Consider the following 70,584-nt stretch of genomic DNA (forward strand, 5'->3'; position numbering starts at 1 on the left):
CTCCAGCCCAGACCTCTCCTCTGAACCCCACACTCACCCATCCATCTGTACATTGTCATCTCCACCTGGATGTCTAAGGGGCATCTCAGGCTTAGCATTCCATACCTGACCTTCTGATCGCCCCACCCCCACCAACATGTCCACCCACAGGCCGCACCATCTCAGAATTTCGGTCCCGTCAACTCCATCCTTCCAATGGCTCAGACCAAAATCCTTGCAGTTACATTCAACTCCTCTCTTTCTCTCCCATCCCATATCCAATTTGGCAGCAAATCCTGTTGGCTCTAGATTGAAAACGTATCCAAATCCAACCATTTCTCTGTCACTTCCAATCTGGTTCAACCCACTATCATTTCTCGCTCGGATTTTTGCAAGAGCCTCATGACTTTTGCCCCCGCTCTTTGGATTACTACAGTTTCCCTGCTCTGCCCTCCCCCACTACAGTCTGTTCTCAACCCAGCAGCCAGAATTATCCTATTAAAATCTAATTCAGGACTTCCCTGGTGGCGCGGTGGTTGAGAGTCCGCCTGCCGATGAGGGGGACACAGGTTCGTGCCCCGGTCCGGGAAGATCCCACATGCCACGGAGCGGCTGGGCCCGTGAGCCATGGCCGCTGAGCCTGCGCGTCCGGAACCTGTGCTCCGCAACGGGAGAGGCCACAACAGTGAGAGGCCCGCGTACTGCAAAAAAAAAAAAAAAAAAAAAAAATTCTACTTCAGATTCTAGCCCTCCTCTGCTCAGACACTTCAAGGGCTCCTGCCTCACTTGGAGTAGACGCTGAAGGTCTTCACAGGGGCCCCCAGGCCCTACAGGACCCAGCTTCCCTTTCCATTTCCTCCCCATCCCCTCCACACTCCCCCTCATTCTCTCTGCTCCAGCCATGCTGGCTACTTGCAGCTCCTCCAACACCTGAGCTTGCTTCAGCTTCCAGGGCTTTGCGACTGCCTCCCTCTCTGGATAGCCTCACGCTCCCTCCCTCCTTCAGGTCTTTGCTCAAATGTCACCTTCTGAGGCCTACCCTGGCCACCGCATCTGGAACTGCCACCCCAGCCTCTGGCATTGTTTATCATTCCTTCTCACTTAATTTTTCTCCCTAGCACTTTTTTTTCTTTCTAATATACTATATACATTTCTTATTTTGTTACTGTCAGTCTCCTACCACTAGAATATAAGCTTCAGTGGCGCAGGGGTTTTTGTCTGTTTTGTTCACAGCTGTATCCTTGACTCCTGAAAGAAAACCTGGCACATAGTACATGTTCAATCAATATTTGTTGAATGAACAAGACAGGACTAATAACAGATCCCCTGCCCCGGTTGGCATCCATTGGAAACTGAAAACTGTCCTCTTCTAGACCTATGTGTGTTCATTAAGCAATACCCTTGGCATACGGCCTTCTAACACACTACATAATTCACTTAATTTTTCTGGTTTTCATTTATTGTTCATCTTTCCCTGTTGAACATAATCTCCGTGAAGGATCTTTTTTTTTTGGTCTATTTTCTTCATTGATGTATACCAGTGTCTTAGAGGAAAGCCCAGCAAATAGTAGGCCCTCCAAGAATGTCTGCTGAATGAATGGATGACCATTTATCCAGCTACTGATCCGTAAAACCACTTCAGGATCCAGCTCTATTTCCCCATCTTGACCCTCAAAGTACTTGAGAGACTTTATCAAGAACTCTGTGGAGTTCTCATACTTCCCACAATTCCCACATCTTCCAGTCTCCAATCTTCCTGAGAGTCAGAAAGTCCATTAGTCAGAAATCTTAATATGAGAAAAGTATATGAAAACTAGAGTTTTCTTCTCTCTGATTACCCAACACCAGTAAGACCTGAATGTTTGAAAACATACTGTTAGCCAAAACACGGGAAAATAGACCCTCTCGTATGTTCAAGATGGGGACAAAAATTGGCACAACTCCTATGGAATTTGACAACTTGATGATATCTATCAAAACTAAACATGCACATATTCTTTGACCCAGCAGTTCTACCTCTGAGTGTTTATTCTGTAGAAACACATACATATCACATATAGCAAACATTCAGGAAGTGACATATATGCAAGGTTATTCGTTGTAGAGATGTTGATGAGAGAGAAAGCCTGGGGACTGTGGGGGGCTGACTGAATAGATGATGGGGCATTTGGACCATGGTTACCCCCAGGGCGTTAAAAAAATGAGGTAGCTCCATATGCATGGCTATGTAAAAATCTCCAAGATATATTGTTAGAGGAAGAGAAAGATTTAAAAATGACAAGTGAAATATGCTACAATTTGTCTTTTTAAAAGGTTAAGTAGGTAGGTAGGTGGATGGATGGATACATACATGGATAGATAGGTGAATAGATAGATAGATAGATAGTTGAATAGATAGATAGGTGATAGATGGATAGATAATATGTATCACCAATGGTAACACTGGTTGCCTTTGAGGATGGGAACTGGGAGGCTAGGAGTCGGGGGTAAGAGAGACTTTTCACTGTATACCCTTTGGTACTTTTTGAATTTTATTCCATTTTATTCTGATCTATTTCTCAACACTCTTGTGTGGTTTTTTAAATTTATTTATTTATTTTTGGCTGCATTGGGTCCTTGCTGCTGCACGCGGGCTCTCTCCAGTTGTCGCGAGCGAGGGCCACTCTGTGCTGTGGTGCGCGGGCCCCTCACCACGGTGGCCCCTCTTGCTGTAGAGCTCGGGCTCCAGGCACGCGGGCCTCAGCAGTTGCGGCACGCGGGCCCAGCAGCTGTGCCTTGCGGGCTCTAGAGCACAGGCTCAGTAGTTGTGGCTCACGGGCCCAGCCACTCCACCACATGTGGGACCCTCCCGGACCAGGGCCCGAACCCGTGTCCCCTGCATCGACAGGCGGACTCCCAACCACTGCGCCACCAGGGAAGCCCAACACTCTTGTTTTTAATTGGCCTGACACACTAGTCACGGTGAGCCCATGCTGGCTCCTGGAGACCCCTTCCTTTTCTAAGTGCCCACAGACCATTTCTTTCCCAGTCTACAAGGATCCTGGCCCAGGACTGCCCTCCGCTGTGTAGCTGCATGTTCTGACCTCCTCCTCTTTTTGAAACTCAGAACCACATTTCCTCTTTACTGCATACCCATGCCTTAAACTTCTTCCGAAGGGGCCAAATGGACCCAGCAGTCTCGTTCACAAGCTTCCTTTGTGCCTGAAACGGCATTTTATGCGGGGAGACCTCCGGCACATCCCAGGAGAAGCTGGTAGGAAGAGCTTGTCCTGCCTCCAGGGCCCCCTGGGCTTCTCTTTCCTCTCCCAGTGTGTGATCCTGTCCTCTGGGTCTGAAGGCAGGTCTCCTGGTCTCTGGAAGAGGAGCAAACCCCAGGAGCGCCACCCTCTAGCCACACCCCGCCCACATTCTGCCACCAGGCCCAGCTGCAGCCTCTTTCTCCCTTGGTCTCCCCCAGGCTCTGGTCCTGGCCAAAAAAGCTTGAGTGGCCCCTAGTGTCTTTCACAAAGTTCTTCCAGTTCTTGTCTTCCAGGCACCAGCTTTACAGGCCTGCGGTCCTGTCTCATATGTGCCCTTCTCTTTTCTGCTCAAGCCTTCCCCAAACAGCAATGTGGCAAAGCCCGTGCTGCCCGCTGTCTCTTTGGCCACCTCTCCTCTGCCTTCATCAGTGGAACATAAACCAGCCTGTGTGTGATTGCACCGTCTGATGTACATTTTTGGGAGCTTCCAAGCCCTCTTGAGATATCTTTCCCTCCCAGAGATTCATGCCATGGGATCCTGCCTATCTTGTCGCTGAAATATTGTCAGGCTGACTTTGGAAAGTCTTACTACAGGCCCTCAGCAGCTCTCATCGGGATGTTTGCAAGAACATTCTTGTTTCAGTCTGAGCTCCTCCCAACGCCTCTCATCCATTCTCCGCACCAGCACTGGGTAACCTTTCTAATGCACAGCTAACCAAGCCCCTCCACTGCTGAAAGCCATTCAAGACCCTACAGGATAAAATCCAAGGTTGCCGCATGACTTACAAAGCCCAGCATGGCGTGGTTTCTGGTCACCTCTCTACCTGCATCTCCCACCTCTCTCTCTCTCTCTCTCTCTCTCTCTAACTCCATCCTTTAACTAAATATTTAATTGTGCACACTTTCCTGCACTCACTATATTATTTCACATCTTTACGCTTCTTCTCCTGCTGTTCCTGCAAAAGAGGATGACCTTCCAACTGTTCTTGATAGGGGTACTCAAGACCTCGCTCAGGGGCCACCTTTTCCAGGGAACCTTCCCTGACCCTTCCCTCTCCAGGTAGGGCTAATTCTGCTCCTCTGGTTTCTCTTTACTTCCTGGGCTTGAACTTAGCTCTTATTACACATGGAAGACACTGCTCATTCTCCCTAACAGCCATACCCCCTACCCCTTCCTCCTTGCCACCAGAGCCCATACCTTTTCAGGTGACGATTTATCCAGGCCCAGAGGATGAATCAAGCTTCATCTAAACTATCATGAGCATCTTGTTCCCAGCCACCTGACCTTCACTTTCCCCGCCTCCCTTGCAGCATCCCCTCTCACACCCAGCCAATGAGTCATGAGAGGTCATTTTCTAAGGGGGCTTCTGGGGAACACTTTTCTTCCCTGATAAGAATACAGCCTCATTACCTAGAGATTGTCATACTGAGTGAAGTAAGTCAGACAAAGACAAATATCATAAGATATCTCTTATATTTGGAATCTAAAAACAAAAAGGTACAAATGAACTTATTTACAAAACAGAAATAGAGTCACAGATGTAGAAAACAAACCTATGGTTACTGGGGGGGAAGCAGGGGGTGGGGGGGAAGAGGGATAAAGTGGGAGACTGGGATTGACATATACACACTACTATACATAAAACAGATAACTAATAAGGACCTACTGTACAGCACAGGGAACTCTTCTCAATACTCTGTAATGACCTATATGGGAATAGAATCTAAAAAGGAGTGGATATGTGTATACACATAAATGATTCACTTTGCTGTACAGCAGAAATTAGCACAACATTGTAAATCAACTATACTCCAAAAACAAATTTTTTAAAAAAGAATAAACCCTATTTTCTCCTTGGTCTTTTTTTCTGCTTTGAATGTAAATGTAGGAGGCACCATAGCCACCAACTTGCAACCATGAAGCAACAAGCATGTGGACAAAAAGTTAACATGTTGAGGATGGCAGAGCAGAAAGAAAAAGACAGAGGTTTTGTTTTTGTTTTTGTTTTATTTATTTATTTATTTTTGGCTACGTTGGGTCTTTGTTGCTGTGCGCGGGCTTTGTCTGGTTGCAGCGAGCGGGGGCTACTCTTCGTTGTGGTGTGCGGGCTTCTCATTGCAGTGGCTTCTCTTGTTGCAGGGCACGGGCTCTAGGTGCTCGGGCTTCAGTAGTTGTGGCACACAGGTTCAGTAGTTGTGGCTCGTGGTCTCTAGAGCACAGGCTCAGTCGTTGTGGCGCACGGCCTTAGTTGCTCCGTGGCATGTGGGACCTTCCCGGACCAGGGCTCGAACCCGTGTCCCCTACACTGGCAGGCGGATTCTTAACCACTGCGCCACCAGGGAAGTCCAAAGCCAGAGTTTTTTATAACATGGTTGAGTCTTTCCATCAAGCCTGAAGCCACCTGCCCCCAGACTTCCTGCTGTGTGAGACTGATAAATGTCTTTTTTGCTCAAGCCACTATCCATTGTGTATTCTATTACTTGAGATCGAATGCACTCCAAACTGCTATAACATGGTATATGAAAATGCTCTTGTTGGACTCTGTCTCCATGACTAGATGGTATGCTTTTTTTTTTTTTTTAACATCTTTATTGGAGTATAATTGCTTTACAAGATGGTATGCTTTTGAGGGCAGGAATGGTGTCTTATTCCTCTTGGTGTTCCCAGAGCCTAACACAATGACTCAAGAAATGATGGTTCAACTAAACTGAACCAACTTCCCTTCCCTGACTATTAGGAGTAAGGGACAGGCTCACCTTTATCCCACATTTCCCGTGTCGCTGTCACTATGCCAACCCACTCTGTCAACCAATCCTCCTGCCCCCATTCACCTCCCCCAACCCTCTGAGAGATGAAATGGTCCCCAACACCCATTAAGAGCTAGTCAGATGCCTGGCGAGTCCTGGCAGATGAGGTCCCCCCACCCCTGTGTCCCGCCCTGGGCCAGGTGGGCGCTGTGCATCAAGAAAGCACCATCGGGGCTTCCCTGGTGACGCAGCGGTTGGGAGTCCACCTGCCGATGCAGGGGACGCAGGTTCGTGCCCCGGTCTGGGAGGATCCCACGTGCCGCGGAGCGGCTGGGCCCGTGAGCCATGGCCACTGAGCCTGCGCGTCCAAAGCCTGTGCTCCGCAATGGGAGAGGCCCGGGTACCGCCAGAAAAAAAAAAAAAGAAAGCACCATCCCATCCCTGTCCTTCTGCTGCCCCAGAAGCCCCACGGGCAGAACACACCCTGTTAGCCCAACCAGAAGGTTCCTCCTTCCCAGTGTCTGGATCCAGATTCCTACTGCTTCGGGGTATCTCACCTTCACTCTCTTTAGGAATAGATGTTCCTCAAAGGCAGAAACTTGGCCTTCAGGATGGAGCCCAGCCTAGCCAAGTACAGTAGACACCTCAGTAAAAAAGAGGACACTGCATCAGCCACTCCCAATGGCACTACCTACTGCTGCCTTTCCCAGGGCTTGGCTCGGGAAAATGAGACGTTCCAGAGTGAAGTGCCAGCCTTGCCAGCTCATTATTAACAGAGGCACAAAACATTCTTTTTAAACCTAATCATGCCGAGCATTTAAACCACTGATGGCATTTCGTATTGATTTCCAAGGGCTCGAAATATGTGTACCCAATACTGAACACAGAATTTACCTTCTGGTTAGATGTAACAGAGTGTCACCCTGGGGACAGCTCTCCCCCTTGCCCACATTCTCACCTGGTGACCAACCTCACCTGGGGCCTCAGCCGATAACCCTGCACTGCCTCCGTGAAGCCTGCAGACTGATGATGCCCATGGCAGGGAGGGCCCGAGACAGCCCCCCCGCCCGACCCTGGGGGAGCTCTCCAACATGCCCATCCTTTCTGCTCCCACCAGCCAAGCCACGTGTGTCCCAAGAACCGTTTTGTTAGTCCCTAAATCTGTCTGCCAGTTGGGCTTGTTATTGTAATTATGTAATTTAATCAACTATGACACAAAACAATGAAATATGACTGTGAAAAGAAAGAGTTTTCTTTTTTTATTAAAAAAATACAAGTTGAATGCTTTGGAAGTTTTGGTAATAGCAAACCACTGAAAAAATTGCCATTGAGTCAAGTGGGAAAAAGACAGACTGCAAAGAGTGGGACTGGCAGGCTGGGAGGGAGTGGGGGGGAGTATGGGGGGGTCCAAACATCTGGAAGAATCCTGCCCTAGATTGGTTCTTTTTTTTTTTTTTTTTTTAAGATGCGGACCATTTTTAAAGTCTTTATTGAATTTGTTACAATACTGCTTCTGTTGTTTATGGTTTTTTAAAGTTTATTTTTGCCACAAGGCATGTGGGATCTTAATTCCCTGACCAGGGATCGAACCCACACCCCCTGCATTGGAAGGCAAAGTCTTAAGCACTGGACCGCCAGGGAAGTCCCCTTGATTGGTTCTTAAGAGGTATGAAGTTCTCTACTTTAAATAAACCAGAACTGGAGCTCAGAGAAGACAAGAGTGTCAGGGGTAGTTTATGTAAGAAAGACCATTCAGCACTCAGGAGAGCCTGGGCCCAGGGGAGGGGGCCTCAGCCACACACCTAAACGCAGGCAAATGTTAGCGCATCCATGAGTCTCCAGTTAAAATGACATATTTACCCTTCATACATCTAATTATTTTATGATCCCCATGCTAACCAGCCAACTGCAAGCCTTGATGTTATTAGATAGGAGGGCTTCATTGCTCCAAGTATAAGCCCTACAGCAGAGGGCTTATCACTCTGCACCTCCATTTCCTCATGGATTATCATTTGACCTGTCTCGGAGGGCTGTGAAGATTAATTGGGAGAGTGAAATAGTTAGCAAATCGCCCAACACATAGGAAGCACTCAACTCACCAGCTAACCAATTAAGCAAGTCAGAAACTTTGGAACCACTTCCAGCACCTCCCTCTCCCTCACCTCCCAACTCCTTCTACCCAGCCCATCGTCGTAACCCTGCCAAGTTCACTGCTGAAAAAGCTCCTGACTCTGTCCTAGGAGCTCCAGCCTCATGGCAACCACCCCAGGCCAAGTCACCACCTTGCTAGAGGACAGCACCAGGTCCCTACCTAGTCCTGCTGCTTGACCTCTCATCCCAACCCAGAGTCCAGCCTCCTCCAGCAATGAGGGATGTTTTAAAAACACAAATCCGGGGCTTCCCCGGTGGCACAGTGGTTGAGAGTCCGCCTGCCGATGCAGGGGACACAGGTTCATGCCCTGGTCCGGGAAGATCCCACGTGCCGCGGAGCGGCTGGGCCCGTGAGCCATGGCCGCTGAGCCTGCGCGTCCGGAGCCTGTGCTCCACAACGGGAGAGGACACGATAGTGAGAGGACCACGTACCGCAAAAAAAAAAAAAAAAAATCCCACACATCCGATCATGTCACTCCTTTGCTTAAAACTCTTCAACAACTTTTCAAATTCCTTCAAATGGCAGAAAAAGCCCTACACACACACACACACACACACACACACACACACACACACACACACATGCATGCACTCAGAGCATTCCAACTGTGCAAGCCACCTGTCAGCTCCTCAGAATGCACTCTGCCCCGCCTGCCTCAGGACCTTTGTACATACTGTGCCTGCCACCTAGAACAGTCCTTACCCCTTCTTGGCCTGGTAAATGGCTCCTCACCCTTCAGGCCTCTTAAATGCCATTTTCTCAGTAATGCTTTCCATTTCACTTATACAAAACTTATTTATTCGGTACCTTCTACATGCCAGGCACAGTTCTAGAAACTGGGAATACAACAGCAAGCAAGACAGACAAAATCCCTGCCCTGCTCAAGATTATATTCTAGTGGGAGAGAAAGAAAATATACAATTAAATACTATTTTCAGTTGGTGGTAATAAAAGCATCTAATCAAAATACAATTCATTTTATTATTAGAAGAAATAAATTATTAGAAGACATGATTTACATTTTTAATTGTTTAAGAAAATTGTTTCAATAAGGCATTTATTTTGATATCTATCAAATATATGATACAAAGTATGATACATACATGTATACATATATATAACAGGGACTGTTAAAATTTAGTTCTAGAATGTTTTTTGTTTGTGTAATTTGGAAAATATATGACTCCAGCATGTTCCCTCAATCAAAAGATAAAATAAAATACAATGGCTCTGCTCATGGATATACACACATGAACACACATTCCTAAAAACTGAGATACAGAGCCCATTACAGGACACAGGCTCACACATGTACATACACAAAGATACACCAGACTTGAAACAACACACACACACACAAACTGACAGTCATAAACACACAGAGACCAACCCCCAAAAGCCGGCCCTGCCTGCTGGAGGTGTGATTACCAAGGGTGACAAATCTCCCCCCTCCTAAGTCATCATCATTCAGATGCTAATTGGCAGCTGGGGTGGCAACAGGAGGCCCTAAATTCTACCCCCGTTCCCAACAGTTACCCAGAAACCTGGCCCCCAGGCAGAGGCTGAGGTTAAATTAAAATAAAGAGAGATCAAGGCACCTTGTAATTTTGTGGTCACTCTCTACACTGACCTCTGCTCAGCCCCCAAGCCCAGCATCAATACCAGTCGCGTTCCCAACACAGACCACCCCACTCAAGGCACAGGCACCCATGAGCACACACTCTACCCACACTTCACACCATCCCCGTCCTCACGTCCCTGCACACACACTTACAAACCACACACTCCTACACAAGCCCATCCCACTCACATGGAGATGCAGGTCAGCTACCAGGCTTCTCGGGAAATGGGAACATCTGGGGTGTGAACCCAGGCTCCACACCCTCACATACCCAGTGCCCATGACCTGCCTTCTCTCCTCACCATTGCCTGAAAGTTGTGACTCACTGCTCTTACACCCAGAGCCACCCAGGCAGGGCCCAAGCCAGTCTCCAAGCCTCCCCATCGTCCACTGGCACCTGACCCACCAGCCACACTGCTCGCGAGCATCAGAGGAAAGGCCAAAGTCTTCAGGGACAAGGTCCCTCCTGAGTGGGTCGGGGCAAGTCACAGGATCTGAGGTGACGTCAGGGGATTCGGGACATCAGGAGCCCAGGGAGGGTTGATCCCTGGGCAGAGGGCACAGCTGACTGCCCAGGTCCATGTGGGCCTGGCACCCTGGGGCTCAGCTGGCCGTGACAGCAGGGCCCAGTGAATAGACGGCAGTGGGGCAGCCCACAGAGGAGCCTGTCCGATTGCCACTGGGGAATCATCAGGGATGTCCCTCCACCCTCGCGCTGGGGCTTGGCTCCCAGGTGCCTCTGGAAGTAACAACATTGCCAAGGAGACGACCACAACAGTCACCTCTTAGAGTCTCTGGAAGGAGATAAGACCAACACCCTTTCAGAACGTCTTGTCTCTGATTCCCTGGTTCCAAGAGAGAACCAGGCAGCTGGGAAGCCATAAGGAGAGCAGGCACAGAATGGTTCAGGCCCTTCCATGGGAATAGAACAGCCCTGAGACTCTGATTCTAGGACTTGGGGCAGGGGATACAGAGGAGAAAGAAAATGGAGAGAAGCAGCCCTCTTCCAGCTCCCACTCTCCTGAACTGTCACCTATCCCACCCAGCCCCTGTGCCAGCCCAGCCCCAGGCTCCCCTTTAGGAAGTACTGAGAACCAGTAGTTTTCCTTCCTAGAGGTCCTTTCCAGAGTGACAGGAGACCAAGACCCAGCTGTACAGCAGGACAGTGGAGAACAGGACCAAAAGTGTCAGGAAGATGCAGCAGGAGAAACTAAGGTCGGAGTAAGGAAGGACTGCCTGGTTGACAAAAGACAATTTAATTCAGTTAATAAATACTATACGAGCAGCAGCTCTGCATCGGGCACTGTGCGAAGTGCTGGGGCCACAGTGATATAGGGAGTGTGTTCTCTGCCCTCAAAGAACTGAGACTATAATGAAGTAATAAGAACATCCAGCACCTATATAATGTGTATGATATGCTAAGCGCTATTCTCAGGGTTTTTACACATCATTGACTCTCATAACCAGTCTTCTAAACTAGATACTATTTTTACTCCCATTTCAAAGATGGCAAAGAGGGGCTTCCCTGGTGGCGCAGTGGTTGAGAGTCCCCCTGCCGATGCAGGGGACACGGGTTCGTGCCCCGGTCCGGGAAGATCCCACATGCCCTGGAGCGGCTAGGCCTGTGAGCTATGGCCACTGAGCCTGCGCGTCCGGAGCCTGTACTCCGCGACGGGGGCGGCCACAGGAGAGGCCCGCGTACCGCCAAAAAAAAAAAAAAAAAAAAAAATGCTAAGAAACTGAAGCATAGAAGGGTTAAGTAACTTGCCCAAGGCTGCACAGCCAACAAGAGAGGATTCGAACTGGGCACCCTGGCTCCAAAGTCTGTGCTCCTCGCCATCTTGCTCTCCTCCTCCTGTTGGCAGTAGCAGGCTGTCTTGTACCCATTTCTCCATAGTACTGGGGCCCCTCATCTTTCCCAAACCCCAACCCCAGCCTGAATCATCTGTCATCTTCACCCAATCACCAAACACACACTGAGCACCTGCTATGTGCCAGGCCTTGTGCTGGTGCTGGGAATGCAGCCCTCAACCAGGCTGGAGTCTGGCCCCAGGGAGCTCTCTGTCCCTGGGTGAGGTCAGCCAGGTAAACAGAGCATCAATGTGGGAAGACAGGTCTAGAGGCACCGTAGATATGGGCCAGTCTGGAATCCCATGTGAAGGAACCACAATGACAGCAGCAAGAACTACCGGCATTCGTGGAAGTTTAAAATCCTTTGTGTATCAAAAGATACTATCGGGCTTCCCTGGTGGCGCAGTGGCAGAGAGTCCGCCTGCCGATGCAGGGGACGCGGGTTCATGCCCCGGTCCGGGAAGATCCCACATGCCGCGGAGCGGCTGGGCCCGTGAGCCATGGCTGCTGAGCCTGCGCGTCCGGAGCCTGTGCTCCGCAACGGGAGAGGCCACAACAGTGAGAGGCCCGCGTACCGCAAAAAAAAAAAAAAAAAAAAAAAGATACTATCAACAGAGTAAAAAGGTGACCCACAGAATGGGAGAACATATCTGCAAGTCATATATCTGAGAAGGGATTAATACCCAGAATATATATACAGAACTCCCAAAACTCATCAACAAAAACAAACAACGCAATTAAAAAATGAGCAAAGGACTTGAACAGATGTTTCTTCAAAGAAGATATACAAATGGCCAATAAGCACATGAAAAAGTGCTCAACATCACAGATCGTTAGAGAAACACAGATCAAAACTACAATAAGATACCACCTCATACCCATTAGGATGGCTGCTATCCAAAAACCCCAGATCAAAAGTGTTGGGGAGGATGTGGAGAAACTGGAAATTTCGTGCACCGTTGGTGAGAATGTAAAATGGTGTAGCTGCTGTGGAAAGCAGTTTGGCGGTTCCTCAAAACGTTTTAAAAAAAGAATTACCATACGATCCAGCAATCACACTTCTGTGTATATACCCAAAAGAATTGAAAGCAGGGTCTTCAAGAGATGTTTGTACACCCATGTTCATAGCAACATTATTCATAAGAGCTAAATCATGGAGGCAACCCAAGTGTACACGGATGGATGAATAGATAAGCAAAATGTGGTCTATACATACAATGGAATATTATTCAGCCTTAAAACGAAAGGAAGTTCTAACATATGCTACAACAGGGATACACCTTGAGGACATTTTATTAAGTGAAATAAGCTAGTCACAAAAAGACAAACGTTGTATGATTCTACTTACCTGAGGTATTCAGCATAGTAAAAATCATAGAGATAGAAAGTAGAATGGTAGTTGCCAGGGGCTGGGGGAGGGGTAATGGAGAGTCGTTCATAGGGTCCTGAGTTTCAGTTGGAACAGATGAAAAAGTTCTATAGATAGATGGGGGTGATAGTTGCGCAGCAATATGAATGTTCTTCATACCACTGAACTGTACACTTTAAAATGGTTAAGACAGTAAATTTTATGTACGTGTATCTTACCATAATAAAAATAATTAAGTAAAAGAACTAGAGGCAAACCATGACTGCAATGCCAGCCAGTCCGAGGTAAGAAAGTTTGCCCGAGGCATGGACAGGAGAGAGGCCACGGAAAAAGCAGCAAGAGGGAAACCTGGGTGTGGGTGAGGGCAGAGCTGGCCTCTGCCACCAAACCTCATTATGTCCTGTCACTTACTCGCTCGAGGGCTGTTTCCTCATCTGTCTAATGGGATTGAAAAAAACCTGCTCTGCTGAACCCATAGGAGATCGCATGTGCAAAGGGCTTGGGAAAGGATAAACAGGCAGCTTGCTGTATTAGAGACAGGTGACAACCGTTGAAAGCCACAGCCGGGGATCTAGTGGAAGGCATTAGATTTATACACCTGGAGAAAGCATTCCTGAAGAACTCTGTGAATAAAAGTAGGACAGGAGCGCGAGCTTTAGACAGAGGCTTCCCAGAGGCAGGGGCAGGCCTTTCCACAGAGGGCTTTCCTGTGAGGGTCTTCTTGTCCATTCCTCTGCCTCCTCCAGGCCTGTCCTACTCTACAAGCCCCTCAGAGCCCCTGCCCCTGCCCCTGGGGAGCCCCCGGGGCTGCAAGGAGGCCACAGTCACTTGCAGCCATGGAGCCCAAGGCAGTGACAGGAGGATCCAGCCAGGCTGAGCGCAGGGTTCACCACCCCCCCTCCCCCCCGGGGAGGACAAGAAGGAGAGACATGAGCTGGATGGGTAAATCTCGAAAGCTTTCCGGAAGCCTGGCTGAGCCAGCCTGGCGAGGAAATAGCAGGGCCACAGCCCATCACCCACAGTGGCAAAAAGCATGGAACGTTGACACAACCCAGGCCAGGGGTCAAGCCCCACTCTGCTCCTTGCTCTCTGTGCTATCTTAAGCTTTCTAGTTTTCATTTTCTAGTCTGGTAAAAACGGGGGTGACATTTGTACCCTTCTCACGGGATTGTTGTAAGGAATGCAGGTGAATCTATATACTGTCCCCAGGGCCCCAGGAAGTTATCATTATTATTACTTGTATTCTGCTTCCCAAGGCTGGGGGGTAGGGTAGAACAGAGATGAGAACGGAAGGACTTAGGGTGTTGCTGGGTCAGGACGGGGCGATGCTGGGGCACCTTCAAGTGTCTGCGGGTGAGGGTGAGGGGACCAGGGGCCTGCCCAGCTAAGGCCTGACCTCCTAAGTCCCAGACGTGCCCCTCCCTTCGGTTTGGCTAGGAGCCCCCTCCCACCTATGGGAATCCCAAGCCCGGCATGTTTTTTCCTCTCCCAAAAAATTGCTCTCCTGTCAGTGCCGAGGGACAGCACCCTGGACTTTACCCTCCCTTTGGGGCTCACAAGTTCCCTGGGCTGTTTGCCCTTAAAGACCCAGGTCCCTCCTCATGGCCCATGGCCAGCCAGGAAAGGAAGCGGCCCCAGGAGGAGGGATTCAAAGGAGCCATCATCTTCCTCTTTGGGTCTCTTCTTAGCCCTGCCCTGGGCCACCGCTCGGTCCCCACCTCCTACTCAACCCCACACACATTGACATCTGGGTCTGTTGGTGACCCAACAGGTAATCATTAACCTCAGGGAGAAGTGCTGGCCCTTTAAGGCTGCCCTGGGAAGAGATGACAAAATCACCCCACTGGACTTTGTGCCCTGAGGCAGCTGTAGAAAACAAGGCCTGGGAGCTACGTGCAGCCTGCCCAGGCAGGCCCACAGCCGGGCAGTCCAGCCTGGAGAGAGGCTTTTCCCGCCCCTTTCCCTTTCCCTCTCTCTCCCCCTGATAAGCTTGCCCTGCCAGTGAATAATGGAGCCAGGCTGTGCACTCGGGTCTCCAGGACTCATACTCTTGAAGATGGGCATCCCTCTGCCCGAATTGTGAGGCTTGGTTCATACCCCACCTTCTTCCAATAGGTGTCTCAGCCTGGATCATCCTTTCGATGTCCACCTGTCACTGTGCGAGAAGGGGAGCCCTGGTAAGGGCCACCCATCTGTGCCCAGCACCCAGCCCAGAGCCCAAGGTGCCGACCCAGCGAAGGCACCGGCCTAGAGAAGACAAGGGCAGGTGGTGATCTATGGGGGAGGAGCCAGGACACTTGGGTTCTGGACCCAGCTCTGCCCTGAGCCATCAGGGGCCTCGTGAGTGTCTCTGCCCATCTCTGAGCCCAGTGTGTCTGCCTGCAGGCGTTGGGCCTTCTCATTGCCAGCCAGTGGCCGTGGCTCTGCAGCCCTTGGATGGCGATGATGGAGCAGGTGGTGCTGATGCGGGGGATGGCCTCCACCCTCCTCTTCCCTGTGAACCAGGACCACAGGTGGGTCACAGGCATATCTTGAGCTAAACAAGATGGGCAAAAGTTCTCTTAAATGGCTTACACCAGAAGTATGGCTGTGTAAGAATCTTTCAGACTTCTTCAGGGAAACTTTCTCTGACAGCCCCAGCACTCGGCCCCAACGCTGAGGCACTGCTCTGGTAAATATCTCACCTCCGGGAACGCTTTGTACCTCCTTGAGGCCGGGAACCGTATCACCTCTGACTCTGAGAGCCAGAGTAAGCCCAGCGCCTGGCACATCAAAGGCCCTGGGCAAATATCTTTTGAGTGAATAAATGAATAAGTGTCAATGGTTTTAAAATATAAGCACTGCATGCAGGGGGAGCCCCAGATCGGAGTGATGATGTGCAGGTTGGGCCAGGCTGGGCCCAAGCTCTTTCATCAAAAAGCTAGGTGAGCTTGAGAAATAATCTGAGCTTCCTGGCCCAACTTTGGCCCAGATTCTACAGGCCAGTTAGTTGGTGAGCATCCATTAGGGGCCACATGGGAGAATCCGAAGACATGGTCTCTGCCTTTGCAGAGCTCACTTGTGGTCGAATGCACCCCTCTGAAATAATCTGAGAGCAACAGCAAGGAGAAGGCAGGATGGGATAGATAGACCAAAGGATGGGATAGATAGACCAAAGGTAGGAATGGGAGGGTGATAGAGCAGGGTGGAAGCTTCCCAGAGGAAGTGAGTTTGGAAATACAGTACAGACCCAGGACATGAGTCTCATTCATCCATTCATCCAACCATTGAAACAGACATAGTTAATAGCCAGGCCCTGATGATATAATAGCAAATGAGCGTAGCCCTTACCTCAAGGAGCTTACAGCCTCACTGGGAAGCTGGCATCTAAACTCAGATGACCACACAGTCTGAGATGTGACCTGAGATATATAGACCATGTACCCGAAACTGGAGGAAGGGGGAGCCTCTTGGGACGGTCAACTGTGAAGAAATCCCCACCAAAATCTGCCCAGTGGATCTGAGCTTCAAAGGAAGCAGGAGACGCAGGTAACGAGAAGGGGCAGGAGGAACCTCGTAAGGCAACAGGTACCTGGCAGGTAAATGAGGTTAATGAGGACCTCCTGTTTCTCCAGGTTCTTGGTGACCCCACCTTTGACCAACAATTTCCTGGCACTGGCTCAGGCTGCCAAGGGGGACAGAGGGGGAGGAAGAGGATGGTAAACAGCAGGTGAGGTCAAAGGTGGCTCTGGAAGGCAAGGGGCACATTCCGAAAAGTCTCCCCAGCCTCAGGCCTGCAGCAGAGCCCAAAGTCCGATAGCAAACCCACACCTGCATTCCAGACATCCAAAGAGGCCATAAATACCTGAGAACCCACCAGAAAGGATGCTTTTGGCTGCCCGGGCATTCCTCCCTTTCCCCACTCCACAGCTCAGTTCCCCTAAGCCCCACTTTCTCCAGGAGGCCCTCTGGACTCACTGGAAGGAGCTGAGGACTCCCCCCCTCCCCGGGCATGACCACCGCCTCCTCTTCTCCCCTCTCTTCACTCCCCTTGGCCCAGACTGGCCGGTGGGAACCCTAGAGAGCTTACTGTATGCAACCCTCCTGGGCAGTGCAAGAAAGCCCCGACATTTCTCAGCCAGCAGCCAGATCTGGGGCCCACTCTGACCCTCACAGGCTGTGTGGCCTTGGGCAAGTTACCAAACCTCACCAAACCTTGGTTCTATCATCCGGAAAGTGGGGATGCTGACAGGAAACCCCTTCCCAGGGCTTTTGGAAAGAGTAAATGAGAGAAAGTATGTGAAATAAAATTAGGCATTATTGTTCTAAAGGCTGGATGTAACCAGAGTTCACCCAAACTTCTAATGAGACTGATGAAGAAACTGAGGTCCAGGAAAGCCCTGAAAAAATGGAAGGACTGGGCATTCTCCCCTCTCCCTCTTCTTCCTATGATTCATCTTAGCTCAGCCTGGCCTTCTAAACATGGGTTCCTAAACTTTAGGGACACAAGCAATGAAAGCAAGGACTGTCTCTCCCCAAAAGGCATTCATCGACATACCCCCAACTCTGTGCAGGTAGTTACGGGGGATTCATTGCCCCAGATTGGAGATCCTTGCTCTACTACAGAGCAGAAAAAGAGAGGCTGTCACAGTCCCCAGGCAAGCAGGAAATGACAAGGGGCAAATCCTGAACTTTGGGGAGCAAAACTCACCCAAGGGTCCCCCAAAGCTGATCCTCAAGACCCTGGGAAGAAAGTCCTGCCTGAGCCCCCCTCCAAATCGCTCATCACCATGTCCCTTACCCCAACCCATTCATTCCCTCTCAATCCACTAAAACCTCCTGAACTGGTCAATTCTGGTCCTTGAAATTCAAGCCGAATCTTAGAGACCATCTGTGCAAACCTCTTTATCTCTCCAGTGAGGACTACAGACAACAAAATGTATACCCACTTGCTTGAAGTCACCCAGATAATCGGTACAGGGGCCAGGCTGCCTTAACCAACTCAGTCCCACAAGCAGGCGCCAAGGACCTACTTTGGGGTTCTGTGCCCTGCTGGCAGGGGTGGGGCAGCCAAGAATTGATGAGTTGTAACTTGATTGGCCAAGCAAGCCTAAAATCCTTGGAATGAGAGTGCAAACAGGTTACCAGGCTCCTGATTGTGTAAGAGAGCTTGCAAAATCTCTAGAAGTTCAGCAAAGGCAGAGTTGGAGCATTCATCCATTCGACAAATATGTATTGGACCCCAAGCACTAGACATGAACATACAGTGGTAAATCACCTGGACAAGGTTCCTGCTTTCCTGGAATCCTAGAGAGGGACAAAGATGATAAACAAGTAAACACATCAAATTAATTCAACTAGAGATAAATGCTACAGTGAGAGGTGAACAGCTCAGCGATGTAATTTACATTGTGGGGGGAGAGGTATTCAAGGAAGGCATCTCGGAGGAGGTGACCTTGATCTGAGTCCCGAAAGGTGAGGAGAAGGCATCCACACAAAGGTGTGGAACCAGAATGTTCCAGAATGAAGGAACAGCAAGAACAAAGTCCCTAAGGCGGACATGAATCTGATATGTTCAGGAACAGAGAGGTCAGTGTGTGCAGGGGGTGAGGGGCCCTCTCGGGGGGGTTGTCAGGAGGCAGGTGAGGAGGATAGACTTTATGGTGCACAGGGAGAGTTTAAGCAGAGACAGCATGATGCCATGTGTGCGGTGTCAAAGCTCATCCTGGCTGCTGGGAGGAACAAGAATTGGAGGGGCTGGAGGGGGACCAAGAAAGCCATGGAGCCCAGGCCAGATGGTGGGAAAGGGGGAGCAAGGGATGGAAATATTTTTGAAGTAGAACAGGCCCCAGGGTTGCTGATGGATTTGGATGTGGGAGATAAAGCAAAAGCGCTGATCAAATATGAATGCCAGGCTTCAGGCCTGGGCAATGGTGGTGATGGAGGCACCATTTACAGGTACAGAAAGACGTTCCAAGGGAACCAAGAGTTATGAGTTGTAGACCTGGGAAAAAGCTCAATGTCCTTTGCTCACAAAACCTGTCGTGTTTGCAGACGTAGAGAACAAACGTATGGACACCAAGGAGGGAAAGTGGCAGGTGGGGTGGCGGTGGTGGGGTGAATTGGGAGATTGGGATTAACATATATACACCAATATGTATAAAATAGCTAATAAGGACCTGCTGTATAAAAAATCAATAAAATTCAAAAATTCAGAAAAAAACCTGTCCCGTTTGAATGTGCTTTATAACAGTGTGTCCACATGACAACAAAAGATAGAGCCTCTTAAAGAATTCAAAGGAGGTTGTGACAGATGGGGGAAGCAGAGGCCGGGCTCTGACAATGGCCAAAAATATCCAGAAATGTATCAATCGTGAGTAGAATTTCAAAATTCCTTTCCTTCTGGGTTTTCCACACAGTGAGGCAGACGGCCAGGCTTCTCCCCTGGGGCCAAAGGAGAGTGGTCAGGGACGGCAGGGCTGGCAGGGAGGCCTCGTGCCCAGCGTTTGTGGTCCTTTAACTCTTGCTCACTCTCTCATCCCATCTTCATATTATGGGAACAGTGACGTTGGATTGTGACTTTTTTTTTTAAATAAGAGTTCCTTTTTATTGGAAAAAAAAGTATCAGCTGGAATCATATACAAAACCACACTCTGTGTACCACGTTCTGAGGGAAACGTGGGCATGGACCCTGCAGCCAGAGCTCCCACTGGAAGCCTCCCGGACTACAGGGTTCCACTGACCACTGCCCCTGTGCCTATCACTGCAAACCCCAGAGAAAGACCCGGCAAATTCCTTCCTCCAGGGATTCTAGTTGGGAAACTCAGCCTCTTCCAACTGTGTATCCCGCAAGGCCCCACTGAACCCCAAACCCACAGTCTTACCCAGCCACAGTCTCAGGCCCAGGCTCATCCCGGCCTCTCTCCTGGGCCTCTGCTGACCTCGGCCACATCCTTCCTCTTTCTCCCCCATCCCAGTCCCTCCTCCATGTGGTCCTTCTTTCCTTCTGATGAAGCTGTCAGATGTCTTCCCTCCTGGCTGGTCTAGCACCAGGCCACCTCCTCTAGAAAGCCCCCAGGGGTTAAGCCTGCTGCCACCACCATCCACCTAGATGTAGGGTTTCCAGCCCTCCTTTCCTTTCTGCTCTGTACGCTGGTGTGTGATGACCCTGGAGAGTGTGTGTGTGAGAGACAAGCCTGGAAGAACACATCCCCTACTCAGGATGGGGGATCTTAAGGGGTCTTGAAGCGACCAGTGAACCCCCTACCACTCTCTTCCTCCAGAATCCCCCCTTTATGAGCCTGCTCCTGGCCCTGCCTCTCACTCTCCCTAGGCTCTGCCTCAGGTCCCTTCCATCTAGCTGACAAATATTTACCAAGTGCCTATTCCTTGCCAAGCACGTGCTGGGAGGGCACCAATGCGTGGGGGCATGGGGAGTAGGTAAGTAGTAGAGATGGAGAAAGACAAAATCTCTCCAACAGGGATGGGTGCTGTTCACTCACTCGACAAATTGAACACCTATGATGTTTTGGGTGCTGTTCCAGAAACTTAAGATATAGCAGCGATCAAAACAAAGATAACTGTCCTTGTGGAACTTAAACCCTAGCGGGGGAGAGAGACAGTAAACAAGGCGCATAACGAATAAATGCCATTTTATAATGTGAGAAAATTAGAAAGTGGTTGTGCTTAGAAGAAAGAGAGTAGGGTAAGAGAGATGAGGGTGTGGGAAGCATGTTGCCCTTTTAAATAAGACACTCAGGGTAGGCCTCCGTGAGAAGGTGATGTCTGAGCAAAAACTTGAAGAAGGTGAGGTAGGGAGTCCTGCAGATATCTGGAGAAAGACTATTCCAGGCAGAGGAGAAAAGCTGTGCAAAGTCCTGGGCCAGGAGCAGGCCTGATATGTTTGAAGAACAGCAAGGAGGCCAGTGGGGTTAAAGCAGTGAGGAGGAGAGGAGCTGAAGGTGGGGCCAGGGAGGAAACCAGACTGGGAAGGGATCATGTAGCACCTTGAAGGCCATGGTGAGGAATTTGGTTTTTACTCTGAGGAAAATGAAGAGCCATTGCGGGGGTTTGACTCACACTTTCCACATTAAATGGTGTGATTGACAGACAGTGATCGGGGTGGGGGTGTGTGTGCTATTTATTTATTTATTTATTTATTACCTAATGAGGTCAGGGAGGTCTCTCTGAGGAGCAGCATCTAAGCTGGGGGCTGAAGGGTAGAGCGTGGACACGCCCACCCTTCTATCCCCTCCTCTTCCTCAGTCTGTCAACCAGGGAAAAGCCTTCTGTGGTCCAACTACCCCTCCCTCATCCTCTTTCCCTCCCTCCCTCTCCTCTCCCATCCTGTTGCTGACCCTCCTTCCCCTCACCTCTTTTTGTTTTCAGCTTCACCCCAAGGAGATAAGGGCCTCTTCCTTCCCACAGTTCTTAGAAGACAGTTGTAAAAAGCAGAAGGAAAGCCTGCAGCAGGCCCTTGGCAGAAGGGAGGGCAGGAGATTACAGTGTCTGGTGCTGGCCGCTCACCCTGTAATCGTCAGGGTGTCTCGGGTGCACAGGGACCCTGGGGCATGCGCCTGCCAGGCCAGGACCTCCCAGCCTCAGCCAGCCCCTCCCCAGGCCCCCACCTCAAGCATGGGGTGGGGGGCATCTTTTGGGCCCTGGCCTCAGTCCAGCCTTCAAGCCCTGACAGGGCAGAAGCTAAGAGGAACCACCAAGCTTTCGAACACAACCCCTCATGGTACAGAGGGTGAGACGGAGGCCCTGAGAAAAAATTGTGCAGCTCTAGGTCACACAGTAATAGTCAAACCCAGGACACTGTCCACACCCCAGACTGTCTCATCCTGCAGCCCAGGCCTTGGGCTCAAGAAGCCAGTCTTTGGCACTCCCTGTCTCAGACAAAGAAGGGAGGGCTGTCATGGGCAGACATCGTGCTCTAAGGGCAGGGCAGGGAGGCGCACTGCTGGACACCAGCTCCAAGTGGCTGGGAAAACTCTTTCCCACTGAGACTGACACTAACCCCACAGTTCTGGGAGAACAGGGATGGCTCTGCCCCCACCCCACTGGAGGAACATGGCCAGCCAGTGGGTTAAAGGCTCAGGAGGAAAAGAAAGCCAATTGGCCCTCTTGTCATCCCCAGCACAGGGGCCTGGGTTCGAGGCCTGAATGAGAGCCTCCTGTCGTCTAGGAAAGGAGGCTCGCAGTGTCAGCCTCCTGGGTCATCTGTCTGTCTGAGAACAGGCCCGGCTCTTCTTGGTTGTCACGTGCCACGCGTGGCTGTGGCCTCCAGCACCTGAGTCATCTGTAACTCATTGCCCTCTGCTCTTGGTCTCAAGAGGTCTGGGCCAAGTGGACTTGGCATGGAGATGGTAAGACCTGTCTGGTATCCCTGGTCCAGGCCTGTCCCTCCCCCTCCCTCCACCCTGTTCGGAGATACAAGAAGGGCCAGACCACAGGCAGAGGACACAGTGTGAACACACCTCTGCTCACAGAGGACCCAGAGTGGCTCGTACCAGATCCCTCCCCAGTTCACACACACACACACACACACACACACACACACAAGCACACACACACGCACACACGCACTCATGTTGGGTGGCCCCACATGCCCCAGAGTCTCCATCTGGCTCAGAGCCTGGACCTGGGACTTGGGCTCCGCTGTTACTCCCTAGGTGAACTCAGGAAGGATTCCTCCCCTTTCTAGGCCTCAGTTGCCTCCTCTGATTCTGGAACTCCCCGATCTCCAAGATCTCTTCCAGTCTGTAATCTAAGAAGGGACTTTCATGAAGTGATTTCAGACCTGTGGTCAGCCAGCAAAGGGAGAGCTGGGAGGGTGATGGTGGCCACCGCTAAGTGGGGGGACTCCTTCCTGGTACCTTCCAGATCCCACCACACCTAAGGCTACAGGCAAGCAAGGGAAGGGATGGTAATGCCCTGGCAGACTCTTCCCGAACAAGCTGGCTGACGGCCTCCAGGGCCCCTCTGCAGCCGCCATCCCCAGGCCTGGGAAGGAGCCTTCCACAGGGCTCCCCCTCAGACCGGGGCTCCCTGAGGGGGGGGGCCGCGCCTCCCCTCAGACCGGAGGCTCCCCGAGGGCGGGGCCGCGCCTCCCCTCAGACCGGGGCTCCCTGAAGAAAGTAAGCCTGTGTCTCCCCCTCAGTTGAGAGCCCCACACGTCAAGAGCTTTTGGTTCCACTTTTTTTTTCCAAACCAAATCTTCCCCTTCTTGCGTGATCCTGACCCAACACCAGAGCCAGTTCCCCTTTCTGCCGGTTTTACGATACGTGACCTGGATCCCAGGGTGACAGCTCCCACAGGAACAGAGATGAGCAGTGATGTAGCAAATCTGAATAGCGATCTACCAGGTCTTTTGCATCTTCCACCTGTTTTACCTCAAATCATCCCAGGAATGTGGGTCACACCTAGATCGCATTCCCCAGAGGAAAGACAGGGCAGAGTTTCAGAAAGCCAGGGATTTTCCAGGTCACACAGCATGGGGTCCCTAGCTCCTCACCCTCTATCTGTGGTGTCCACGCACCCAGACCCTGCAACTCCTGCTGACGGCCACCTCTCCCACCCCCAGGAAGGGGTTAATGAGCACTAGGCCTCGCAGGGTGGAGGGCAGTTGGGAAAGTTAGGGAGGGAGCAGTGTTTCTCCACTTGGCCAGAGCTTCAGTTTCCCAACCCAATGTTACTGTGGGGCAGAGACAGGAGCCAGGCAGGCGGGGCACCACCAGGCTGCAGATCCCAGCACTGTCTCCTGTCTGAGTGGCAGAGGAACCAGACTAGCCCCTGAGGGCTCTTGGCCCGGAGAGGCCTGGCCTCTGGGGTTAGGGACCCAGGCCCAGCTGAGGCGTCTACTTAAGAGAGCAAAAAGGAGCCCCAGAGAGGAGGCTGCTGGCAGGGCTGGTACCCATGAGGTGGAGAAGTAGCAGACACCCTCTTCTGGGTCTCCAGTTGCCCATCCCACAGCCTCTAAGATATTGCCTTCCCGACATTTTTGTTTTACCATAACCCATGTGAAAAAAATACATCTTTCGTGGGACTCCCTGAACACCTATGCACACACACGTACCCCAAGAGTTTCAAGAAACAGTACTTAGCCTTATTACGTGCAAGCTTCTCTGAATATTTTCTACCCTGTTCTCTTTCATATTTTAGAAAAAGCATCCTGCTGGTTGCAAACCATCCCATTGGCCTCATGACCCATTGATAGATGACAATTTGCAGTTTGGAAAACACTTCTGTAAGCTCACCAAGCTAGATCCATCGCCATTGCACAGATGGGGACACGGAGGCCCAGAGGGGAACCAAAGCCTTCCCAAGGTCACCGGGCTGGTCAATGACGGAGCCCCTGCCGGAGTTCCAGTGGCTCCCAGGGAAAATTTTCCTCTGTAAGTTTCCAGAGCCTGGGGGACTTCTTGAGATAGCTGCCTGCAGAAACAAGGCCGGGGGCAGGCAGGATTCCCGCTGGCAGACCATCAGAAAAGATGAGATAGATGTTTGCTAACCAGCAGGCTCCCCTAGACCTCCCCCAGGTCACAGCGCTCAAGGCCATATTGAGCCTATGTAAAGGTCGGGCTTGCCGGGTTGAGGGGTGGGTGGTGGTGGTCAGAATTCAGTGCCTCCAGAAAGGTCCCAGCGATGAGGGAGAGGTGAAAGGGAGGCTCCCAGTCTGAGGAGGGAGACACAAAGCCCCTCCCTCCGGGAGCCCCCATCTGAGCGGGGAGACCCTATCTCTGCTGCGGGCAGAGACTGAGGACGTATCCAGAATGAGGGCCCGAATTCCATGTCTACACTGGGAACCTCTCTGGCAAAGCAGCGAGAAGGGTGAGGAGGAAGAAGGCAAGCATCGAGGCACCTGAAGGAATCACCTGAATGCAAAGGCCAGCCACTCTCTCCAGGCAGCGTTGCCAGATTAAGTATAGGATGCCCAGTTACATTTGAATTTCGGATAAACAATGAAAGTGAAAATTTAACCTGTATTTTCATTTGCTGTATCTGGCAACCCGCCTCCAGGACTGTCCCTCCTCAGACCCAATGGATCAGGTTGACCAGGGGCCATGAGGCCCACCTGGGACCAACGGCAGGAGAAACTCAGGGCTCTAGGTACCCGGTACTGATCAGGGGATCCCGTCAGCCTCCAGCAGGCAGCCCTCGAAACCCACAGACACTCCCGGCCTGAGCAGCTGCCTCCCCCAGCACCCGCTCCCGGAAGTGTGGCTGGGATGGGGAAGGCCCTGGACAGCCTCTGGGGTGGGCATGTGGTGGTGGCCAAGCGAGAGCCAGCAGCTCCCTTTGCCCCTTCTCTGCAGCCCCACCAGGCCAGTCGAGATAAGACGGTCTTCAGGGAAACTTCCTGTTAGGCAAACGCCAACTGCCGGGCCTGGCACACCACCGGCATCTGGAGGCCGTTTCTCTGAAGTCATGGGCCCTGGGGTGCGGGGAGGGTTTTACCAGCCCTGAGTCAAGTTCTCTCTCCCACCCTCACGTCTCTTCTGCCCTCCTTCCTCCCTGCACCCCCCAACACGCCACCCACACTTGTGGCTGTCAGTGTGGCCACTGGGGGCAGGCAGTGCCAAGGGTATGGCTGGGGTGGTCCCACTGGCCTCACCGGGAGGGCTTTCCCTGAGCTCCCATAGCCTTTGTGGCCAAAAACCTCCCTTTCCCCAGACCTAGGAGGGGAGCTAAGTGCTGGGTCCCAGGCCCTGCCTGCACCTTATTACCGGGAGGAAAGGAAAAGTTGTTTCTATTTCCCTGTGGGTTTTTACACAGGCTGTTTCCACATTCCACACCAACCAAGGGAATAAACTACCTAAACTGCTGAGCCTTCTTTGGGTACTATAGATCAGCCTCAAGAAAGCAAGCCCAGAGTGGCACCCCAGTCCTCAGGGAGCACCCAGGCTGAAAAGGGAGAATCCATCCCTGCCCTTGGGGACACTGACAGAGTGACGTGACTAATAGCCCCTCATTCATTCATTAAACAAGTACTCTATTGATTGAGCCCCTCTTAAGTAGAAATTACTTTATATTCATTACCTAATTTAATCCACAGTAACACCTGGGAGATAGATTTTACCACGCCCATGTGACAGACCACGACAATGAGGCCCAGAGAGGTCAAGCAACTTGCACAGGGTCACAGAGCCAGAAAACACTATCGATGTCAAAAGTACAGCCCAGCTCTGTCTGATCCCAAATCCTCTTCTCCTACACCCTGTGGCCAGTCACAACAGCAACAATAGCTGACCCTTTGGGAGAACTCGCTACATGCCGGTCACTGCCCTCAGTCCGTCCACATTTCTCCGGGCCTCAGGTATCATGGTACCTGTTTAATAGACAACAACTGAGTCTCAAAAAAGTAATTCTGCCCCAAAACACGTCTAGAAGTTGTCAGGGTTGGGCCTGTGTTTAGGGTTTGGGTTTTGGACATCAGGGACCCAGAATTACCCGTCGGGATTTGAACCCAGGCACTCGGGCCAGGCTAGGCCAGAAGTGACCCAGTGTTATCATTTCTGTGGCTGCCAGATAGCAGGTTATTAATAGCTGCGAGGTGTTTATTATTGCTGAACAGTCAGCAGCTCCCGGAGGGGAGCGCAGGGTCATGGGACTACAGCCAGGTCAGCCCCCCTCCCACCAGCCCCATGGGGGCTCATCCTGAGAAGGCGGATCGCTCAGCTGGGTCCCACAGCCCCGGGAAACCTTACCCAACCAGGCGGCCACCCCGTGACTGGGAGTGGTGACCCCTGTCACACTTGTGAGTGTGCGAGCTGTGTGGATGGTTCGTGCGGAAGGAGACCTGTGACCTGGCGTCTTGCTCCGGGTGAGAGGAGGCGGCGAGGGTGTCTGCCAGGGGCTGGCCTCCCCACGGTTCCCAGACTCAGGGGCCCAGCAGGCCCTGAATCCAAGCCCAGCATCCTCTCTCTTTCTCGAGCTGGACAGAGAGGAGCAAGGATGGAGCAGCTGGGAGGGAAACCATGGGGAAGGAAGCAGAGACACCTGGGGTGGGGGTGGAGATTCTTCTGGAAGCCAAAAGCAAACAGATATGCAAACACCCTCTCTGAATTACTTCCCTGGAAGCCATCTTCCTGCTGCCTCCCCAGGAGATGGCAGCTCCCAGCTCTCAAAGTCCCAGGGAAAGCATTCTTCTCCCTGCCCCATCCCAGAGCCCCGCTCCCACCCCACCTGTACCACAAACCTTTCCCCCAGAGATCCTGGAGCCCTCCTGGGAGGGCTTCTGCGATGGACACTCCTGAGGGCCTGGCTTGCCTGAGTCCTCAGCAGGGGAGCAAGGATGTACACTTGCAAAGATGGGTATAAAACCCAGTCATGGTATTTTGGTTTAAAAATTAAAAAGTGAGGAGGGAGAAAAACAACCAAATTATACTAAAGTAAGAGAAGAAAAAGGCATTGACGTGGGCACTAGAAATAACAACATAATTATAGTGACCATTGTGAGCACACCCTACATACCAGCCACTGTACTGGGTACCTTCACACGTCAACATCACTTCCTCCCCTCAAGCTCAAGGGCAGGTATGATTGTCCCCATTTTGGAGGTGAGAAAGTCGAGGCCCAGAGAAGTAATTTGGCCGGCGGCAGACCCAGGATTCCATCCTAGATCTGTCAGAAGTCCTGGTGGGGCTTAGGGCAGCCCAGATCAGGCTCTGCAGAGGCAGCAGGCAGGGTGTTTGAGGAGAGGTCCCTAAGGGCTGGCCTCAAAGGCCATCACCCCACCTCCTGGGGACTTCTGGCCTCCGGATGGCTGCACCAGCTGCAAATGGGGTGGGAAGTGGGGACACAGTCTCCCCACAGGGAGCCCAAGGAGGTGATAGAATGGGGTTCTCAGAGGAGACAGGCAGAGCCCCAGGAGGGAGGTACGTGCTGGCATCTGCCCCACTTGGAGCCAGACCTAGGGAGCATCAGGGGATGCGTGGGGAAACATCACGGCCCAGCCACCCTTGGCTCATAACAAATAGAGAGAAAAGTCGGGCAGGGACTGCAAACGTGCACTGGGAGGTGAGGGAGGGTTGCAGGCCCCCAAAGGGCTCATCAGGCACCAATATTCCATGATTCCAAACATCTACAGCAGCCGTATGAAGGCGAGGGTGTGCCTTCCTGAGAATGGTGTCCATCTTAATCAACAAAGAAATGTCTGATGGCAGGGATTCTGTCTCCTCCCTCAAACGAGAAACTCTGGGAAGGCAGGAAGCACCCTGAAAGCAAGGACCATGTCAGCCGCCTCAGACTGGGAGCTCCCTGAGGGTAGTACTTATACTTTCTTCACTAACAGACTAACCACCCAAAGGCAAATGCAACCTTTGAAAATCTGTTTCAGCTCTCGGTCCTCTGGTCCTGAGGGGACCCAGGCCCGGCCTTCCTCCTATAGGCCCCTAGGCCTGACGGGTCCTTTTCCTTTGAATCCCTGTTCCCCTCGGTTCTAGCTCATCCACCTTTGGAGTCACTCCCATCTCCTCCTCTGCAGAGACTCAGCCAGGCCCTATCCTTGCCCTGCATTTTCCCTTTCCAGGCAGATTATGAATATTCACTGATTCCTTCCCTGCCCTCCCCTGTTCCCCATGTCCTGATGGATAATGTCCTGTGGATGCAGCTGAATTATCTTCCTCCCAAGAACTCTGAGGCCAACCTGGTGGGGCCTCCCAGAGGTCATCTCGTCTGGCCCCCATCTTTAGGGCTAAAGCCAGCCCCGGTAAGTGAGAGCCCGTTCTGCACCAGGGCATAGCCCATATGGCTGCTATTCCATAAATTCTGGAGGTTGCGAGGTAGGAAGGAAGGAAGGGAAGGACAAGATTCCATAGCCTTTTCCTCCAAATCCCTTGTGCTTCTCTCTCTGCCAGTTCTTCTCAGCCTCTAGCCTCTCTCCCTCATGCTATAGATGAGGCCCACTTTCTTTTGGTGAGGCTTCAATAAAACTGACTGGCTCTCCTCAATCTAGATATTTGGACAATACTTTGTCCTGCCTGGGTCAGCCCTTGCCCTGAGTCTTCCCACCAAGGCAGACTGCTGCTGGTCTCTGACTGCTTTATAAATATCCTTCCTTCCTGGAACCTCCCTCCACCCCCTGAGACCATCATGCATCCAGCTAAGACTTATGGATGGGAAGGGACAAAGGTCCTAGCCCCAAAGAAATGACCATTTAGTTAGATGGTTCAGATATGATTGGTGAGTAACAACTACCCCAAAACATCATAGTCTGAAACAACAACAGCCATATATTTACTCACAACCCTGTACATCTGGGCAGGAGATTGCTTCCCTCCTTTTTGTGTTGTGCAAGAGTGGCTCACCTGGGGCTAGAGAATCCAAAATGACTTCACTCACACGTCTGGGGCCTCAGCTTGGGGTGGTTGGAACAGTTGGGGGCAGCCTGAGCCCCTCTCTTTCTCTCTACGTGGCCTCTCTCTCCAGCAGGGCAGTTGAACTTCCTTACAGCATGGCAGCTGCCGGCTAAGAGGGAAAAAATGGAAACTGCAATCTCCCTCAAGGCCGAGGCCCGAAAGTCCCAGAACATCTGTTCTGCCACATCCTCCTAGTCAAAGCAAGTCATAAGGCCAGCCCAGATTCAAGAGAGGAAAAGTAGACTCTTTTTCTTGCAGCATGCAGGCATAGGGGTGGAAAGCGCTGCTGGCAGCCATATTTGGACCCAGGCCACCACAACGGCACTAACACGTGAAACTGATCCAGAATCACCAAGTTCTGTACGGATCCACCCAGCCTCCTTACAGGAGGAAAGAGTAGGCTGTCAGCTTCCTTGGAGAAGAAGTACACAAAGGCCTTTGGGGCTGTGGCCAGGGTAGGTTGCCCCTTAGGAAAAGGGGAAAGGGGCTCAGGCTGGGCAGAGCAGAGGTGAGAAGGAGCGCTATGTCAAACAGTGGCCAGACCAGAGGGGAGGGTGTGAGTCCCACAGAGGGGAGAAAGGCTGGGACATCTTGGCACTGAGCCTTGAGAGGTCCTTTGGGAAGGCTGCAGGGGGTGTATGAGCAGGTCTTATACAGCTGGGGGATGCAGCGTGTTCCTTTTATCCTTCTTTTTCTCCAGAGTCTATTTAAAGACTGTTTCTGTCTTCCAAGGCTGCGTGTTGCAATCTCTTCCATCTTAGGTTTCAGATCTTCTACTGACGAGCCCAGGCCCTGGAGACATCTCTTGCCTTGCCACGCTTGGGGAAATATGGATTTCAGCCCTGGGTTTGGCCACCACCACATCCTCCCCCGTCCCACTTTTCTTCTGCCTGTTTGTATTCAGTCTAGACGATTCATTTTTATTTGTTGATGTTCTGCCCTAGCCTGGGGCAACTGTGGTGAGGTGGGAAGAGCACTGGAATCGGAGTCAGGAAAGCTGGTTTAAATTCTGGCTTGGCCATTTACTGGCTGTGAGTCGATTCGGGCAAGTTATTTACCCTCTCTGACCCTCATCTACCAAGTAGAACTAATGAGCCCCGTCTCCAGGGTGGCTAAAAGGAGGAGACAGGGCCTGGCACAGGGGAAGAGGCCTCTCTGTCCCTCACCCCCACCACCGACTCTGAGTTCCCCTCTCCTCACCCAGCCCTGCTCAAGTCTCCACCTGTCAAAAAGCCTGTCTACCCACCACTCCCGCCAGTGCCAGCCATCACCTACCTCCATAGTCTTGGGATAAAACAAACCCTCAGTCACCAGGCTTCAGTTTCAACAATGTCAGTCAGATAACAAATGTTTATTGAGCATGTCCCAGGCACGTTCTAGGAGCTGGAGATACAATGTACAACATTGAACAAAACAGATAAAAATCTCTGCCCTCACATTGCTTGCATTCTAGTAGTGGGGGAAATAAGAGGAGGGGTAAATTTTAAAGCAACACTGTCCAAAACGGTAGGCACCAGCCTCATATGTATACTGCATACTTGACATGTTGCTACTCCCAATTGAGAAGTTTGATAAAAGCAAAATACACATCAGATTCGAAGACTTAATACCGAAAAACATAAAATCTCTCATTAATCATTTTTATATTGATTCGATGATATTTTAGATATGTTGGGGTTAAGTAAAATATATGATTAAATTAAACATCACCTGTTTCTTTTTACCTTTCAACATCTGGCTCAGAGAACACTTTAAACTACATACATGGTTCATTCACATCATAGTTCTATCGGACAGACCTGTTCTAGAGTATGTTAGATGGTGGCATGTGCTATGGGAAAAAAAGAAGGATGGTGAAAAGAGGACCCCGAGTGCAGAGGAGCCCGAGTGCGGGGTGTTGATTGTAAATGCAATATAGTCAAGCAGCCTTGCTGAGATGGTAACAAAACTTAAAGGTGAGAGAGCCACGCATGCCACATCTGGGGGAAGAGGACTCTAGGAAGAGAGGACCGCACGTGCAAAGGCCCTGAGGTGGGAGCGCACCCGCGAGGAACAGAGAAGCCAGTGTGGCTGGAGCTGAGTGGTCAAGGTGGGGTCAGAGGTCATTGAGTTGGGGAGATCAAGGCAACACAGATGGTGCAGGGCCTTTTAAGGCCATTGTATGGACTTTGGCTTCTTTCGCCGAATAAAACGGAGTCTGCAGGGTTTTGAGCCAAAAGGTAATATGATTCAGCTCACATTTTAACAGGCTCACTCTGGCTGATGAGAATGCAGGAGAGAGAAGAATCTGGAAGGCCAGTTGGAGGCTCAGGCAAATATCCCCTTGGGATGACAAGAGCCCCCCGACCTCACAGGTCTTGTGGATTGTGTTAACCAGCGGAAGAGCCACAGGTGGAAAGCGCTTGGAAAATGAGCACTTAACTAGAACCAAAGCTGCACGAGGGCAGGAACCTCGCCTCCCTAGTCCCCCCCCACCCAGTGTGGCCAGAAGAGGCAGGGGGTGCCCTCCCTGATCAGCCACCGAAGTCACCTCTACCCTCCTCGGGGTGTCTCCCACGGGAGGATTACAACCACCTCCCTGCAGAGGTGCTCCCTGTTTAAAACCCCTCACGTGCTGCTCATCCCCAGGTCATAGGCTCTTGGCACCATGGGTGCGGCAGGCAAGGGCTATTCCTGCCTCTCTCTCCCACCTTCATCCCCTCACCCACTCCCTGCCTGAGTCCTCCCTCCATGCCTTTGCTCACACTGCCCCTTCTGCCTGGGATGTCGGCTTCAACCTTTCCACCCGCCCCTCCATGTTCTGTCTCCTCCTTCACACTCTTTAAGGGGCAGCCTAAAGGTAATATAATGAGCAGACCTCCCAGACTCCACCACCCGCAATCCATCCCCACTCCCAAGCTGGATCAAATGCCCCCATCATAATTTATGTATTTTTCTATTTGTGGATTTATAGTTCTGTGTCTCCTCGCCCACCCTCACCAGATCCTTGAGGGGTGGAATTGTATCTTATTCATAACGGCATCCCTTGCCCTGGCACGATGGCTGGTGGCCCAATAAATATGGTTTGAAGGAATAAAAGAGGCTAGAGAAGTGGATTTGGAAGCACTGTTCATAAATGCCAAAGACCCAGACAGCTTCCACCTTCCCCGGGCCTGCAGGAGAGCTGGGCCTACGCAGCAAGGCAGGGCAGGGAGTCCCCTCAGGGGCAAGTGGAACCGTGGGCCCACCTTCCAGAGGCTCAAGGAACTCCAGGACTACTACGTAAAACTAATTTATACCCTGGGGGTACAGGCCCCACACAAGCACCCCCTTCCCATTCCCAGCCCCCTCCTGTCCTCTGGGAAACAAGCTCAGAGACATGGCCAGTTCCTTCCCTGACAAGGGACATTGCCTGGATCACATGACTCCTGAAGGCAGCTCTACTCATCGCAGGGCCCTTGGCTCCTATCTAAGGAGCTGTCTCTCCCTCCCCCACTTCCACAGATGGCAGAAGATGAACGAGCTCCCCCAGGACGGGCCCAGCCAGAATGGAAAGACTCTGGCCCCCGGCACGATGAGGTGGGTCACCCCGTATCCTACACGCTTGGAACCCCTTTCCCAGACCTCAGGCAAATGCCATGTTTCCCATGGGAGGAGGGAAAGGGGGCAGGAGGAAGTCTGGAACAAAGATTCAATGGAGAAGGAGAAACCAGGAGGAGCTTTGAGATCAGAATTAAATTCTTTAATACAAAATGCTTTTTTTTAAGATATATCTGTATTTCTTTGTTGTTGTTTAAAAATAAATATGTACTACGGAATATCTCGAAAAACTGCACTAGAGACAAAGATGTGATGTTAATATCTTTTTCCCCCACAATTATTACGGATAAACAGTAGCACCAATAAATAAATGATAACAAATATTAAAATTAAAAAAGGAGAGAGATTTAGTATGTAGAATTCTCTATTTTTTCTTGTTTTGTTTTTACATATAAAAAAACAGAATAGCAATGTCTATCAGAATCATATATACATAAACATATATATATATATATTATATATATATACACAAACACAAGTTGCCAAATATATATATAGTATGTAGATGTATATTGAAACCTTATTTCAAAGGAATGTGTGGTGGGGAGCCAAGGGAAAGGGGAGGGCAGAACTCAGTGTTAGCAAAGTAAAGTATCTGCTCAGGACAAGCTGGTGACTGTCACCGACCAGAGCAAGAGAGATTGGAAACAGGGATTTTATACACAAAGACCAGCACAAATAAGAGAGAGCGAGACAGCAAGAGATGGATCTCATAAATAGTTGAAATTAAATATTAACCAAGAATACTGAAAAAAACCCTACTCTTTAATTAAATTAACTGTTTTAATTTCTAATTAAAAGGGCATATTAAATAACTACCATATATAAAACACTTCTCTTTTCTCTGCCTCCAGGGTGGGCACCGGGACCCTGCCCTGTCTCTCTATGCCGCAGGGAGGGTCGGGTTGGGGGATGGAGGTGGGTTAACCACTCACACACACACAGCCAGGTCTCCTGGGGGGACAGAACTAGTGGTTTCAACGGTCTGAGGACATCGGGCCCTCCTGGGCTGCGACGGGGAAGCGAAGCTGGGAGAGGGCCAAGGCAGGAGGCCCTTCCCTCGGAGGATCAGCTGCCACTGGGCGGCCCTTCCTCCACCAACGTCTCTCTTCTCTTCGCCAAGGCATGTCAGTGGCCTCCTGGGCATCTCGGAAGCGGGTGAGAGGAGGTGAAGGCTGCCCAGACTCCTGAATCTTCCAGGCAAGTGCCCCTGGGGGCAAGATGCCCGTGCAGCACGTGGAGGGGTTCTCCAAAGCACAGCAGTGTCCCGAGGCTCCCCCAAACTCCTGGTCAGAGCCAGCGTCCTCGTGCCCTGTACCCGTTGCCTGTCTTTCTGTCCGTTTGACTCGGGATAGAGGCTCGGGGCCAGGGCTGGGTTTGTCGGTGTTTCCAAAAGCAGGCCAAATTTGCCCCCGTGCCCTGGCCTTGCGCGTCCCCAGGCAGGTGAGGGGACCCCGGCTTCCCTAAGAGGGATAAAAAGATGATGCCAGAGTCTCTCCTTCCATCCTCTTCCCTGTCAGGATCTGGGTGGGGGTATTCTCCTCCCAACTCAAGTCCACAGCAGTCAAATACATCCAGTGAAGACACCAATAACATTAGCAATGTTAATTTAAAAAAAAAGAATATATATATTTTATATATATATATAAAATATATATATTTATTTTTATATATTTTATATATATATATAAACGTATGTATGTGGGTGGGTGTGTCTACAGGAATCCCAGAAATAAAACTCTCTAATCTTCCGGGCTCGGTGATTTAGCAGCAAGAGAAATAAAATGGCGATCCAATTCCAAGAGGGACCGTGCTGGGTCACCCGCCCGGGAATGCTTCTGCCGGAGTCTTGTGCTCCGGACCCAAAGTGCTCTGCGCACAGCCTCCTCTTCCTTCATGTCAGGTTTCTGGATTCAGGACTGTTCTGTTGATGGTGGTGGTGGTGCGGGGGCAGCGGCTATGGGTCATTCTGTGTCAGTCTTTCCTGGTGAGACGTCTCGTTCCCGAAACCCTGAGGGAGGCTCCTTCCTCCCACCCAGCTCACCGCCTTGGCTTGTCACATCTGCAGAGAACGGGAAACAGAGGCTGGGGGTTAGGGCCAGGGGAGGAGCCCCGGTGGGGAGGCTGCAGCCTCCCCTTCCTGCAGCCCGAGGCCAGCAGGGGAGAGGACAGAGAAAGCGCAGTCCTGCCTCTGGGAGAGTGGCAGCTACGTCCGGGGCTCCCAGTCTGCCCTCTGGAGTTTACAATCTAGCTGAGACAAGACAAAGACAGAATGACATCTCATCACAAGCAACAAATGAACACGTCCCAAAGAACAGTCCCTAGTTGACATTTAAGAGCTGACAGGTGAGCAAAGTTGGACCAAGTTAGTCAGCAAAGCCTCCCTGCAGAAGGAGATGTTTCAGGGCAGTCCCTATGGTGCTGGTTTGGGGGAGTGAGTTGGGAGAGCAAAGGATAGGGCCTGTGCAGAGGCCAAGCAGGCCAGGAAGCTGGGGAAGTGAGGCTCCCAAGAGAGGCGGAGCCAGCAGGGCTTGGGGCCCTGGGAAGGTGAGAGACACACCTCCCCTCGCCATGCCCCCGTCCTGGCCTCAGCTGCAGGCCCCAGGTACCAGGCTGCCTTACCCTTCCAATATGCTATTTAACTTAGGGTCGGGGAGGCAGAGGGGACTCCTAGAACTTTCCCATCATGCCCCTGCACCTGGGCTGCTCGCCTTTTACCCTCCCCACTTGAAGAGAGGTCAGAGCAGGCCCTGCCCTTCTGAGAGCTTAGGAATGGGGATCCTAAGCCTCCTATTTGAGGACTGAAATTCCCCCATACAGCCAGGTGAGAGGATGGGTTCGGGTAACTTCAGTTAGCCCCCAGGTCACTGCAGACATCCCCCTATCCCATCACTGCAGAATGATCACCGTGGTAACCCTAAAATGGCAAATCCCTTATCTTCTCGGAGGTCCCTGGGAGATGTGGAGACCCCTCAGCCAGCCCTGGGGTGAGGCAGAGCCCCCACCCCAGCACTAGTGTACACTTCCTGCCTTCACGTACCGCCAAGATAGACAGAACCCACAGTAACACCCCCAGGGCCCGGTCCCCAGCCTCCCTGACACTCACAAGCCACAGGAACACAGGAGACGGGGGAGAGAGCTACACTCCAAGGACCCTGTTAACCAGTGAGGCATCTGGACTAGCTGGGGGCACCCTGGCCCTGCCCGGGAATCCCCATAAAAGCCTCTCCTTCCTGGGTGAAGCTTACACTGGCCCAGAGGGCTCCCTGCCTTTGAGCACAGGCCAGACGAGTATAAACACCAGTGAGGCATCAAAAGATTGCCAGCCACCTGTCACGGCCCCGTGCTCTTGCCCTCACCCCTGAACTCGGTCATGTATTCACTCACGCATTTGACACTTCCTTGGTCCCTGGTGTGAACAAGGGACAGAGGCACAGATGCCTGGGGTGGGAGTGGGGGGTCACACAGATGAATAAAACCTAGGCCCAGGTGTGAGGAGCTCACAGCCTAATATTAGGAGAATGGGTGTGGCTCCCTCCCTCCACCCATCCTAGGGGCATTTGGAAATAGGTGGGCTGTTTGGGGTTGTCGCCGTGATGACTGGAGTATTAAGGTATCTAGCGTCCCCTGATGTTAAATCTCCTATCTGCCCTAAACCAACAGGCAGAGCCCACACCCTCCAGGACCCCAGTCTGAGAATGAACTCAAGTCCTGTCCCCAAGGAGAGACACTGAGGGGGTGAGAAACCCAGCGGTGCAGACCTCAGAGGCGGTGGCGAGGCCCCCAAGTGTTTGCGCTTTGTAGAGGCGCATCCCCCCACGCCGGGAAGGGCCCTCCCTATTAGCAGCAGAGGTAGGAATCACGACGTCAGAACCAACAGCCACTACGAGCAGGACCACAGGACACAACACTCAGCCTGCGTCCACACCACCACAGGAAGCCACACTGGCCTGCCCACTCACGCAACCAGGGCAAGCTCTGAACTGGCCCTGGCGGGCCGGCCAGCACCCGCTGCCCAGCGCAGGGGCCCCGCGAGCAGAGAAGGCGGCAGCCACCAGGCAAGCAGCTAGAAGCTGAGCAAGCAGCTGGCCCCTTTCAGGTGCGCGTTCGCTCGCTCTCGCTCGCTCGCTCGCGCGCTCTCGCTCTCTCTCTCTCTCTCTCTCTCTCTCTCTCTCCCCATCTCTGTGCAAAGCCCCTCTCTGACTTGCTCGCCCTCTGGGAACCAACCTGCAAGTACGTTCGTTTAACTCAAGCTGCCTCGCCTTGCAACGCGAGTCTGTGTTTTTGCAGGAACATTTACACGTCTGCGGATCTTGTACAAACAAATGCTTTCTCCGCTCTGAGCAAGGCCCACAGGGACTGCAAAAGGCAAAAGGAAAGACATCTAAGCTAGAGCGTCAGCAGAGAGAGAGAAAAAAATCCATGCAACACCCCCGACCACGTCAGCAGCTGCACCCCACCCAGCTCACGGGCCCCACACCCTTCCACGCCCTGGAAGGGTCCGACGCCACAGCGGAAGACAAGAGAGAGCGGCGGAAAGAGGCAGCACTGGCTAGGAAGCCTGCCCGCAGGAAGAGGCGGACGCACACGGGCAGAATGCAAGGACAGGGGTGCTGTAAGGGGCAGCGCTGTCCCACGGGCACAAGTGCAAGTCTCGGGCCACAGGGCCCCAACGGCTACCACCCCCGAAAAAGCACACCTTCACTCTCCACCTGCTGGGGACGGCAATCGGGGCCACCTCCTCCCTGTGTGAAGGCTCATGCCCAGGCCCCTCCACCAAAGTGGGGGCTGAAGCAGGGAGTGACGGCAGGCTAGGCCACAGGCTAGGCCACTGCTGGCCAAAGGGTCCCCCACAGCCTCAAACCCGGAGGAAGAGGCCACCCTACAGGAAGGCTTCTGTGGGTGCCATGGGTTGGGCTGGAATCGGGGGCTCTCCTCCAGAGGCCCCAAGTCCACAAGGAGGGGCCGCAGCGGTGTTTGACGCCACATCCTCCTTCAGCCAACAACGAGCTGCCTCACCTCATCCACGCCCCTTCCTCACGCCACGCCTGCCCTCCACACCCCCACCCCCAGCTTCCAGAGAAGTGCGGAAGCCTAGAGCAGTGGAAACCAGTTGGGTGAGCAGGCATCAGCGCCCGGCACCCGTGCCAACATGGGCCCGCCACCAGTGCCCAGTGGGTGAGGGAAAGGCGGTGGGTGCCCAGCCAAGCCAGAGGCCCCTCCCTGAATCCTCCAGGCCCACTCTGCCCACCCGCCCACCCCCAACCCTGGACCAGCAATGCCACCACCACATCTACCCATCGGTGCCAATTAGTGGAGTGAGAGTGAGAGAGAGTCACTAGGGAAGAGGGAGGATAGGAGCCAGGGAAGGGGAGCAGGAGGGAGGCAGGGTTCCAGGGTCCTGCAGGCGGGAGTTTGATTGGGGGCTGGGAGGCTCCAGGAAACGAGACAGCGGTGGCACCACGTACGCGCTCCAGGATTTATACCGGGATTTCTTGCGCTTTCTTTTTTGCCCCTTTCCCTTTCCTCGAACTGATTTTCTGGAAAATAAAAAAACAGAGACAGACAGAGAGAAAGCAAGGGGGTAGGGGAGAGGAAAGGAAGCAGTGAGGAGGGCAGGACACAGGACACGCTCCGAGGCACGAGGGAGAGCTTGCACACGTGCACGCACATGGGATGGGCCGGGGCGGCAGGCACTCAATGGCGCCTTCTTCTCACTTTACCCTTGGGCGGAGCGGGGGGTGGGGGGGCGGCAAACCCAGCTCCTAGCAAGGCTGTGTGTGTGGTGCGGGGAGCAGAGGCTGGGTGGAGGGCACTGGACCCACAGGCCTCCATGCTCATGGTGTCTCCTGGTCCCAGGCAGGGGGCAAAGCCTAGGGGGCAGGCTCTCTGCTCAGCATCCCTGAACAAGTCTGACCCTGAAGGTCAGGGGCCATAAGAGGTAGGCCAGAGTTTGGGGAGAAGGTCAGAGACCTGACTCGATGGGGGGTGAGGGAAGGGGGTGCAGGCTGTACTCCAGGCACCTTCTGCCTTCATTTCCAAGTACCAGAGCGAGGGGTCCCTCCAGGGACCCTGCCTCTGTGAATCCCAGTGTAGGGGAGCAGCTATCTTGGGAGCTGGCGCAAAACCAAGGGTGGCACATGAAAGGCGCCAGCCAGCCCGGCCATAACCTGGGCTGAGAGGCGGGGCCCCAGGCAGGCGGCAGGGTGGGGTGGGAGTTAGGGAGGCGTGGGGAGGGGGGCCTGGGCGGCATTTGGCGAAGCGTCCTCTCCCCAGCCTGTCAAAGCCTGCTACACCATCTCACCAGACTCTCTTTGGAGACGAGGCGAAACCCCACTCTCCCTGTGGGCAAGGCAGGCGTTTGGGGAACAGGCAAGGGCGGCAAGCTGAAGCCTGTCCCCCTCAAGGGAACCAGCCCTCTCCACACCTGCCCGGCCCCAGAGAATGCCCCTCAGGATGGCTGCCACATGGGACAAATGAAGGGGAAGGGATGGAGGAGAGGGGCAAGTCTGTTCCCTCTCGGGAGAAAGTTCTGGAGGAAGGAAGGTCTTCATTCACACGCGCACAGACACACTCTCTCTCTCTGAGCCTCCTGTCCCCAATCACTGCTCAGCAATCCTGAAGTTGGGGACTTAGGGAAGAGGCAAGGGGTTGAGGTCTAGGGGGCTTCAATGTCACCAGAGCGTTGGGGGCAGACAGGACGATGGGTGGGGGAAGGGCAGAGGTGCTCTCTCTCAGTCTCTTCCCCTGCAGGCTCTCTCCCGTGCCAGCCGCTTGCCCTGTCTTGAAGGATCACCGCTGCCAGACCTCACCCCCTGCTCCATCCTGACCTGACCCTCCACACTGAGCAACTGAAAGCCTCAGGAAATGGCCAACATTCACCTCTTTCTCCCCGGCCAAGGGGGCTGAGCGTCTCTGGCCTGCCTCACTCCCGCAGGAGGGCATGCACCAACAAAACACCCCAGCTGGCCCCAAATCCAACCGCACCACCACTACAGCCACCAACGAGGCCATTTCCTCTAACACACAAAAGCTGGCCTCTCTGCCACCCACTCCCTCTCCCTGCCATGGGTGACAGGAGGCTAGAGCAGGCCCGGGAGCCAGCATCCACAACAGGTCCCGACACGCCAAGACCGCAAGTCCTGGCCGGGAATGGCCCGGAGATGCATCGTCTCTTCCAAAGGAAGTTCCAGCACCAGGCTGGGTTTTGTCAGTTGTTCTAGAGCCATAATCCTGGAGTTTGCTCCATCCCATTGCTGCCACCACAAGTCCCCATGAAACCAACTCTCAGACCCAGTGAAGCCATCAGACCACCCTGAGAGAGGAAGCCAAGAGCCCCAAACCAAGACAACCAGCCAAGTAGAGGGAGAAGAGGGAAAGTCATGGCCACTTACTTTTCTTGCCTTGCTCTATCTTTCTTTGGTCTGCAGTGGGTAGAGAAAGAGAAAAGAACAAAACAGAGAGGAGTTCAGATGGTGATGGTAACGAGAATAATAATAATAAAATAAAAACTTAACATAGTATTTATGATACATCGGTACAGTTTTAAACTCTTGACATATAATGACTCATTTAATCCTTATAACAATGCTAAGCAGTACATACTATTATTGTGCCCATTTTACAGATGTGGAAACCGAGGCACATTGAAGTAATATCGAAATGCCCACAGTTACACAGCTGGAAGGTGGAAATGGGCTAACAAGTGGAACGTACTTAGCCCTGGCCTAGAGTGGGCCCCCTGAATTCGTTCAGCAGCCATTCACTGAACAAATGACTCCGTGACTCCATCCTTACCTGCATTCACATTTGTTGTGCTGTAGGAAGCTCATCTCTCCTATGTGCTGGCCTTGGTGAGGTTTGATCCGCATAATCTGGAGGAAAAGGAAGCAGATCACAGCGGTTAGTGACCCAGCCAGCCATACCCAGGTGGGAGACCCCATGGCTCCTGCCATTCAGCACCCAGGGTTTCTACAGAGCAGGGAAGGGTGGTGGAAGTACGGGGGGACCAGGGGCTCTACCAGAAAGAGCCTCAGGCCCCCCCCAACTCCCCCTACCCCGCTGACCTTGAGGAGCCCCTGCTTCTCTTGAGGGCAGACATGGCTGCAGGGTTGGCCAGGCTGGGAATTTGGGTCCTGGGTTCTTGCCACTCCCCATCCCTCCCCTCCTCTTACCCCTCCAGGCCTCACCCTACCCCCAGTAACTACCCAAGAGCCACCCACCCCTCCCTGGGGTCTCAGAGTTCCCTCCAGCCCCATCCAGGCTGAGATGTGCCCCATCACCAGGCAGTACCAAACGACTGGCTTTTTAAACTCTCCACAGACCAGGCTCATCCAGCTTCCCACACAGAGCCCCCAGGGAGGGAGGGCTCTCTCCCTCCTAGAGAGGAAGGGAGGGGCTCCTGTCACAGGTGTCAGCCCCCTCCTGAGCTCAGGGGACAGAGGTCAGGGAGGAGGAGGAGGTGGTCGGGGCTTGCTGGAAACCTGGGCTCAGAAATGCAAGCATCTTTTTCTCCAAAGAGGGTAAGACCTCCACATCTCCCCTTGACTGACTCAGGGGCGAGAGGTGGGCAAGGCAAGCCTGGCTCTTCCCTTCGAGAGCTGCCCAGGAGAGGGCCGGGGACCACCTGTCGGCAAAGCCTAATGCCCCACCCACCCACACAGCCCCTCCTCCGCTCCCCGCAGGTGCCCACCTGCATGGTGATGTTGAACTCTTCGGTGGGCACACACTCCAGACCCTCGTCATTGCAGCAGCCCCCACACCGCATCAGGGGCACACAGGACGGCTTGAAGATGTACTCGATCTCATCGGGGTACTCCTGGAAGATGTCCACCAGGGTCTCAATTGGACGGCAGTAGCTGCGCTGGTAGACGTCCATGAACTTCACCACTGCATGGCAGGGGGTGACACATGAGCCCAGCAGGTCACGTTAGAGGTGGCCGGCCCTTCTCTCCACCCAGCTCTGTAAGGCCGCTCCTTTCTGTGAGAGGTACCCACTACAGTCCTTCTGAAAATCTAACTTAAGTCTCTTGGCTGTGGCTGAAGTCCTCTCCTAGCTTTCCACCACCAACACTGATAAAGGCCTGTTTTTATTGCAAAGATCACATGGCTCTGTCAGGTTCTAAGGGAGTCAGCCTGCACATCTGATCCCCTAGCCTCGCCATGACAGCCAAGCCAATCCCTAGGTCAACCTTGATGCCAGAGGACAGTCTGAGTGCGAGTATACCTGTTGGGGGTCTCTAAGCTTCCCGTGAAAGGAGGAGCAGCCAGCTTGGCAAACCCGCTCTCCATTTCCCTCCAACTCCCCACAGCAACTGCCCTACCATTAACCGACAACCACTTACTGAGCACTTCTTATGTGCTGGGCACTGTGTACAGGAGTCCATAGATGTCACCCCAAACAATTCTCCCCCCCATGGTACTCTGAGGTTCTAGTAGGACCCCCCATTTTACAAATGGGGAACTAGAGGCTTACAGAGGCTGAGTAACTGGCCCCAAGGCCACACTGCCAGTAAGTAACAGAGTTAAAGTCAACTCTGACATCAAAGCCTTCCCAAGCCAACATCCTGTGAAACAGAGGGGAAGCATCAGGGGGCACTTTGCCACCTGCCAGACCCCCTCCCCAGACTCGGGCTGAGGAGGTGGTGGGCACCGGCACAGGGGTTGGGTCTGCCTGGAAACAGCAGGTGGCTATGGGCGGGAACACTGCTGGCCCTGCCAGCCACCGATAACCCCACCCAGGAGGGCAAACTGCTTGCATCATGGAAAAAACGGTGCCGCCACTGCAGTCACGGAGCATTTCTAGAAGCTGATCTGGAGGGAGACCAGGGTAAAGACAACTTCCCAGGCTGGCCGTGGAGCCTGGGGTGCACCGGAGCATGAAGGGGTAATTCTGGGCCACAGAGGTAGGGCCCCTGAGAATAAATAAAGTCAGGACTCTGAATGGCTACTCCAAATTGTGGCCTGGCCTGCCACTCCCCATCAGCCCTCCACCACCACCACAGAGCAATCCTGTCCCTGAGATGAGTTTCCCCTGAATAGAAGGGAAGAAGCAGCATCCAGCCAGCGAGGAAGCCTGGGCTCTGGCCAGGACTTGGTGTGACCTTGGGACAGTTCCTCCCTCTCTAGGCCTCAGACTCTGCACATCTGTGTAAGTGGGTTGGGCTGATCTCTAAAGACACTGAAACAGAGGTTGAAGTATAGGGTTCTGCCTTCCATCTCCAGCCCTAAGAACAAGCGCCCTTTTCTCAGCCCAGGAGACACAAGGTTAGAGCCCCACCAAGACATCTGAAGGGCATACCCCCAGCTGCCTCTTCCCAGAGGCCACAGCTGAGCCTCTCCTCACTCCTCCCTCCAGAGGGGTGAAGGAAGATGAGCCTGGGTGCTGGGGAGGGGGGTATATATAGTGGATTAGGGAGAATGTGAGGAGCTGAGGGGAAGTGGGGAGGCTGTACGTGTGAAAACAGGAAGGAAAACACTGGGGGCTCCCAAGCCAGTCCTTGGCCTTGCCTGAGGTCTCTGCTTCCCCATCCAGACAATGGGCACAGAATTCCCCACCGCTACAAGGGTTAGGATCAAGCATCATCAAAAAGAGTATAAACAAGACCAGGGATCTGAAGAAGTCCTTTTGTAAGCCAGGTCTATATTGAAGAAGATGACTAATCAAGAATTCTTGCCCTGACACTGCGTCCTGGCTGGGGCTAGAGGTGGCCAAGCCTTCAGGGCCACAAGGACAGGACAGCAGAACAGTCTGGCCTGGGTCATGGCAGTTGGTAGCTGATGGTAAAAAGATCCAGGGTGGGAATTCCTTGGAAAAGCTCCCCGGCATCCTCAGGGCCCACAGGAGGTAGAGGGGGGTGACTTCACCGCACCCTTCGCACCCCAGCCAATACCTCCAAGGAAAGCTGTCCTGCTTTTGCTCAGGCGTGGGCGCACATACACTCCAACTTCAGGCTTCGTGGTTTTCCTTATTTCTCTAAGACAACCTTTACCCCAGCAAACAAAGACCGTTTGTCTTGCCTCTCCCAGACCTCAGAGAGGGACCAGTGGAGGCTGAGGCAGGGTGGGTGCACCCTGGGAGCGGAGGCCTGTCAGTGGCACAGGTGGGGAAGCCAGGCCCTGGGTCAAGGAAAGGGCTCCTGAGTGAGGAAGGAGGCAGAACTGGCCAGGCGTCACCACCAGCCTGGGGAGTAGAAACACCGCCCCTGGCCACCATCCGGGCCACTGGATTTGGGTCAGGGAAACTCGCCTGGAGGAAGACCCCAGGGCCGTCCCTTCTCAGAGGTGGGGAGCTGGGGGAGTGGCACATCGGGCTGGAGCAGAGGCCACATAGTGGGGAGAGCCAGGGCATCCCTAGAGAAATGGGAGGATCTGTACTCCAAACCGCGGCAAACAAAAGGCAGGCAGACTCAGGCTGGGCAGAGGGGCGGGGCTCCTGGGAGCTACAGCCAGCCCTCTGCTGGACCAAGAGGGAAGTTCACAAGCACCCAAACCTACTCCGCAGGAGGGCAGGGGGAGGCTGTAGGGCTTTCTCTCTCCACCCCCAAAGGAATGCCAAGTGGGGGGAGGGAGTTCCATAAGCCTGGGCCCTCTGCACCTCCAGCTCGTACACAGCCAGCAATCTAGACAGCAGGGGTCACAGCCTCTGCCACACAGACCCCACAGGTGGAATCTGGCTGGGTTGGAAGTGACATGGAGTATCCATCCTCCCCTGGGAGCAGGGGCGACAAGGGACACCTCCCCTGACACCTGGGATCCTTGAACACTATTTGTCTTCCTGGTCTGTGCTCGCAACTCCCTCTCCAAATAAAATTTTACTGGAAAGAGCAGAAGAAAAAGACCACAAGTCCTATTTCTAGCCGTGGTCTAAGTAGTACAGACAGAGTGCTCCAGAATGGAAGGGTTAATCTCCCGGAGCTCACCTTTTCCTTTCTAGATCCCCAGATTCCTGTGCCCCTTCCCCACCCAAACCCCAACAGACCTGAGAAGGAACTGGGCCTTCCCACCCATCCCCTGGGGGATCAAGGGACCCCCCCCCCATCCGTGTGCAGGGGTGGGCGTGGGGGGGGACTTACCTTCGTGAGGTTTCTGCTCTCCTTCTGCCATGGGTGCAGCCTGGGACCACTGAAGACAAAACAAAGAACGAAGAATGGGCATGGGCAGAAGCAGGGATGCACAGACCCAGCCACCCCGCCCCTGCTCCCTCTTTAAGTCCCTCCCAGCCCGCAGCCTCTGGCTTCCCCGGGGCTTCTCAATGGAGCAGGGCACCTCCGGGGGCTCTCCACAGCACAAAGCACCACCCCTGGACTGCTCCAGTTCTGAAGCCAAGGAAGATAAAGACTGACCAGATATTGGAGGGGGGGGGGGCTCAAAACACAGGAGGAAAACACCAGAATTGCTGTGCTGCCCAGGCCCCTGCCCCTCCCCCACATTTCCCTTTCCCAGCCCTCACTGGCCCCTTGCTGAGCTAAAAGAAGTGAAGTCTCTCAGCCCCCCTGACTCCCTGGTCCAAAGCCACGGGTAAGTATTAAGGTCAAACAGGAGGACAAATTTGGACTGGGGCAGGAAGGAAGGACTGGGGGCGAGAAAAACAACATGGTGACCTTCTCCTGCTGACATAACAAATACCAGGGTGCGCTGTTGCTGTGGGGGGGGGCGGCACAGAGGACCGAAGGGCACCAAGCACCCTCCCCCATCCAAACTCTTCTATCCTCAGGAATACTTAGCAAAGCCACAGGTTGCCTAGAGGGTAAAACATGGAAGGAAACCCTGGGGGAGGGGAGGGCCCCATTTTTCCCTGCGCACCCATCTCCCTAGAGCCTGAATTTATCTCCAAAGCCCCGAGCCTCGGGCTCCCACCTTGTTCCCTGGTTTCTTCTCCCTCCCAGACTGAGGGGGTTCCCAAGTCCCTCTCACCTGCTGGACACCTTCCTCAAAGGCAACCAGGGAAGCCTTTTATGCCTTAGCACTGCCCAACCCCTAGGGGGCCCCCTGCACTACCTAGGCCTGAGGCCTCTCATCCCTCCCCACCCCCACCAGATCATTCCTCCCCTCCCCAGAAGCTGTGAAGGTCAACTAGCCCAACCATGTGGACCTGACAGCACCCCGCAGGCAAAGGCTTCTCCCAGCCCTTCCAGAGGGTCTCCAGTTGTCACCAACTGCCCACCCCACCTGCCCCTCTTTTGGGGCAGATCCCGAGCAGCAGAGCTGCGCTCTAGCCCACAGAACTGCAGACTCCGCAGAGACTCTGTCTGTCTGTCTCTCTCTTTCCCACCTCCCCCCCACAATACACCCCAGACCCCCAGCCTTGCCTCCAGGGCCAAGGTCAGATAACAGTTTCCAGGATCCCAGCTGGAGCCTCCCCCTACAGTTCCCTCAGGGACCCCCCTGGAGTCTCTGCCTCAGCCCCTCACCCATCTCCATGGCACCCCCTGGCTTCCCTCTGCCAACATTCTGCCTATGCCCTCCACTCCTCCTGGGCCCCAAAGAGCAAAGGGATCAGAAACTTCATACCCCCTCCAAGTCCAGGGGGCACTGGGAGGGGCAGTTCTGGGCGGGGAGGGGCCAGGTGCCCTTCTCTGGGGGCCTCTGAAGGTCACACTGTGGCCAGGCGGCCTCTCCTCCCCCTCCCCCCCCCCCTTGGAGGCCTGGAGCCAAGGCCTTTGTGCCAGGGTCTGAGGAACTCTGGGTGGCAGCAGGGACCCCAGCCCATTTTCTTCCTTCCGCCACTCTCTAAGGGGATTCTGTAGCTAAAGGAAGAGCGGAAAAGGATCCCTTAGGTGGTTTTGGGAAGCAAGGTGGGTGGGCAAGTTTGGAGTTCCGAAAAAACCACCTGCTCCTGCTCCAACGCCCATTTCACCAGAACAAAGTGTGTTTGCACGGCTGGCAGGAGCTCCCTCCAAAGGTTCGGGGAGGGCTAGTCCCACACGGCCCATGTCACAGCAAATTTCAAACCATTTTTCCAAAAAGTGTAAAGTGGTCTGAGGACCCTCTTTAAACCCTCCCTTAGGCCACCCCCATAAAAGCTAAAGCACAGCTCACTCGGAAGTGTGGGGGAGGGGAGGGAAGCAGACTGTCACGAAGTCGGGACTTTAGGTTGAGTCTCGACAAAGCACCCGGCTGGGCCCAGGCAGCCCGACTCCTGACAGCGATCATTCTTTTCCCGGACTCTGAGGCCGGGGAGAGGTTAGATGGGTCTTCTCAGCAGAGGGGAATAAAAAATAAAGAGGTGGCAGGGGCTTCTCTTCGAGCAGAGAGGAAATGGGGAAGGGACGTTAGGAAATTCCTCCTAGGAGGGGATTAAGGGCTGGGGACAGCGGGAAGAAATAGGGGTGGTTCTCCGGGTCCTCTGCAAGGGACTACCTCGAGAGGTCACCTTCCCGCGGAGGGCAGGCGGGGGGAGGGGCGCCGCTCGCCACCCCGGGTTCCCCGCTCGGGCCGCCGCGGCTCCGGGAACACGCGGCCGGCCAGGCCCGGGCTGATGTAATCGGCTCCGCGCCGCGCGCGCCCGGCCGGGCGGGGGAGGGCGGGCACCGAGCGGGACGCGAGCTGGGACGGGCGGGGGTGGTGCGGCGCAGGTGGCCCGGCGGAGAGCGGGGGGTCCCAGCAGCAATCCACCCCAAAACTTTTCCCCAACTCGAGGCGAGGGCCGCAGAGATCGAGCGGCAGTGACAGCAAGCCCCTCACTCGCCTGCACCCTGCCTCCTCCACGCTCTCTGCCCTCCCCCGGTCCAAGGTCCGAGCACCCACACCCCCGCCCGCTGGGCTCCGGCTCCCGCCCCCGCTGCCCTGACTTCCAGTTCGTCGGGGACCAGCGGCCGGGAGCAAACTTCAGCCGCCAGCGGCAGCGCAAGCCCAGCCCCCTCAGCTGCCTCCTCCGGCTCCCGCCCTCCGCTGGTCGGCCCAGATCCTACGTGCGGTAACTCTGGTGGGTGGGCAGGGCCCGCGTGGGCGGTGAGACTCTGTCCCGGTGTCCTCCCACCTAGCGCGCGCCCCCTCCCCCTACACGTATGAAGATAGAGGCGAAGCCGCGCGTCTGGTGCCCAAGGACCCGCGTGGGGCACTGAGCCCCCACGCGCGCACTCGCATGCACGTCCCCAGCCGGGAGAGGCGCTCGCAGCGGCCCGCGGCGCCAGGCGGGCACGGCGGCTTACCTTGGCATGGTGGAGGTACAGCAGCAAGGCAAGGCTCCAATGCACCCAAGAGAGCAGAAAGTTCATGGTTTCGGAGGCCCGGCCGGGGCCGGCGCGGCTCGCGCTCCCTCTCCGGCTCGGGCTGCGGGGCGGCCCGCTCTCCTCGGCGCCCAGGCGGGCGCCTCTTCCTCCCGGAGCCGAGGCCCGGGCCAGGGCCTGAGGCGCGCGCGCGGCTGGAGCACTGTCTGTGCACACAGCCGCGTCACCCGTCCATGAGCCCGGCTTCCGAGAGCCGAGTCGCCACCGCGGCCCCCTCTCCTCTTCCTTCTCTTCTTCCTCCTCCCCCTCCTCGGACTGCGGCTCCTCCCGGCCCGAGCTAGCACTTCTCCCGGTTCCGCTCGGCTCGGCTGCCCCGGCGCGGACCACGGCTCCTCCGGAGCGAGAACAGCCCAGAAGTTGGACGAAAAGTTTCAGTGCAACGCCGCGAGCCCCGACCCCCTCCACCCCGCCTCCGGGCGCGGGCTCCGGCTCCTGCCCGCGGCTAGCCGCCGCGTCCACCGTCGGCCGCCGGCCGGGGAGGAGGTGGGCGCTGGGGCAGGGGGCGGTGTCTGTCTGTCTGTCCGTCAGCGCGGCTGGTCCGACGTGGGATCCTGAGGGGGAGGGCTCGCGCCGCGCTCTGGCGGTCACCCCCAAAATCAGGTCACTCACTTTGCCCCTGTCCCTCTCGTTTCTCGCTCGCCAGCGCGCGCTCTCTGACCCGGTCTCTCTATCTTCCTCCACTTCTCTTTGGAGCTCTTGCTACCTCTTCTCTGCTGGTTTCCAAAATCCGAAGTGATTTGGGGGAGTAAAGGAGCAATCTCCCCAAACGGTCGGCCCGATTTAGCGGGGAACGGGAAGCAAAAATAAATTAAAAGGGGGAAAGAATACGGTTTTTTCCAAAAAAAATGTTTCAGAATAAAAGGAAGAGGGTAAACCCTGGATAAATGAATATCAAATTCCAGTGCGGAGACTCCTGGCTGGTGACCCCGCTGGTTCGTCCGCCTCGCCGATGCGTCTTCTGACCGAGCGCCGCTGCCGCCGGCTCCACTCGCCCCCCGCGCCCCGGCCTCCTTGCAGCCCGGCTGCCCCAAGCCTCTGCGCTCCTCACCGCTATGAGCAGACTAAAAAGAAGGCCTGGCCCCGCCCCGACACGCCCAGGGGCGGGAACAGGCCCAGCCTCGGCTCCTTGAGTCCGTCCCCTCCGCGCGTCTTCGGCCCCTGGCGCTGCCTTCGCCTGGGGACCCCAAGCGAAGCCTGGGCCCCCACCCACACCAGCGAAGCGAAACCTCGACCCCCACCCAAGGTTCACAGCCTGAAAATTACCTATGCGCCCCCCTTTGCCCGGAGACACACACGCCCGCGCGGTATTTGGGGGGAGGGTACAGGAAAGTGAGGTTATGTGCGGACAGGACTCGAGAGCTATTCCCTCTATGCTGGGAATATTGGAGGGGGCAGGGGTTTGGGGGAGTCGGAAGGGGACTGGTGGAAAGAGGGACACACAGATCTACTGGAATCCTGGGGTGACCCCTGGCCTTCTCCCCCGCTCCAACACTCTCAGCTACCCCCCCAACACACTCACACGCGTCCTCAGTCTCACGCAGATGCTGCTCTCCCTCTCCCAAGTTCACCCAGCTTCCCTGTGGTGGCTGAGCGCCCCCTAGTGACTACCGTCTGCACACCCCAGCTCCGGTTCAAGAGGCCTCAGGAAGAGGGTTGAGGGAGATTACCCCTGGTATCCCCATTTCTGACCTCTCAAACAGTGGCATGTTTGGGACTCAAATGGCCCCATGTGCACAGAGCCCAGTGCTAGGCACAGAGGGCATGATGTATCCATCTGGACACTGTGCCCTTCTGGAGCCCTCATCTGGCCTGCTGCAGCCCACAGGCTGGGGTGACTGGGGTCCTTTGGGAAGTGTTCAGGGAGTCTTCCCTGGGGAGAAGTATTTGGCACCGTGTTCGTGGGGCTGAGAACAGGAAGCCGTGTGGTTCTGGGGTTAGTCAGTGGCCCAGAGGGAAGAGGACCTGTTGGAGCCCACGTATGCACTGTGGAGTCTGGCAGAGCCCAAAGGGAGAGGCAGCTGGGCAGACAGAGGCCCTTGTTCCTGCTTCCCGCCCCCCCCCCCCCGAGATGCTGCCAGGGAACTGAGGCCAGGGGGCTGGTGGGGGCGGATGGAGGCCAGGGCCTGAGTGATGATTCAAACCTACTCACCAGCACTAAGGAACGTCTGTAGGCCAGCTGCCCAGAGCTCCCACCAGGCCGGAGGCCAAGGCTTCTATCAGCCCCAGAGTCCAGGCTCACAGCTCATCTTCCGAACAGAACTGGGGAGTCTTCCTCAGCAGCCCCCAGACCTCCGGGACCCCTTGCCCACTTCTCGTAGCTGGCAGTCTCTTCTCCCTTTACCTCAGTCACCCCCGTTCCTTCAAAGCCTCCCTCTCCCCCAACTCCTCATGTCTTCCCTAAGTGCTCCCCAAGGCCCCCCAACTCACCCTTGCATACAGGAACCAGCCTGGAAAAATTCCTGGTTGGGCTTTGACCCAGCAGCTCCCAGGCTCCCCCAGGGAACAAGGAGTGGGGGTGATACCTGTGGGAAGAGAGGGACTAACCGGTCTTATTATTCATCCAGATCTGGCCAGGACCTGGCCTGGGGCTGATGTAGCCTCTGTGAAGGCCTGGGCTGAGAATGGGAGCTAGGCTGAGAACAGAACACAGCAACTCCTCAGCTCATGGCTCTGTGGTTTGGTGGGGGTGCTAGGTTACCCCTTTAGTGCCCCGGTTCCACTGGAGTGGTGTCCTGAGGCCCTTGTGAGCAGAGGGGCTGGCTCAGCCGCCACCCTATCGCACCCTGTCCATCGTTCATGCGTCCAGCCCCGTCTCCACCGCCTGGCAGGCTCCCCAGCAGCAGGGACAAGGTCTTTTACAGTTAGTCGCCACCTCCCAGTCAGGCCTCCTCACCAAGGCTCCACCCTCCAAGATGCCACGTGGGACACGGAAGCGAAGCCACTAGACTTCCTCCTTGCCCAACCTGGTCCTCGTCTAGCACCCCCAGAACACAAGATGTGGGCACCTTGGCAGGGATCCCCTGCATTATCCCTACCCTGGGGTCGGCAGAGCCCAGGACAGAGGCTCCCCGCTTCACCACCGGGGGTCACTCTGGCCCCCTCCTCTGCATCCCTTCTCATCCCAGCCTTCCTTGGCCCCCCCGGAGAGGCCTGAAGAGGTCTTAATAAAGGACCCTGAAGTTGGGAGGAAGACGGAGGGGTTCCAAGGAGGGATGGCCATCAGTTGTCACTTAATAGCCACAAGTCTCTCCCCCACCTGAGCCAACCATTCCCCATTCAGCAAAGTGTGTTACAGCAACCTCTGTGAGCTCTGCTCAGGAAACCAGGGGAATGAGGGAGCAGAACTGCAGCCTTGCCTGAAGGGTCCTGAGCACCCTTCACTAGGGTGAGGAGGGGTCTCCCATCTCCACCCTTCATTTCACAGCCACAACCTGGTGGTGACTTGGGGGTGGGGGGTTGACTCTGGGTCCCATCCCCCAATATGATGTCACCAGCTTTCACATTAATACACTGTCATGGATCCAACCCCATGGGTTATCATCAAACTGAGAGCCCCACGCTCCTGGGTCTTCAAAAATGGGGGCCAGAAACACACAGAACAAGAACACAAGTCAACAGCCATAAGACCACATCACATCTCTATAGCATCTTCTCCTTCCATGGACTTAATCCCCTCCAACAAACTTGATTCCACTTATCCTCCCTCTGCAGGCTGCTTCAGGACAGGGACTATCAGGGCAGACTTTCCCCCAGAGAATTCCAAGGGTACAGAGGGACCCAAGGTCACCCAGCAACATGGCAAGGAGGGGTGGGGGCGTGTGGAGCAGCGAGCAGCCCGGACAGAGGTCACGCTGGGCCCCCTCAGCGGCAACCTCAGCACCACTCGGAGGGCCCCACCTCACGGCCAGGTCAGCCTCGGCCTGCGGCTCTGTAGTAGTTCAGAAGGAGCCAAAGAGGAAGGGGAAGGTGTTCCAGGTGAGGGCGAAGGGGAGAGAAGGGCAGAGGCGGCTGGAGAAGAGCATGAAAGGTGTCCAGAAGCCAGCAGTGGCCCCAGACAAAGGGAGTAGTGATCGGGCCCAAGGCACAATAGCTGTACTTTGTCCTGATGTCCTGACACCTCTGATGTTCAGGGTCGCTCTCCCCGTGTGGGTGGAGGCTGTTCCCTGCGTGGGTAAAGAGGCAGAGCCTCTCTGAAGCTAGAAGGGAGATGGGGGAGAGAGGCGCTGAGTCTCACTGTTGTCTAAACATTTCTCCAAGTGGTTTCTCTGTGATGGAAGAAAGGTGTCTCACTCGCTCCATCCCCCAACCCCCAGGTGCCTAGCAGGACACAGAGCTGATCCACAGCAAGGGTAGGAATAGAATCTGTTGAATGGAAGGAGAGAGAACTGGTTTGGTTTCCCTCAATTCTCTCTCTCTGTCTCTCTCTCTCTCTCTCACTAGGTCTTTACAATAAAGCAATGGGAAGATGAAGCGAAAGCAAGGAAGAAGGCCCTCTTTCTCCAGTGCCAGTATCATGTTCCCTTCTGGTTTTGGAGGTCTGACTTGGAGTAATGATGCCAACTGGGGAACAAGATTAGAGCAGAGGAAGCCCAGGAAGAGGAGCCAGTCAGGAAAAGGGGAGGGAAGAGGGAGAGGAAGCACAAGGGGCAGGGTAGGGTCACTGTCTGAGGGAGCACCCTACCCACAGCAGCCCCAGACCCATCAGCCACGTCTCTGCCCCTCCTTCACGGGCCTCAGTTTCATCCCCGAGCACCAGGCTGTCTCTCTGGATCGCTTCTCCCCAACAGCCCCAGGCATGTCCACTTCCTGACACCCCGACTTTGAGGGGTCACCCCTCAAAGTCTGACCCCCATCCTGCCCACTGCTGCGCCTGTTAACACCCTCACCCAGTCTTGGAGGGAATCCCTCCGCTGGGAAGAAGGTGGTGGCAGAGGTGGCAGCTAAGGACCTAAAGCTGCATTCTCCCTCCCCACCTGGGCCATGCCTGGGAGCCGAGCTTTGTTCCAACTTGTGGATCTTTCCCAAAGCCTGACAGGCACCAGGCACTGTGCTAATATTATAGAAGATACAGGGACACCTAAGTAGAGCAGTGGAAAGCACAAGGACTCTGGATCCAAATGGACCCAAGTGGTACTGCCACTCCTTAACTGTGTGACCTTAGGCAAGTTAATCAACCTCTCTGACCCACAGTTCCCCTCATCTGTAAAACAAGAGTGAAAACACCCGCCTTAGGGAGTTGCTGCACACAGACAGCTGCCCACAGCTACCCAAGAAGGTAGGATGGGAAAGAGGCCCTGAGAGAGGCACAAAGTGTCAGGAAGGTACTGAGGCAGAGCAGTCAGACCGGCTGGAATGGGCATCAGGAAGGGCTTTCTGTGGGAGGTAGCTCCGGACATTTATTCCACAAGCAAAAAAAAAAAAAAATTTTGGCCACACCTTGCAGCTTGCGGGATCTCAATTCCCCAACTAGTGGTCGAACTCAGGGCCCTGGCAGTGAGAGCGCCGAGTCCTAACCAGTGGACTGCCAGAGAGCTCCCTCCACAAGCAAATATTAAACTCAGCCTATGAGCCCTGTTTTGGGCTGGGCCCCGGGGCTACAACAATGTAGAAGGGGCTTCCTGTGTGCGGGAGAACCAAAGAGTACACTGAAAATAGAAACTCTCTGAAGGGGCACATGATTGCTGGGAGTGGGAGGAGGCTTCCTGGAGGAGGTGACACTAAAGTCTTGCAGGAAGAGCAGGAGTCTAGTTCACTGAGTGGAGTGGGGATTGGGAACAGGCAGGGAAGTGGGGTCTGGGAAACGCTGCTGGCTCACCCAGCTCTCCCACTGCTCCCCTGGGTGACAGAGACTTTGAGGCTAGGCAGAGTAGGGAATTAGGGCTTCTTCAGAAACATTCCCAGCCAAAGCGCAAAGGGACAATGCTGCTCCCTCAGGGGGTGAGCCCCACACTGGTTTCCCCGCCTTCTGGGACAGCGTGCCTCTGCCAGAGTATTTAAACAAACAAGCAGACACTAGAGGTAGGTCCAGCTCGCACGCTGAGCACTGCTGTTGATGGCCCCAGGGGCGAGAGGAAGAGGGCAGAGGACACCAGCCTGTGACAAGCACAGGGCCACTCAACTGGGGCAGAGCTCTAAGCACAAAGACCTTTCCTCCAGCTCTGCCCCCTTCCTATCCCCACCTGGTGCCCAGAGCTCTCCTGTCTGCCTGCCACACACATGTGGAGACTGGAAACAGCCCTGGGCAAAAAACTCAAATGTGCTGCATGCTGTGTGACCTTGACCAAGTCAGTCCCCACTTCTGGACCTCAGGCTTCTCCTAGGTGAAAGAGTGAGGTTGCACTCCCTAAGCTTTAGGGCTCTGCAACAGCTCCATCAGACACTCCAACTGACATCACTGATACAAAATGTCATATCTTCCAGGGGTCTGTGTGTTTTTAAAGGCTCCCAGGGAGGGCAATGCTTAACTCAAAGAAATCCAGCACGAATGGTGAAATCTGGAGCGCAGCGCCAAGTGGTGGAGGGGAGATGTGATTCCAAGGACCCCCTCAAATCCTAGCAGGTAGGGAACTGCTTCCTCTCTCACCTGGCAGGCCAGGACCTCTGTCCTTTTGGAAAAGGCTTGGTGAACCCTCACTGTGAAACGCCCCCACCAGCTCCCCTGCCCCACCCTCCTCCCCCGTAGCACGCAGTGGAAAAAGCCAGACAGCCTGGGCTCAATCTTCATTCACCACATCCAAGCCATGAGACTTTGGACAAGTCACTTCATCTGCCTGAGCCGCAGTTTCCTCATCTGTAAAATGAGAGTTACTGCGCTTACCTCCCAGGGTTGTAGGGAGATATATGGAGACAGTGGATAGAAGCAAAGCTCCTGGCCTAGAGTTAAGCGTCACATAATGTTACTTCCCTTCCCCTTCTCCCGTCCCTACCCCCATGTGTGAGCAAACTCTCAGAGAATGCAAACCTACTATCATTTGGCTAAGGTCAAGCAGAAAGGAATAGGGAAACGGGTTTAACCCATCCCTCTGTGGGGAGAGAGGGGGAAGAAAAGAAAGAAAGAAAGGAAAGAAAGAAACCACAGAGTGCACGCCAAAGATGACTAGGGGTGGGGGATATGTTGGCTTAGTTCCTGCTCTAGCCTTTCTTTGGAGCAACTGTGTCACCAGGTTGTCACTGAGTTGGCCACAATATAGGTTCCTTCAGGGAAATCCTAGGGAGAAAAAAAAAAAAACGAAAGCAAGGACTCAAGGTGGCCCCCACCTCTTAGCAAGAAGAGTCCCTTCTCTCCTCCCCCAGTGACCCCCTGGGCCTGGGCCGGAAGTCTGGCCCATGGCCCAGGCCCCCCAGGACGGTTCACAAAGATAAAGCCGGTTAATGATTGGTCCCCTGAGAGGAGTCGCCCCACCATCCTGCCTGCCTTTGCAGACCCAGAAGTGCAGGGCGGGCCGTGGGGAGCGGGGGAGACTTCCCCTCAGCTTCCAGGAGCAGCCTGCCCTAGCATCCTCGAGGTAATCAGTGAAACGCACAATTAGTCAAGGGGTATCCATGTCAGGAGAACATCGGACCGATTCCTGGAAGCCCTGGGCGTCCTTAGAGGTGGGGCAGCTGCGGGAGGGTGTGGGAGCGGGCGGTTACAGCACACCCAGTTTTATCTGCCTCGTTGATTGGAATTTCGTTTGGGATTTCGTTTGAAGAAAAGGCTTCACTGCTGAAGAAGTATGAAAATCCCTTCACTGGCCAGATGAGCAGGAGGCCAGGGCTGTCTGAAGCCAGCCAGATCTCTTGACTCATAGCTCAGCCTCATGGCTGCCTCTCCAAGGGCCACTTAAGCACTTAATCAGGACCCAGCCTCGAGCCAGCCACCTTTGGGATACATAGGGCTTCAGCCCTCTGGGGAGCCAGGCAGTGCCAGGGAAGGGTGCTGGCACTAGGTGCCTTGTGCTTCTGCAGCAGGTCAGCTTCCGGTCCCAGGACTCCATCGTTTGCTCCCCTTTCCCATGTAGAGGGACTCAGCACTTCCTCATTCCATGTAGTGCCCTCCAGAGGGCACGGCTTGCGTGAACCATGCCCCACTGGGGTCCCCTGGAGAGATGGCTCTTTCCACATTTCCCCATATGCCAGCACACTCATTCAGACCCATCTCCTTCCAGAACACAGCTGGAAGCATCAGGAAAAATAAAGTAGGGCAGCTCCAGGCTGCTGGGCCTGCCGCCAGTTTCCCCAGGTCCTAGGACCTGGCCCTGGTCTGCTCCAGCTTTGGGACACCAGCCCCCTCAGTTGAGGGTGATGGCCAAAATATTTAACACCCATTATGGCCCAGGCGCAGTTTACATGGAGCTGGGGGCATATGCTGAGCCAGACATCAACCCCTCATTTCTGGATTGTGGGGAGGGGCAGGGGACTTAGGAAGGGATAGGGTGGCCAGAGAGGCATATGGGGGACTCAGGGGCTGGGACAGCAGCTGTTTACCAGTCAGGTGACCGTGCCGGGCTGTACCAGCTGAGCGCCTGCCCTGCCCCAGTCTCCTCTCAACTCTAGGCTGGAATGTGCAGTTCCCAGCCTAGAATGAGGACTGTCTGGGGCCCTGATCTGCATGCCTCCATATCTCCTCCGCTCCTGGGAAGATCAGGGCGTGGTTCCCCCCATGCTCCATCCACAAGTGTAGCCCACACGCAACATAGCAGGGACCTCACCATTCATGGGTTCCAGCCACTATCGAAAAGAGGGCAGGTACGCCAGCCAGAATTCCCAAGTGCCCAGATCATGGACAGTTATGAGTAATCAGAGCATTTTCCTTTCCCTCCTTGTCTCTCTTTGCTTGCATATCTCATCTCTCCTCATCTCCTTCTCTCTCCACCCTTTCCGCTCCCATTGTCCCAGGGGACCTCCTGGCCAGTCCTGTTAGCTGAGTGCTCCTCTGGTCTGTCAGAAGCCTCAGCTTCTCAGAGCCACCTGGGAGGTGACCGTCCCCCACTTCCCATTCACTGTTGGGGGGCAGGCTGGGCAGTGGGGGACAAGCTAGGGGAAAGGATGGTCTTCACATCTCCCCAATTCCCACTGGCCCTCCAGGGACTATGGGAGAACTGCAGAAGGGACATTTCTGAGGAGACAGGATGTGCCCCTGCCCATCAGGCACCAGGGTTGGTGGGGTGGCAACTCTAGGGGCCAGACCCACTCCGCCAAGCCCCCGGTGTGACCTGAGTCTTTAAAGAGGACAGCTGTAGGCACGGTGAGTCTGCCCTTCACCAGCCCCCGGCCATTGCCCTGGGGGAGCCACCCCACCCCTCCCCCACCACGTGACCCTCTCCCCACCACTCATCCGCCAACCTCCTCCTCTCCATCTCCTCGGATCTCCAGGCTGAAGGCTGCAGGGACTAATAAACCGCGTGCAGGCGCGCGCCTGCGCGCGCACACACACACACACACACGCACACGCACACGCACACACACACCACCGCCCATGACAGAGCCCCACAGAGAAGAGAGGAGTATTCCCAGAAATCCAGCTGTTCCAGGCAAGCCAACCTGGGTCACGGCGCCCTTACTACAGGGGCTGTGGGGAGAGACTGGGCGTCCCCTGAGCAGCCCCTCTCAATACCACCGCAGGAATTACCTTGAAAGCCCCTCACACAGACAGTGTCTCTGAGGCCCTGCCAATAAATACCGCTGCTTTTCCAGAGCAGTTCCTCAGAGACCAGGTGTGGGGCTGCGACTGGAGGTCAGGACACCTGAGTTGAAAACCAGGAACTGTTGCTGCCTGGCTGGGTGTCCTGGAGCAAGGCCCTGCCCACCTGTGACCTCAGTGTGTTCTCTGTAGAGTGAAGGCAAAGACTGATCTCTAAAGCCCTGTTAGGGATCCCACGCCATGGCTGTGGGGAATGGGGAGGAAGCAGTAAGGATGAGAGCTGTGTACACACTGGCGTGCGGCCTGGCAGACTGAAAGAGGGGGAGGGAGGGCCAGGGGCACCACGCCAGCGCCACCTCTTAGAGATGCCGTGAAGATCACAGGAGCATAGGTGGACAGGAGGCAGAGAAGGGCTTACTCTCTTCAGTCCGCTGTCTGACCAGCAGCTGGGTTTGCCTGTTGCCATCAACCAGAGCAGCTGGTACTGCAGCCAGAAGGATTTGAGTTAGATACGCAGAAGCCTAGCAAACTCATCTTCTCTGCAGGGACTTATGGGGTGATGGCAGCGGGATGTTTATCTAGAGACTTCTAGGCCCATTCGTGGCCTGGATGAAATGTCAGGGAGTGGGAGAGAAGGGGAGAGAAAGGAGAGGGAAAGACAAGGTGTTAGCTCCCCCCCACCCCCTTTTAGGCGAGGAGGTGGGTGGGGTGCCCGTGCCTGCAGTCTGGGAGCTGAAGTGGAAGAAGGAATTTGTCAGGGGTGTGGTGGGCCCGAGAGCAGGGCAGCAGGGGAATGGAATGAGAAGGCTGTCGAGTGGCAGAGCAAGTGTTTGCGGGAAATGGAGAGAAAGACCCTTCCCGGGTTGGAGGGGGTGAGACGGAGCCTCAGCCCAGGGCTCCCTGCCCTGGGCACCCCAGCCTCACTCTAGGCTCAACAGAACCTCACTGGGGCAGGGTCTGTGACTTCAGCTTGGGCACGGGAGCCCAGAGCCACTGTCTGAGAGGTAGAGTGACACCTACCCAGCCTGGGCCCAGGCACTGGGGAGGGTAAGACTGGCAGTGCCCACAGGGCAGACTGAGGACAAGGGGCCTTCCCTCCCCCAAGACCGCAGGACACTCAGGCCAGTTCTGCTTTTCCTCTGGGTATCACCCCCACCTCTCACCTGGGGCCAGCTGGTGAGGCTCTAGGAGAGGGTCTGCCCTTGCTCTACTCCTGGCCTAGCCCTTGGGCAGGTGGGAAAATTCTGAGACTCATTCCATAGTCCCTCCTCCTCCTCTGTCCCAAACCCAGGAATCTCTGGTCTCCTGAGTGAACTGAGGCTGAAAAACCACCCAGGAAGTCCCTCTTTCCCTCTATCCACCTTCCTTTTTGCTGCAGTGAGGACCAGGTAAGGAGGAGTTTGAGCAAGAGAATGGGCCAAGCCCTGCAAATACCTCAGCCAAATAATGAGCAATCTGAGGTGAGGCCCGGGTACCTGGATGGGGGCCAGGCGAGCAGATGTGCTGCTATGCGTGTGTGTTACAAGGAAGCTGGTCGGCCACCCAGTTCCCTCTAGAAGCCCAGGTCCCCAGCTCCCAATCTTCCAGCCTGGAAAGATTTATTAAGTGATTCCACACCTCTGTCCGCTCTGCCCCCATCCTCCCAGGCTCCCTCCGCATCACCATCCTCCTTCTTCTCTGTCGTCCTACCTAAGCAGGAGTTGAAGGTTTCTCGCACCACCTTCCCAGGTCTGTCCTCACAAAGCCACCTTGGGACACACCCCTCACTTCTCCTCCTCTCCTGGCCTAAAGCTCTTCCAGAGATTCCTGGCTGTCAGAGGACAGGGCCGCAGTTGTCCCCACCCCAGGGCTGGCAGGCGCAGCCTCCAGCCTCCTTGAAGCCGCCCAAGGGGAAGGTGAGGAGCGGAGAGGAGCTGTCCTGCTGCGCTGGCTGGGTGCAGGCTAGGGAGCCTCATCGCTGACTGGCTGTAACCCAGACAGAGGTGAAGGGCCTGGAACCCCCTTCTACCTGAAACTACAGCACAGCCTCACCGGGCACTTCCAGCAGCAGGGTTCAGATGAAGCTGTTGTCTGACTATGGACACCTTCTGGACATTCTTGGAAGCCCAAGGCCCCCTCCTCAATCAGGACCCCTCCTGGGTGTCTCACCCAGTGCCACCCCAAGCCTCTAGAGGGCGCGAGAGAGCAGTGCTTGACTTCCCTGCCCCTGGGGCATACCCTGGTGGCCCTCAGCACAGGCCCCTACGACCAACCAGCTGCCCTACACCCTGCCCGTGGGGGAAGGGGCCCCATGCTGAAGGCTGCGCAGCCAGACACACTGTCTAGGGGCAGGAGTGTATGGGCCAGGCCTGGGAAGGGGACTGCTCAGAGGATGCAGGGACAAGTGGGCTACGGGGGATGCTAACAACCGGCGAGTGTCAACAGTGGAAAGACGATCTGAGGCCAATCTGAGATTACTCTCCTGTTCATCTGGGAACAAAAAGGAGGGCTGTGGCCTGGGCCCTTGGAATTTCTGGCTGACCTGGGAGTAACGAGGGGCTTCTTGGCCCACAGAGCAAAGCTGCAAAGCTCCCCACCCCCATGCAGGATCAGAACTAGGGTGAGGCAAGTGAAGCAGTTAGGGTACACAGTTTAAGGAGGTGCTCACGCTCAAGTGCAGGGTTGGCTCTGTCAGTGAGCGCCTCCATAAATACTGTACCCTGTCACCTCATTCCCCTCATCTTAGTCCCAGCCCTGCGCTCTGGGCTGCCTGTCCTGGGGACTAAAGCCAAAGGCATATGGGAGGCAGAGGTGGGGTGGGGGAGCAGAACGGTCGCTTTTTCACACTGGACCCCTCAAAGGGAAGGACTAACCCCTAACTCAGCGAGAGGGGAGGGAATGAGGAGGGACACAGCTGTCTGTGCCTAAGCCTAAGCCCCTGTGTCTGTCTGTCTATGTCAGTGTCTGCATGTGCATTTGTGCATCCAGATTGTGGGTCTGCCAGTTTCTAGCTCTGAGTCCTTGGGCAAGTTACCCAACCTCTCTGAGCCTCAGTTTCCTTGAAAACTTGTAATAATAATCCCTACACCACAGGGTTGTAGTGAGATAACATATGGAAAGGATATAGCGTAAGCACCTGGCCTGCACACGGTAGAAGCTAAATTAACACTGATCACTATTCCCATTGTTAATAATATAATTATTGTGTGTGGCTTCAGCTTACTTTGCAGCCTTATTTCCCACTGCCTCCCTACATGTACATCCCACTCCAGCCTGACAGGCCTTCTGATAGCCCCAGACACACATATTACTTGTTTCTTCCTCATCAACCATGAAGGTACACCTCTTAAAATAAGACTCCCTGAACCGCTTCTGCTCAGCGGTCTCCCCCAAACTCCTACAGCATGAGCTGTCTATATCTCTCATGCCAGCCTCAGTTTGCTATTCAATGCACTTAGCTTTCTGAGGGTGTGTGTGTATGTGTGTTCTCTCTTCAAGCACACTTACATAGGAAGGACTGTATTTTTCCGTGGTCTGTATCCCTCCACCCCAGCCGAAGGACTAATACAAGCCTGCAGGTGTAGAGAACCACGTGTAGACTCTTTGTGAATGATGGTGATAATAATGGTAAATACTGCCTTTGACTGCATTCCTCCTGTGTGCCTTTCATTATCTCATTAATCCCTTAGTACCTAATTGTAAGACTACAGTTGGGAGAGTTTAAGTAACTTGCCCAAGGTCATACCACAAGTAAACAGAGCTGGGATTTCAACTGTCTGGCCCCCAAACCTGTACTCTTAACCACTATGATTTGAATAAAAGAATAAACTGAAAACCAGAATTTCCTTTTTGTACTCTAAGAAGGAAATAACAAGAAAGCAAAGTGAACTTCAGTCAAATGCTTTCAGGGCTTCAAATCAGAGTCCATTGCCGGGGGTGGGGTGGGGGGGGCGGGGGGGTGTGGTTCGTGATCCCACACGGTTCAGAGTGAGGCCAGAAACCTCAGTCGCTGCAGAAAGAGGCACCCAGGTAGTCTTTCCTTACTCATTAGGGTTCTAGAAAAAAATTAGCAAATGAAGTTGAAAAAATACTCATCCCAGAGTCAGAAAAATCACTTAACTTGATTGTTCAGTCACCAGAGTGTTCGAGTTGATCCTAGCTGTCTCTTAACTGTCTGTAGGAGAAACTTACTTTCCCTTTGCTGATCACCAATTTAGCCACTTTTTGATCATTAAGTGGGCGACATTGGTCAGTCAGCAAATATTACACGGAGTGATCACCAGAAAACCACTCGCTGACTGATTTTCACATATACCCCCATCAATCCCCAGCTGTTATAGTAAAATTTGGCCATTGGAAATGTATCCCCTTCATGCCTCTGTCCTCCTTTGCTATTGTCCTTTTGTCATTCCAGGGCTGAACCACCTTGGAATGTCTACGCTACATTCCTCTCCCTGTGACTCAGTTTTCTTATCTGGAAAATGGGGATAATAACGGTACTGACTCCACAGAGCTATGGCAAGCACCTAATGAGGTGACCTGTGTAAATAAAGCACAGGGGTTGGCATGGAGTGAATGTGTTATCAACATTTGAGGCTGTGGTGTTGTCATTTCGAGCTGGGTAGATGTGCCCAGATGCTGACCCCACTCTGGCCGCAGAGAAACAGCTTCTCCCAGCGCCCCTCCCCTCCTGCCTACTAGGATGGGTGTCCCTGGAAATCAGCCTTCTGCACTCTCTTGCCCCTCCAGTCACACCTCAGCCCCCAAGAGACTTAGACTCATCATCGAGCTCCATGGCTAAGAGGTAGTGGGAGCTTATCCAGTTTAACTTTATTTTTCCTGACGTGGAAGGCAAAACCTTCTGCAACCTACATGGCTTTCCCCAAATCATATACCATTTTCTTCCAGACTACCTGCAAAATCCTATATATTCAAAAAATGGAGCTTTACACACCTTGGCCAACAAATCCAAGTTTGCTCAAAACACTTTGGGACTTTATTTCTCTTTGTGAATTGACCTCAGATTTCATTGTACACCAAACAAGGAAATCAATCTCATAATTTGGTGCCACACCTTGTTTTGGACCAAAAACAAAAACAAAAAAAGAGGTGTTGTTATTACCTGCTCAGTTTGCTTACTCTTCTGGGTCACACATCTTGGCATTAAATAACTTTTGGCTATTTCCACGTACTATTCAGTTCCCAAGGATGAAATCTTGATATCGCTGAGGAAAAATTTGAATGTAATAAAGGTTCTGAAGGTAGTTCATTTGTTCATTTGTTGGTTCATAAAGTTAGTAAGTATTTCTAGATACTTTCTTATATACCAGCCCTTGTGCAGGAGGATGAAATACCATTGTAAACCAGGCACACAATTTCTGCCCTTTTGGAATGGTCATGTTAGTTCCTGAGCAAAGCATACATGGTCTATGATTATGTGGAAGTGGTAATAAGAAAAGCCTGTAATAATGGATTAAGGGACTTCCAGGAAAAGATGGCAGCCTGAACACCTGCATCACTTTTGCTCTTTCCTGAAGCCACTAAAACAAAGTGAAAGGCTTTCTAAATTTTTCTTTCCTTTTGATTTTGTTTCTTAAGATATATACCCACGAGGACAGGGAGGATGGGAGAGGAGATAAAAGCAACAAAATTTTGGAAGCTGGAAAGCAGGTGGAAGAACAGTAAAGAACACGGAACAGCTGGTGGTGAAAGTCATTACCACCTAATCTATACCCCAGAATCCCCAAAAGGCTCAGGAATTGGTGACACCAGTTACCTCAGCAACTGAGGGTGAAGGGAATTGAGTAAGTAAAGAGGACTGGGAAAGTGTTTTTAAAAAGCAGCCAGATCTGGACTTCCCTGGTGGCTCAGTGGTTAAGAATCTTCCTGCCAATGCAGGGGACATGGGTTCGAGCCTTGGTCTGGGAAGATCCCACGTGCCGCGAAGCAACTAAGTCCGTGCGCCACAACTACTGACTGAGCCTGCGCTCTAGAGCCTGCGAGCCACAACTACTGAGCCCACGTGCCACAACTACTGAAGCTCGTGAGCCTGGAGCCCGTGCTCCACAACAAGAGAAGCCACCACAATGAGAAGCCCGTGCACCGCAACTAGAGAAAGCCTGCGTGCAGCAATGAAGACCCAACACAGCCATAAATAAATAAATAAATTTTATTTTTAAAAAAGCCATCAGATCCTCAGATTCTTCCCCTACCCCATACAGCCAGGCAAAAGCTAGAGGCTATTCCCTGGTGAGGGGAAAGCAGAGGGTCTCTGACAAGGAAACCCCAGGACACTTAAGGAAGGAGTATCTCATTGAAAATGCTCACATAGTGGATGCTGAGACCTGGGTCCTCTTACCCCCTGAAATCTCAGAACACTGGCCATTGTCCTCCAGGCTAGAACCTAGAGGGTGCATCTCTGAGGAATCTGACCAACCTGAAAGGAAGAAAAGACCAAAGATACTAATACTGGGGGCTTGAAAATGAAATATTCCAGCCAGATCACCCTCGCATGAGGCTCACAGACAAGGCACACACACTTGTGCGTGCACGCACACACACACAGCTTCCCACCAGCTTTTCAGATCCCCACATTTAAAAATAAGCAAACAACCAAGGCTTATGAGACATCTGAGGCTTCTAACACAAAAGGCAGAGCAAAACAAAACAAAACAAAAATTGACTTGGGGGACTTCCCTGGTGGTGCTGTGGTTAAGAATCCGCCTGCCAATGCAGGGGACACGGGTTCAAGCCCTGGTCTGGGAAGATCCCACGTGCCACAAAGCAACTAAGCCCATGCACCACAACTACTGAGCCTGCGCTCTAGAGCCCGTGCTCTGCAACAAGAGAAGCCACCGCAGTGAGAAGCCCGCACACCATAACGAAGAGTAGCCCCCGCTCGCCACACTAGAGAAAGTCTGCGTGCAGCAAAGAAGACCCAATGCCACCAAAAATAAACAAATAAATAAAATTGATTCTTTAAAAAAAAAAAAGTGACTTGGAGGAAGCCAAGATCACGTACCAAGAAGAAAGCTTAAAAATGACAACATATTATTATATCCTGAGCATGATAAGGAAAAATATTGCAAAAATGCAACAAAAGGGCTTCCCTGGTGGCGCAGTGGTTGAGAGTCCGCCTGCCGATGCAGGGGACACGGGTTCGTGCCCCGGTCCGGGAAGATCCCACATGCCGTGGATCAGCTGGGTCCGTGAGCCATGGCCTCTGAGCCTGCGCGTCCGGAGCCTGTGCTCCGCAAAGGGAGAGGCCACAACAGTGAGAGGCCCGTGTACCGCAAAAAAAAAAAAAAAAAAAAAAAAGCAACAAAAGTCTAATAGTATTTTCTAAAAAGGGAACGAGAGAGAGCTTAAAAATCAAACATGTCAGCAGAAATAAAAACAACTCAGTAGAAGTTTGGAAGATAACGCTGAGGAAATGATCATGAAGTGGAGGGAAGATAACAAAAGGATGGAAATTTTTGAACGACTGTACAATAAAACTGGAAGACCAGTTCAGGCAATAGTAACCAAGTAACAGGAGAACATCCAAATAGTTGGAGAAACAGAGAAACTAAGGGAAAGACACCATCAATGACATAATCTAAAAAAGAACTGAAGAACTTCTGAGATCCCAGTGCAATGGATAATTTTTTTTAATTTATTTATTTTTGGCTGCATTGGGTCTTCTTTGCTGCGCAGGGCCTTTCTCTAGTTGCAGTGAGCAGGGGCTACTCTTCGTTGTGGTGCGCAGGCTTCTCATACCGGTGGCTTCTCTTGTTGCAGAGCATGGGCTCTAGGCACACGGGCTCAGTAGTTGTGGCTCGCAGGCTCAGCAGTTGTGGCGCACGGGCTTAGTTGCTCTGGGGCATGTGGGATCTTCCCGGACCAGGGCTCGAACCCGTGTGCCCTGCATTGGCAGGCAGATTCTTAACCACAGCGACACCAGGGAAGTCCCTGGACAATCATTTTTAAAAGTATTGTTTTTTCAATTTCTAATTGTTCATTACGAATATATAGGAATACAATTGATTTTTGAATATCTACCTTGCATCTTGCAACCTTACTAAATCCATTTATTAGTTCTAGCAGCTTCTTTGTATATTCCATCAGATTTTCTACATGGATAATCATGGTGTCAGCAAATAATGATAATTTTACTTCTTTCTTTCCCGTCTGAATGCTTTGTATTTATTTTTCTTGCCTTGTTGCACTGTTAGAACCTCTGGTACAATGTTGAATAGAAACAGTAAGAATAAACGTCCTTGTCTTGTTCCTGATCTTAGAGGGAGAACATTCAATCTTTCACCGTCACCGGTTTTTTGTAGAGGTTCTTTATCAGGTTGTGGAAGTTCCTTTCTACTCCTGATTTGTGGAAATTCTTTTATCAGGAATGGATATTGAATCTTGTCAAATGCTTCTTCTACATCTATAAAGATGAACATTTTTTTCTTTTTTAATTAGGTAGTATGATGAATTATGTTGATTGATTTTTTTTTTTAATGTTACCAACCTTCATTCCTAGGATAAATCCCACTTGGGCATGATGTGTCATCATAGAGATAGAGATAAAGATAGAGTTAGATTTGATTTACAAAAATTTTGTTGGGAATTTCTGCATCAACGCCCATGAGGGATATTGATCTATAGTTTTTCATTCTTGTAATATCTTTATCTGGTTTTGGTATCAGAGTAATGTTGGCCTCATACAATGAGTTGAGATTTCCCTCCTTTATAATTTTCTAGAAAATTTGTATAGAATCGATATTTTTTTCTTCCTTAAATGTTTGGCAAAGTTCATTAGTAAAGCCATCCGGGCCTGGAGTTTTCTTTGTGGGAAGGCTTTTAACTATAAATCCAATTTTTTAAAAATTGATATAGGTCTATTCAGGTTATCTATTTCTTTTCGAGTAAATTTCTACAGTTTGTGTCTTTCAAGGAATTTGTTTATTTCATCTAAGTTATGGGAATCATTAGAGTAAAATTATTTATAATAGTTTCTTATTATCTTTTAAGTATCTGTATAATCTATAGTGAAGTCATCACTTTCATTCTTTTTTTAAAAATAAATTTATTTATTTATGGCTGCGTTGGGTCTTTGTTGCTGTGTGTGGGCTTTCTCTAATTGCGTTGAGCCGGGGGTGGGGGGCGGCTACTCTTCACTGCAATGTGCGGGCTTCTTATTGCAGTGGCTTCTCTTGTTGTGGAGCATGGGTTCTAGGCGCACAGGCTTCAGTAGTTGTGGCACGTGGTCTCAGTAGTTGTGGCTCGCGGGCTCTAGAGCGCACAGACTCAGTAGTTGTGGCACACAGGCTTAGTTGCTCTGCAGCATGTGGGATCTTCCTGAACCAGGGCTCGAACCCATGTCCCCTGCATTGGCAGGCGGATTCTTAACCACTTCACCACCCAGGAAGTCCCACCACTTTCATTCTTGATACTGGTAATTTGTGTCTTCTTTTTTTCCTGATCAATCTGGCTAGATGTTTATTAATTTTATTGATCTTAAAAGACAGTTTTTGGTTTCATTGATCTTCTCTAATATTTTTCTGTTTCTACTTCATTAATTTTTCTCTGATCTTTATTATTTCCTTTCTTCTGCTTACTTTGTGTTTAATTTGCTCTAGTTAAAAGTTTTTAGATTCCGGAATTCCCTGGCTGTCCAGTGGTTAGGACTCAGTGCTTTCACTGCCGTGGCCCGGATTCCGTCCCTGGAGGTTCAATCCCTGGTCTGGGAACTAAGATCCCACAAGCTGTGAGTCACAGCCAAAAATAAAAATAAAAGTTTTAAAATTCACTAAAAAATTTTAAACTGTAAAACAAAAATAACACAGGAACAATTTTTCATCTATTTTGTGCTCTGGAATAAACTTTCCATTTCAAAAGCTCTCAGTAGGTATGAAAACACATCCAATCATTCATTCAGCAAATATTGAGCACCTGTAAGTGTTGGACACTATTCTAGGCACTGGAGGTAGGATAGCAAATAAAACAAAGTTAACGCCCTCACTGAGCTGACTTCTAGTTGAAGGACATAAGGCGATAAATAAGTAGGCAGATACATGTATAAGACGTCAGGTAGTAATAAATGCTATACAGAAAAATAAAGCAAGGTAAGAGGGGATAGAAACTGAGCAGGCTGGGTGGGACTATTTCTATTTCAAACGGGCTCAGCAAAGGGCTGGCTCTGAACAGAGACCTTGAGGAAATATGGGGGAAGGCCAAAAAATGTCTGAGAGAGCAGCAAGCACAAAGTACCTAAAGTTGGAACATGCTTGTTTATCTGAGGAAAAGTGAGAATGTCTAAATGGCAGGCGAGAGAGGAAGCTAGGGGTCAGAACATGTAAAGTCTAATAGGTGCTGTAGAAACTTCGAAGGGCAGGCACCTTCTTTCCAGTCACCTTTGCTGAGTGCGGTAGGGAGAATTCTGAGATGGCCTCCCAGGATTCCTCACCCGCTGTGTACACTCCCAAGACTGTGAATATGACAACTTTCACTCCTGTGATTAGGTTATATTACATGGCACAGTTGATTCTAGAAATGAGAGACTGTCCCAATGGGTCAGACCTAGTCACGTGAACCTTATTTTATTTTTTATTGGAGTACAGTTGATTTAAAATGTTGTGTTAGTTTCTGCTGTACAGCAAAGTGAATCAGTTATACATATACATATATCCACTCTTTTTTATTCTTTTCCCATAGAGGTCATTACAGAGTATTGAGTAGAGTTCCCTGTGCTATACAGTAGGTTCTTATTAGTTATCTATTTTATATATAGTAGTGTGTATATGTCAATCCAATTCTCCCAATTTATCCCTCCTCTCCCTTTCCCCCTTGGTAACCATACGTATGATTTCTACATCTGTGATTCTATTTCTGTTTTGTAAATAGGATCATTTGTAGCATTTTTTTTAGATTCCACATATAAGCGATATCCTATGATATTTGTCTTTCTCCGTCTGACTTACTTCACTCAGCTTGAACATGAACCTTTTAAAAGTAGAGTTTTCTCAACAATGAAAAACAAACAGCCAATTCAAAAATGGGCAAAAGACCTGAAGAGACATTTCTCCAAAGATATACAAATGACCTATAAGCATATGAAAAGATGCTTAACACCACTATTCATTAGGGAAATGTAAATCAAAACTACAGTGAGATACAACTATACATCCATTAGGATGGCTATTCCAAAAAAAAAAACCAGAAAATAAAAAGTGTTTGTGAGGGATGTAGAGAAATTGGAACACTTGTGCACTGTTGGGGGGAATGTAAAATGCTACAGCCACTGTGGAACACTGTATGGAGGTCTTCAAAAATTTAAAAAGAGAATTATTATATGATCCAGCAATTCTACTTCTGGGCATACACCCAAAAGAATTGAAAGCAGGATCTCAAAGAGATATTTGTACATCCATGGTTACAGCAGCATTATTCCCAAGAGCTAAAACGTGGAAGTAACCAAAGTGTCCCTCAAGAGATGAGTAAATAAGCAAAATGTGGTCTATACATACAACGCAATATCACTCAGCATATCAAAATTCTTTAATATGCTACAACATGGGTGCATCTTGAGGACATTAGGCTAAGTGAAGTAAGCATCACGAAAAGACAAGTACTATGTGATTCCGCTTACATGAAGTACTCAGTGTAGTCAAAATCACAGAGACGAAAAGTAGAATGGTAGCGGCCAAGGGGCCAGGGTGAGGGGAGGATGGGGAGTTATTGTTTAATGGAGATACAGTTTCAGTTTTATAAGATGAAAGAATTCTGCAAACATATGGTGATGATGTTTGCACAACATTATGACTGTATTTAATACAGCTGAACTGTGCACTTAAAAATGGTTAAGATGGTAAATTTTATGTTATGTGTCTTTTACCACAATAAAAAAAAATTGCAGGGCTTCCCTGGTGGCGCAGTGGTTGAGAGTCCGCCTGCCCATGCAGGGGACACGGGTTCGTGCCCCGGTCTGGGAGGATCCCACATGCCGCGGAGCGGCTGGGCCCATGAGCCATGGCCGCTGAGCCTGTGCGTCCGGAGCCTGTGCTCCGCAACGGGAGAGGCCACAGCAGTGAGAGGCCCGCGTACCGCAAAAAAAAAAGGAAAAAAAAACAGCAGAGTTTTCTTTGGCTGGTCAAAGAAGAAGTCAGAGATTTAAAGCATGATGCGTTGATGTTCCACTGCTGGCTTCAGTATGGAGGGGACTGTGTGGCAAGGTATACAGGCAGCCTTTAGGAGCTGCAGGCAGCCAGCCCTGGCTGACAGCCAGCAAGGAAATGGAATCTCAATCCTACAGTCACAAAGAACCAAATTCTGCCAACAATAAGAATGAGCTTGGAAGTGGATTTTTTCCCCCCAGAGCCTCCAGATAAAATCTCAGTCCGGCCAACACCTTGATTTCGAACTTGTGATACCCTAAGCAGAGAACCCAGCCATCCATGCCAGACTTCTGACTTACAGAACTGTGAGCTAATAAATGGATGTTGCTTTGAGGTACTAAATTGGGGGTCATTTATTATACCACAACAGACAACTAATACACTCAGTATGATGGGAAGCGATAGGTACATGTAGCCTTTTTTATGAGTCTTACTTTGTCACCCCAATTAGATAATAAGCTCCCTGAAGGCATAAACCCAACAGTCTCTGTGTGTCTCTGTGTCCTTCCAGAAGACTGGACCAGTTGCCACATGAACACCCAGGAACTATTCCACAAATGGGTAAAACATTTTGATCAAAGGCAAGCTATTTGGGAAAACTGCCTAGCCTCTTGTACTAACCAGTTTGGAGGACTGCTGATATATGTGTAAGCTCTCTAAGAAAAAGTTGCACATTGTATACGTATGTTTTGCCCTCTTCTGGGGGAAATGACATCTTCAAAT

The 70,584-nt window shown here is 52.7% G+C and overlaps 1 protein-coding gene across 4 annotated transcripts; it reads right to left on the minus strand.

The window, feature by feature from the left end:
- Positions 1-32,998: 32,998 nt before the first annotated feature.
- VEGFA (vascular endothelial growth factor A) lies at positions 32,999-49,159 on the minus strand. Of its 4 annotated transcripts, none has more exons than XM_029242119.1 (8): positions 48,031-49,159; positions 44,953-45,001; positions 41,571-41,767; positions 40,676-40,752; positions 40,273-40,302; positions 38,365-38,418; positions 37,106-37,237; positions 32,999-34,940 (listed from the first exon to the last, which is right to left on the minus strand). In XM_029242119.1, the coding sequence occupies exons 1-8, from the start codon at positions 48,094-48,096 to the stop codon at positions 34,919-34,921; spliced, it is 627 nt and encodes a 208-aa protein (XP_029097952.1). In that variant the 5' UTR covers positions 48,097-49,159; the 3' UTR covers positions 32,999-34,918. The 4 variants fall into 4 exon arrangements, with proteins under 4 accessions (XP_029097952.1, XP_029097951.1, XP_029097953.1 ...); XM_029242118.1 differs by having other exon boundaries at positions 38,347-38,418; XM_029242120.1 differs by lacking the exon at positions 38,365-38,418 and having other exon boundaries at positions 48,031-49,158.
- Between the last annotated feature and the right edge of the window lie 21,425 nt (positions 49,160-70,584).

This window comes from Monodon monoceros, unplaced genomic scaffold, assembly GCF_005190385.1.
Source record: "Monodon monoceros isolate NGI ecotype Baffin Bay Population unplaced genomic scaffold, NGI_Narwhal_1 Super_Scaffold_3, whole genome shotgun sequence".
In the NCBI taxonomy this organism is placed as follows: domain Eukaryota; kingdom Metazoa; phylum Chordata; class Mammalia; order Artiodactyla; family Monodontidae; genus Monodon; species Monodon monoceros.

Bases quoted from the DNA above. Each gene is read 5' to 3' on its own strand.
- VEGFA (XM_029242118.1), bottom strand. From the start codon at position 48,096: ATGAACTTTCTGCTCTCTTGGGTGCATTGGAGCCTTGCCTTGCTGCTG. The intron at 40,303-40,675 runs GTAAGGATGGAG...TACCCACTGCAG, and splicing joins CACAACAAATGTGAATGCAG to ACCAAAGAAAGATAGAGCAA. The intron at 34,941-37,105 runs GTTGGTTCCCAG...CGTTCTCTGCAG, and splicing joins TTAAACGAACGTACTTGCAG to ATGTGACAAGCCAAGGCGGT.